Genomic DNA, 53,967 nt, shown 5'->3' with positions numbered 1-53,967 from the left:
TGTAGTACTGAAGCTCAGTTTTTAACATATACTGATAAGGGCCATATATAGCCATGTATCATTTAAATGTATCACTTATCTGTTTATTCATTAGATTTCATTATTGCTAATCCACTGTGTGCTGACTTTCTATGTGTATCACATGCTACAACTAGTTACAAATGTACCCAGAGTGTTAACATGTTTCCAGAAAACCTCTCTTCATGAATAAGAAAATAAGCCTCAAGGACATGGTACTCATGATTCTTGCCATCTCTCAAGAAGTCAACCCTCCTTTGCCTTAAGCAGTGGGTTGTGAAATCTTCAAAAGCCCTTTTATCCTATCACCCTGAGATCAAAATGTATGTATCTATGTACCTGTATATGTATACAGATGTGTATATATACATACGGGTTTAGTCAAAATAGCCAACAGTCATTATTCTGTTTAATTTCTATTTCTTAACAAGCTAGAGCTGTGTCATACAGTGTAGTTTGTAGAATGTAGGAAATCAACCAGCTTTGTGTCCCCCTGTTTGCCCCGGGTCAATGCCCCTCCTCCAGTTCCCTCTTTCCTCCAAGTCTTGTTCTAGCATCTTCTTTAGTTAGGCCAGGGCTTCCCTGATAGCTCATTTGGTAAAGAATCCACTGGCAATGCAGGAGACCCCGATTTGATTCCTGAGTCGGGAAGATGCACTGGTGAAGGGAAAGATTACCCACTCCAGTATTCTTGGGCTTCCCTTGTGGCTCAGCTGGTAAAGAATTCACCTGCAATGCGGCAGACCTGGGTTCAATTCCTGGGTTGGGAAGATCCCCTGGAGAAGGGAAAGGCTACCCACTCCAGTATTCTGATCTGGAGAATTCCATGGATGTGACCACTGTATTTAAAGTTGTAATCTGCTCATCAGTGATAAGAACCACTGGGGTAAGAACCTGATCACCTTTTAATCTGCTTTGTAATATATGTCTTTACTTTGTTCCTCTTCTCTGCTAAAATATAAGCTCCAGGAGCTAGGTACTCAAAAAAATATGTTGTTAAGTGAATCAGTCTGTTCTGAGGGGCCACTTTTTTCCTAATCTGTGCTCTCCCCTGCTTCCCTCCACTAGCTGCTGCCCTGACTCCCGGCAGGACCTCCTGCTGGCCTTGCTGTAGCTCTGCCTTTGTCTCACACTGAGGTGAGGGCTGTCAGGGCTGGAGACTGAGCAGACAGGTGAGAAATTAACCCGGTTCAGGTTACGAATCCAGTGCTAACATTAGTAAGGTGCTGTGTGACGAATTTAGGGATGGGAAAACCTGGATCCCATTTCTGGCTTAGCTACTGATTTCTATTGCAGTGATAGCTACTGCCCAGTTTCTATAAATTTTGGATGAGTGAAAGTATTTGTCCCAGTCTGGTTGCCTTATTCATAAAGGGATCCTGACTTATTCTGGAGCCGTCAGAGGAGAGAGCACAGTGAAGAGGGGATGGGAAGCCGGGCCCTGGAGACAGTGCAGAAGGCACTGGGTTATTATGTCTGGAATGCTCTTGAGGGCGGAATTTGATAGCCATCACCAGATAACTTCAAGGGCTGTCAAGTGTGGGAGGGTACAGATACCATAATCTCCCTAGGATGGAACCAAAAGGAGGGCCCTGCCTCTCCTCCACCAACCCTCTTGTCACTCAGCAGGGTTAACAGCTCTTCCTATGGACGCAATTCCCAGAGCTGAGCGTACAGAAGGGAATAAGGCTTTATCCAGTCCTTAGAGAGCTTGTTGTTCAGTGAGAGGTTCAAGTAAAACAATTGGCAATAAAGTCAATTATTATTATTGGGAGCCAGGAAGGCACAGAGAGCATGTAGGGGCAAGAAATCCTGGGTGGGCTTCAGGGAGAGCATCAGAGGGAGATGACGGCTGCCCTGAACTAAAAGGCTGGGCAGGACGAGCTCGAAAAGGTGGGAAAGGGAAGACCCCTGTGGGCAGAGGCCCAGGGGCCCAGGAAGAGGGACCCTGCCCCAGAGGTGCCACAGCTGGAGGGAGGAGAGGGAAGGCGAGAGCTGGTGTGCTGGCTCCCTAGGTGACTTCCAGACTGAACATCCTACAGATAACTGAGCCCGGCCGAGGTCCTTGTAATTCCTGCCTCCGCTGCCACCAGGGCCCCTCCCAGGGGCAGTGCTGGCTGCCCTCATCCTGAGTCCCTGTCACCACATGATGCCTGGTGCAGGAGGAAGTCCACAACGTCCCGATCTCTGCGCTCTAGTGGCTCCCCTGGCACCTCAAGGTGGGGCTTGGTGACTGTTTGCCTCCCCCATTCCTGGCTGGGCCCCAAGGACTCCCCTCATTCCACCTCTGAACATGGGTGTCAGTTCCATTAGAGGACCTGACCCAGGCTGGGAGGGGTGCCCAATCTTCCTTCTACCCCCCAGCTCTCCCTCCCCAACTCTCTCGTTTACCTAAAAGACCTGGCTTGGAAGAGCCCCACCTACTGTCTTCCTCTGTCCCCACTGTCCCCAAAGCCTCTACCCCCACCTCTTGCTTCCACCACGCCTCCAGCCCCTGTGTGAATTGGGTCTTCTCCAGGGCTGAGGGTTTGGTGGGGGTGGCAATGTGAGAATTTATAGAACCTGTGTGACGTTCTCCTCTTCTGTCTGCCTTCACCCTTGCTCTACACTTTGAGAAACCAGAAAAGAATATGCTACTGGATCTAAAAGAAATAGTCCAAGGATAACGTGATGCTGAGTTGGAAGGGCCCCTTTTAATGTATGAAGCCACGAGCTTTGCAAAGTAACTTGCCCAAGGTCTTTTCACTAAGGATGGAGCCACCACTGGTACCCAAGCCTCCCGCACCTGGCCCCATGGATTGTTAACTCTGTTCCACAGGAGAAAGCAGCACCCTAGCTCTCCCTCGGACCTTCTGGGAAAGTGTGTGAGATTGTGACAATGAATGGCTGTGGGCTTATTGGCCAGACTGAGCCCATCTCCCATCCCCTAGTGAAGTATTATCTTTGCTCTTAGAAGCTAAATGTGTACATTTGAACCCACACATCACGCACAAGGGGAAGTCCTTTTTACCTTGGTGTTTTTCTGAGTAGTTGTGCTGTTCTCAGTGATGCCCTTGGATGCTGAGAACCTGCATCAGTGCTGTGAAAAGGCTGGCGGGTTAGGAGGTCCTTGGCCACCCCCAGAAATATATCACACTGACGACATCAGATGTGAGCAGTTGTTGGGTCGAGATGGCAGACGCCTACCTAGCAAGAGGATGACCTTGCGGATGAGAACTGAACTATAATACAAGGCACTTCCTGTCTCAAGACCTCTAGAATGGGGGTTTGCCTGGGGACGGGGCGGTGGTTCTGTGCCCACATGTGCTCTCCCCATCCCCTTCATCTTTCAGCGGCTGGCACTGATCTTACACTTGGTTGCCCTGGATCAGGAAGTGTCTCACCATCTTCCTCTGCTATTGCTGTCTCCCAAAAGCTCCCACCCTCCACCTCTTGTTTTCTCCATCCCTCCAGCCCCTTCCTCTTGGGTTCCCCTGTGGGCAGCCAAGCCCTGCCACTAGTATAGGAGTCTGACACCTATGCTGGTCATAAGAAATTAGTCAAAATGGAATACAATTCTATAAAAAGAAGTGCTTTAATCCCCAGAAGGGATGCCATCAGAAATGACTTCACAAAAGAAGAGTCATTTGAGCTGAATCTTGAAGTGGAATTTGCAGAAGATACAAAAAATATTCCAGACTAAGAGAACAGCAAGTGAAAAGAAGATGTGAAAGAGCGTGGTAGCTCCTTGGGATATTAGAAACAGTGCAACCAAAGCAGAGAAGATGTGATAAGGTACCAGGGGTTAAGCCCTGACAATAAGTCAGGACCAGATTGAGGAGGGTGTTAAGTCAAAGGTCAGAAATGGGGAACTAGAGTTGAAGGAATGGAGACCCAGTCAAGGGTTTTAAACAAAAAGCTCACAAGAACCTTTGAGTCTTGAGAAGATCATGTGAGTGATGGTGGCGAGCCAGGATTCCTTGGGGTACCCTGCTGTAGGTGGGGAGTCATTTGGAAAGGCTACTGCGTAGTCCAAGTGGAAGATGACTTGACTACACAGTGCAAGTTGAGAAGCTCAGAGAAGTCCAGGGATCGTCCTTGGTTCACACACCTAATGGCAGAAACTGGAATTAACCCATCCTAATGCCAAAAGCCATTGTCAAGTCTGCCATCCATCTAAAGATTGCTTTCACATCCATTGCTTTCACACCTACCCACAGATTCTGTTTTATAGATGAGGGACAGCTGAGGGCCTCAGAAGTCAGTCTCCATTCAGTTGGCAAATTGAAACAAGAATCTGAAGCACCAGAACAGGGCCCAAGTGAAAAAGAATCTGTTCAGCAAGCATTTGCTGAGCACCTACTGCATGCCCTGGACTCTGCTTCAAGGAGCTCACAGTCTGGAAGGGAAAAGAAAAACTCCCGACAAGGCAGACAGACAGGTGCTAGGATGGAAGGAACCAGGAGGACAGTGTAGTTTCAGCTGAATTAGTGCCATACCCTGCGGAAACCAGGGTGGGAGCCTGAATGATGGAATTAGGATTGGAGGAGGAAAAGATGTCTATGGAAGAGATTCGGTACTACAGCAGGGCCTAGCCTGGAGCCCAGACCTTCCTGTTTCTTCTGCTTCCTGGCCCTCTAAGGACCCTCGCACTGGGCCCAGGCATCAGACTGACGCAGGAGCCGGGAGAGCTCAGGGAACCTGAGGGGGAGCGTCCCTGGGTCCTTCACTCAGCACCGGCCAGGCCGCCTGCCTGAGGGTGGGGCCAGGGCCAGGGACGGCCTGGGGCTGCGGAGACGGCCCTATGGGAAAAGCCACTGTTGGCCAGGTTGCTGGGAGCTTCAGAGGCCCAATCAGGCGGTGACCGTCCCGGGAGACCCTCGTCAGTGTTCCCTGCCTGATAATGTCTTCCTGCCCATCTCTGGCTGGAGTGGGTTAAGAAAGCCTCTGTGTCTGACTCACTCTGGCTGAAGCATAAGATCAGAGTGCTGGACCCCTGTTGATACTCACACATTTAACTACCGTGGGCTGGGCATGTACAACAGACATGCTAATACCTGTTTCATGGAAGAACGGTGACTACCACATGAGCCTGCAGACTGTAAGGTAAAAGCAACATTATGAAAATGTCTGTTCATTTTCATAGTAAAGGAATCAACAAAATGAAAATAATCTGGAATGGGAGAAAATATTCACCAACCATTTATCTGATAAGGGGTAAACATCCAAAATATGTAAGGAACTCAATCAACTTAATAGCCAAGAAGCAACCTGATGAAAAAATGGGCTAAAAGACCTGAATAGACATATTTCCAAGGAAGAAATACAAATGGCCAACAGGTACATGAAAAGGTGTTCAGCATTACTAATCATCAGGGAAATGCAAATCAAAACCACAATGAAATAGCATTTCACACCTATGAGGATGGCTATTCTCATTAAGACCAGAGATAAATATTGGTGAGGGTGTGGAGAAAAGGGAACCCTTGTGCACTGTTGGTGGAAATGTAAATTGCTACAGCCGCTATGGAAAACAGTATGAGGGTTCCTCAAAAAATTAAAAATAGAACTACCATATGATCCAGAAATCCCACTTCTGGTATATATATCCAAAGAAAATGAAATCAGTGTGTTGAAGAGCTATCTGCATTCTCATGTTCATTGCAGCATTATTCACAATAGCCAGCTTTGGAAACAACTGAAAGTGTTCACTGATGGTTGAATGGAAAAAGAACATTTCATACGCACACACACACACATTGGAATATTATTTCACCATAAAATCTGTCATTGCAACAAATGTGGGTAAACCTGGAGGACATTATACTAAGTGAAATAAGCCAGACACAGAAAGATAAATGCTGTATGTTTCACTTATCTGTGGAGTTGAAAACATCTATTTCTGCTTCTTTAACTATGCTAAAGCCTTTGACTGTGTAGAGCACAGCAAACTGTGGAAAATTCTTGAAAAGATGGGAATACCAGACCACCTAACCTGTATGCAGGTCAAGAAGCAACAGTTAGAACCAGACAAGAAACAACAGACTTGTTCAAAATTGGGAAAGGAGTACGTCAAGGCTATATATCATCACCTTGCTTATTTAACTTATATGCAGAGTACATCATGCAAAATGCTGGGCTGGATGAAGCACAGCTGGAATCAAGAGTGTCAGGAGAAATATCAATAACCTCAGATATGCAGATGACACCACCCTAATGGCAGAAAGTGAAGAGGAACTAAAGAGCCTTTGGATGAAGGTAAAAGAGGAGAGTGAAAAAGCTGACTTAAAACAACATGAAAAAACTAAGATCATGACATCCAGTCCCATCACTTAATGGCAAATAGATGGGAAAACAATGGAAACAGTGAGAGACTTCATTTTCTTGGGCTCCAAAATTACCATGAATGGCGATTGCAACCATGAAATTAAAAGATGCTTGCCCCTTGAAAGAAAAGCCAGACAAACCTAGACAGTGTATTAAAAAGCAGAGACATTATTTTGCCAACAAAGACCTGTCTAGTCAAAGCTACAGTTTTTCCAGTAGTCATGTATGGATGTGAGAGCTGGACCACAAAGAAGGCTGAGTGCCAAAGAAATGATGCTTTCGCACTGTGGTGCTGGAGAAGACTCTTGAGAGTCCCTTGGACATCAAGATCAAACCAGTCAATCCCAAAGGAAATCAACCCTGAATATTCATTGGAATGAACGATGGTAAAGCTGAAGCTCCAATAATTTGGTCAACTAATGTGAAGAGCCAACCCATTAGAAAAAACCCTGATGCTGGGAAAGATTGAGGGTAGGGGGAAAAGGGGCAACAGAAGATGAGAAGGTTGGGTGGCATCACTGACTCAATGGACATGAGTTTGAGCAGACTCTGGGAGATAGTGAAGAACAGGGAAGCCTGGTGTGCTGCAGTCCATAGGGTCGCAAAGAGTCGGACACAACTAAAGTGACTTAGAACACACATGTACTAAAGGTATACAATTTTCATTTGTAAATCATATCTCAGGACAGCTGGCAAAAAATAAAAACAATAAGAAAAAGAAAATGTGTGTTCATTATTAGGAATCTATTCCTGAACACAGCTGAAAGGCTGGAGTTTTATAGTGCAAGCGGAGTTTTACCTTCAGTAATATAAGAACTTAGAACTTTAAGTGAGTTGGGAATTGAAAGAAGGTACTGGAAAAAAGGGGAAAAACTGAAATAAAGGTCCATATTTCTCCAGATGGCACCTTACTCAGCAGTGTGCTGCAGTGTGACAAGTATGGACTTAGGATTCAAACCAAATCCTGCCACTTTCCTTCATTCAGCACATATTTGAGCACTTACCATGTTCCAGGAAATGAATTGCTGCATGACCTTAGGTAGACAACTGTTTTGAACTTCATTTTTCTCATCTGGAAAACTAAAGGTAACACACCTCATTGGGGATGTTTCAAACATGAAATGAAATAGATACGACGTAAATCATATATTCAGAACATCAGCTCTGTGCTTGAGTCTGCAGTGCACTAGGACCCTGAGTTTCCACCCTAACTTACTTTCTGATAAGATTGGACAGCCCTGGCCCACACTTGGGCTGGGGCAGTGGACTGGCACCCCGCTTGTTGTGTCTTCTGCTAAACTATCCACCAGACATCCTGCACTCCCACCAGCTGGAGCAGAGAACACGATGGAGGTAGAAACGGCTTCTAACAAGGCTGGCTTGGCTTGATCTGGACCGGTTAGTTGAGGGAAGCAGAAGCCATTGAAGCACCCAGTGGACCATCACACTCACGCTGCTTGCCTCGTGGCAGTCTTTCCACCTCTCCCTGACTACCATTAGCTAAGGTCTATTCAGGTGTCCTGTATGCAGAGAGAAGAGGCAAAGGTTGCTTTCTCTTTGCCACTGAAGAAACCTGTGCTCCATTACTTCCACTGAAGAAATGGAACGAAGATGCTGCTTTCCCAGGAGCCATCTGGGCTCACCCAGCCCTTCTTCTTGGGAAGGACTTACTCAAAGATGATTCCAGGCATCCTGCCTTTCTCCCACAACTGCAGAAGCAGCCAGAAGGGCAGGCTGTGGATGCTGCCATGTGGGTGCCTCCAGGAGTCCACCCGCCTGTGACTGCCCCTGCAGCCAGTCAAATGCTACTAGGCGCTGTAGTTGGGAACGCATCCCCGCAGCCCCAGCTGTCGCCCAAAGCCAGACAGATGCCTCTGGTATTCGCTCTCAGAAATCAGATGGCCGTGCATGCTCCTTCCTCATGTTTGTCGCCTGCAAATCAGAGTCCTGCCCTGGTGCCCCTGACCAGTGAGCTCCATACCACAAGCTTCCAACACAAGTTTTCGGGCTCCCATCTGGAAAAAACAGAACTCCTAAAGTAGGAAATTTTCCAAGCATTAAAGCATGTGTCCAAAATCACCCTCCCCCTCCCCCAGTGTCTTTGTATCCCCTCTGAGGGCGCTCATCATCTTCCTAGTCCTGTCTCTTTCCTTCTGATGGACTCGGGCCCTGGACCCTGTGTTATAGCTGAGCCTGAGACGTTCTGCAGGGCAACATGAGCCAAGAGGGGAATTCAGATCGGCCCCTTTGGACAGCGAGAAACAAGGGGATGCTGCCTGGGCTTAGGACCCCAGGACTTGGTGAGGGGAACGGTGCCAGGGTGGAGAAGGCCTTTGTTAAACTCCTTCTTAACTAGGTGGCTCAGATGGTAAAGTGTCTGCCTACAATGCAGGAGACGGGGGTTCAATCCCTGGGTTGGGAAGATCGCCTGGAGGAGGAAATGGCAACCCACTCCAGCATTCTTGCCTGGAAAATCCCATGGATGGAGGAATCTGGTAGACTACAGTCCGCGGAGTCGAAAAGAGTCAGACACAACTGATCAACTTCACTTTCACTTTTCTTAACTAGACTCATAATATGTAGAGCTGGAAAGCCCTTGGAGGAGCACTGAGTGAGGATCACAAATTCAAATGCCTACAGGGAGAAGTCAAGCAGATAACAGTGAGAGAAGTAGGCAGGTTGAAAGACAACAAGATAGTTGCTCTGTGGAGAATGCCATTTTAGGCATTACAGTATAAACTTTTAAAAAGGCTTGTTTAAAAAAAAAAAAGGCTGTAAAGGTTGATAAGAGTCAGAAAGTGGCTTGCCTGGGAGGCAGTGAGGAGGGGATGTTGAGTAATCAGGAGCAGGAGGGAAACTTCTGGGGTGATGGAAATGCACTGCATCTTGCTTTGGGTAGTGGTGACTGTGTATACATCATCAGATAAACTTCATCAAACAAATACTTAAGATTGGTATGTTTTGTCATATTTTAATTATACCTCAATTTTTTACTTTTTATTTTGGCAAATTAATAAAGTTTATCTGTAAAGTGATTTGACACTCAGGCTACCTATTTGCAGTGCTGGAGAAGACTCTTGAGAGTCTCTTGGACAGCAAGGAGATCAAACCAGTCAATCCTAAAGGAAATCAATCCTGAATTTTCATTGGAAGGACTGATGCTGAAGCTGAAGCTCCAATCCTTTGGCCACCTGGTTTGAAGAGCTGACTCACTGGGAAAGACCCTGATGCTGGGAAAGACTGAGGGCAGGAGGAGAAGGGGAAGACAGAGGATGAGATGGTTGGATGGCATCTCCAACTGGATGGATGTGAGTTTGAGCAAGCTCCACGAGATGATGATGGACAGGGAAGCCTGGCCTGCTGCAGTCCATGGGGTCTCAAAGAGTCTGACACACGACTCTGTGACTAAACCTATTTACAAACCTCTGTTCCAGTCTGACTTCTTTACAAGTGAGGCATCAAGAACCCCTGAGGGGAGAGGGGAGGAGGGCTTTTCCCAAGCGCTCAGAAGAAACCTGCATGCCCAGAGATGGCTGCGGTCCCCGACCAGGGGTAGGGAGACTGCAGCCTGGTTCAGCTGGCTGCCTCTCACCGCGCAGATTCGCTCCTGCCTTTGGAGCGGTGCCCATAGGCGGCGGTGTTAACAGAATCTCTCCGCGGGCGGTCCCCAGGGTTTGGACAGGCGTCTGCCCTAGCCTGAAAGTCAGACGATCACCTAGAGCCGCCGAGAGGAGCGGAAGTGGATGGAGCGCCAGGCCCCAGGGAGCACGGGCCAGGCGCGCAGATAAATCACGGATACCAGTGGCGCGGACCGTTCGGGATTGGCACTGAGAGCCAAATGCCGACGCAGGCAGCCAAGTTCTGGGAAGGGAAATCTGATCCGGATCGTGGCAGACGTGGTGCAAAGTGAGACCCACCTGAGCGGGGCGGGGAGGGGCTGCCAGCCGCGATGGAGTCTCCTCTCCCGCGGGCGCTCGGGCACCGGCCGAAGTCTCACCTGGCTCCCTGCCCTGCCCGAGGAGGTAAGGGGTCTCCACTCTAAAGGAGAGAAAAGTAAGGCTCACTGCCGCTTCCCCGAGCCTTGTAAGAACTGAGGTGGGACTCCAAGCCCGATCGTCTGCTCTCCTGCATCCAGAGCAAGTTTAAGGATCTGCAGGACTGACTCCAAGCCCGTCACAAAGCAGACGTGTTCCCGGTTTCGATGTAGGCGCCCCACGCGAGAAGGAGCCCGGGGGAGAAATGGGCCCGCTGGGCGGGGGTGGGGAGCTGGGGCTGGGTCCCGGGGCCAGGCTACCCGCCGGGACATTCCGGACGCACGGAGCCCGGCCCTCCCGCCGGCGCCCGCACTGATTGGCGCTCGCGGCCGGCCTCCAGCCAGCTCACCTGCCCCTCCCAGCCAATCGGGGCCACCAGAATTGGGGCTGTCGCAGGGAGAGGGGAGTGATGCTGTTGACTGGAGGCTGAGCCTCTCTCCCCGCCGGGCCCGCCGCAGCCCGGAGCCCGAGCCGCAGGCTGCGCGCCCCCTGGCCCCTAGCCGCCGCGTTCCGGGCCCCGCGCACTTGAATGCCGCAGCTCCCGGCCCGCACCGCTCCGCGTCTCCGCCGGCTGGGACGCGCCCCGACGGCGCCGGCCGACGCCGCTTCCCCGCAGCCTCGCGCCGAGCCCGCCCGAGCCCTGAGCCCCGCGTCCCTGCCGGCCCCGGGGAGCGGGTGGGCCCGGCCGCGAGCAGCCCCGCCGAGGCAGGATGTTCACGTCCAAGTCCAACTCGGTGTCGCCCTCGCCGTCTCTGGAGCAGGCCGACTCGGACGCGCTGGACATCAGCACCAAGGTGCAGCTCTACGGAGTGCTGTGGAAGCGCTCCTTCGGGAGGACGTCGGCCAAGTGGTCCCGGAGGTGAGTGCCCCTCCCGCGCCGAGGGAGGACCACCTGGGGAGGGAGCCAGGGCCTAAGGACCCCCTACCGAACCGCTCACTGCCGTCCTGCGCCTGCCTTTCTTGTGACCTTGGCCTCGCCCCGTTTCGCTCTTCGCTGGCTCCTCCTGTTAGATGTGGATCCCAGCCTCGGGCCGGGTCATCCCTGCCGGAGTCTGATCCAGCTGGGGTGGGGCCGCTGAGTTCTCTGTGGAATGGATCTAAGTCGGGTTGGGGAGAATGGACGCGGGCGGAAGAGATCGTGGCGGTGGTTGCAGCCCAGTTGGGTCATATTGGACTGTACTCGGCAGGGAGAAAGAAGCCCTGTCTTCAGCCAGACAGCCTCCCAGGGACCCCGCCCCCAATTCCATCATCTTCACAACCCTCTGCCCCAGGTTTCTAGAAGTGGGCACAGAGGTGGGTGTCCTACCTCCCACCCCCCACTTCCACCTACCCCCAACAATCGGGTACCTGCAGTGAGGGAGCTTCTGAAAAGCACTGGCCAGGGGCGGGAAGGAGGGTCTGGGAGAGTCTGTGTCCAGCCCTGGAGGAGTCTTATTGGGAACTGGTGCTTCCCAGGTGGAAGCTGGGGCTTCTTTAGTTGTAAAGAACCTGCCTGCCAATGCAGAAGATGTAAGAGACTGAGTTCGATCCCTGGGTTAGGAAGATCCCCTGGAGGAGGGCATGGCAACCCACTCTAGTTTTCTTGCTTGGGAAATCCCATGGATGGAGGAGCCTGGCAGGCGACAGTCCTTGGGGTCACAAAGAGTTGGAAACGACTGAAGTGACTTAGCATGCACATGCACACGTGTGTGTCTTTAAACTGGGCCTAAGGAAGAGAGACTCCAGTGCTTCAGGCAGAGAAGCTGGAACAGAAAGGAGGGACTCTTGAGGGTTGGGGGAAGGGAGATGGGGCAGGACTGAGGATGGATGGGTCCTGTCAGAGGACTGATCCTATGGAAGGGGTGGTGGGGAAGGTCAGAGCAGCCTGGTTCTTTGGCATCAGCTTCCCGGTCCCAACTCTAAGGCTACTCCGCAGAGGCCAGTAGCTACTCATAACTGAGCCTGGAAGGTATTGGAGGAAGGGGGAGTTCACAGCCCTGAACTTGCAGGAAGCTCCCAATGCTGGTTTCCGGAGCAATGGGCCATCTTCTGGAAAGTGTTCACCTTCAGGGCAATCTCAGCTCTGAGATTTGCTGTGCGTTGGCCCCTGCCTGGAGGCATGACCCTACCAGGAAACTAGGAGGGGGTCTAGATGCCCCTTCCATCCCACCCTGTGCGTCTGCCCCTGAGCAGGGGGGCTTCCTATGTACCAGGAACACAGTTCACAGGGACATGGTAATAGTTGGTTTTGATGTTCTGTTTTGATGAATAATTTAATATGTCTACAGAACAAACAGGACTGTGGATGCTGTTTCACATTTTACATACCTGGTTTTGGCTGGACTTCACACTTGGGGGTTTAGTGGGATGGTGGCTCCTTGAGTTCCTCCAAAGTTAAGCTTATCTCTGATCTCCTGAGTGGAGGCCTGGGGCAGCAGAGAGGCCATGTTGTGAGGGGTTTCCAGGGCTGTGTGCTCTGAGCGGCAGCTCTCAAGTGCCAGGAGCAGGCTTGTCTCTACCAAAGGCATTGAGTGGGGGTGGGGAGGCTGCTTATAAATTCAAGAACCATTAGCAGAATGCACCCCACCACCCTCTTCTACCTCAGTTGCTCTAGGCAAACAACACTCCTCTGTTGGGTCTAGCTGCTGTCCTTGGTATTACCTTTGGGTCTTGTCCTCCAAGACGTCCCTTTCCACGCATTTTTCACCTGATGGCATTCCTAATAAGTGCCGGGGATCTGCAACCCCCAGGTCCTGTCCCCTTGTACCCATCACCCACAGGTGTGGGGACTTGGCCCCTGCATCTGCAGTTGATTCCAGGGCTGGGAGGCATTGTGGGCAAAAGTTCCCCAGCTAAAAGCACAGTGATGGAGCCCAGGGGCCTTGGACAGCTGTAGCACCCCCACCCCAAGAATCTCCACCAGTAACTCCCACAACCACTCAAAAACTCACCCAGCCCAAGTCAGAACAGTGTACACGTTCTGCAAGGTTAAGTCCTCCAACCGCCTTCCAAGGAGATTTTCACTCTGTTCCTTCATGGGAATTCCAGAGTTGCCCCTGTGCAAAGACTCCTCCTTCCCTGGGACTCAGGAAAGAGCTAACATTCCCCTGCTCTTTCTAGGCCTCTGTCCATGTTCACAGATAAACACACACACACACACACACACACACGCACATGCACATGCGCTCTAGCCTTGGATCAGCAACAGCCGGCCAGAGAGGGTCTGGAATGGAGCAGGGGGAGGCCTGATGCTCAGCTTAGCCCCCTGTCACTTCCCAGCAGGGCCCCTTGGGCCCCACTTACCGCTCTGTGGCCTCTCTGGACTCCAGCTAATTAGCAGCCACAGGAAGGCCTGGGGAGAGGGCACTCAGGCCTGCCGCCTCAGAGCCCTGCCATTAGAGCGATCGATGCCATGGTCGGCGGGTGGGGGGTGCAGCTAAGAGGAGGGGGCCTGGAAAGGCTCCTGAGCCGCATAAATAACTCATGGGCAGGATGGGAGCGGCTGTGGCTGGCTGGGTTCTAGAAAACCTCTTCCGCTCAGGGCCTGTGCCTCCAGCTCCTAGTGCCCGAGCAGCCCTTCCCGGGGTGGGAAGATGCCCTTGAGCTGAAGGGTCAGCTTTTATTCCCCATGAACAACAAAAAGAGAAAGGAATCAACAATGTTTTTTAGCAGTAATCAGATGATCTGGGAGAGGTGTCTAGAGGGTGACTCCTCCCCCTCACCTGTGAGCAGCGGAGACACAGGTGCTCAGAGACAAGGAGGACAGGAGTGAAGCCTCTCTGCCTGGGCTGTTGTCAGCCGCACGGAGGCACTGGTCCAGCAGACAGGCCAGCTCTCTCCCAGGGCTTCATTCTTTCCCCAGCACTCCAGTTGTTGTTGTTCAGTCACGAAGTCATGTTCGACTCTGCGACCCTTTGGACTGCAGCACGCCAGGCTTCCCTGTCCTTCACTGTCTCCTGGAGTTTGCTCAAACTCATGTCCATTGAGTTAGTGATGCCATCCAACTGTCTCATCCTCTGTCGTCCCCTTCTCCTCCTGCCTTCAATCTTTCCCAGCATCAGGGTCTTTTCCAGTGAATCGGCTCTTCCCATCAGATGGTCAAAATATTGGAGCTTCAGCTTCAGCATCAGTCCTTCCAGTGAATATTCAGGGTTGATTTCCTTTAGGATTGACTGGTTTGATCTCCTTGCAGTCCAATCCATTCCCTAATCCCTCTGCACATCTCCCAAGGCTGGAGCCTCTGATGAGGAGGGCCCAGCTGATTCCTTCCTGCCTCTGGGGTGTCTACACCCATGTCCCTCCTCCTCCCTCAGGTATAAGGTGAATGGTAGGCCCTGGGTATCAGCTCACTCTTGTGGAGCTTCGGGCCATCCTACCTCAGATTGCTGAGACTCACAGTGTCCGCTAAGTGCCAGGGGAACCCTGGAGATGAGGGGGCCTCATTTCCCAAAGCTCAGGCCACAACGTGCGCAGGGGTGGAAAGATGATCTGTGCAGCTGGTGTTCATCACGCCAGAAAGACTTGAGGAGACTTTCTTCCCACAGAGATTTAGGTCCAGGAGTTTCAGCCTTGGCTCTGAGCACTGCTTCCTAAAGGCGACACTGTGATACTCCCCCCAAAGGACTGTGGGGGGAGAGCTTGCCCGTCACCTCCACGCACCAGGCTCAGCCTCACTCCAGTGACACTGGGACTTGGTCTCGCTTCCTGGCTCACATAGCATTTCTCACAGCTGACTGGGAGGTGTCCCCCCAGCACAGCTGCAGCATTTCTGCCTGTTCTATCCCAGTCTGCAGGCCCCTCTTTTTTTTTTTTCATAATCAACCTGTGCTCTCCCAACTTCTTTCAGAATGATAGTGTTTGGTGGTGGGCAGTGGCTAGGTGGCAGCTCTGGGCTCTCCCCAGATCCGTCTAAGATGGTGGCATCAAGGTTGTTTTGAGTCCTTAGTTTAAGTATGATCTGGGTACACTCTCCAGATCATAGCACAGCTGTAAGATGAGATGACACCCATTGTGTCAGGCTTCACTGGGGTCATGTGATGGTTCATTTGGCCCGAAGTTAAATGAGTTGGTTATGCAAACAAGACACACTTCTCCTTCCCCACTCCCAGGAGCTGTCATGAGAGGCTGTTGATGGGCTGTTTGAAAACAGGGGCCAGAACTCAAGTGGAACACTTTCAGGCAATTCAACTGCCTCGCGTCCAAGACTTGGAAATATAGAGCAGTTTCTTTGAGAGCGGGTGTGGCCCTGGTGGCAGGTGAACCCAGGCTGAGAGGCGGGTGCCCTGAGCTCCAGTCCCAGCTCTGCCCATGACCAGCTGTGTGAGCCAGGCCGGGGCACGGCTGCCTCACAGCTCACCGGCTGGCAGTGTCTCATCCGTCAAATGGAAATGGATCAAATTGTGGTGTTTAAACTCTGTTCCATGGTGATTCTACAGGTGCTTTAACTCCACCACAGGGAGGTGGGGGGCAGAAGGAGGGCTCCAAGGCCCCCTCCTGCGTCACCCAGTGCCTCTGCACTATTGCCTGCTTGGCACAGTAAGCTTGTCTTTATTATCTTGTTCAAAGAATTCTGCTAACTTGCTTTTGATTTTTTAAAATTGGAGTATAATTCCCAGGTGGCTCAAGTTGTAAAGAATCTACCTGCCAAAGCAGGAGACACAAGACACGCAGTTTGGTCCCTGGGTTGGGAAGATCCCTGGGAGGAGGAAATGACAACCCCCTCCAGTATTCTTGCCTGAGAAATCCCATGGACAGAGGAGGCTGGTGGGCTACAGCCCATGATGTGGTCACAAAGTCGGACATGACTGAGCACGCACACAATTGCTTTATGATGTTGTGCTAGTTTCTGTTGTACAACAATGTGAATCAGCTGTGAGTATACATGTATCCCCTCTGCTAACATTTTTTGGAGCCCCCTGGACTTGGTGATCTTTGCATAAACCCTCGCTTGTCATCACCCATGTACTTCACAGGCAGGATTTCTGCTGTCCTGCCATCTCAGACCTGCTGCTGCTGCTAAGTCACTTCAGTCGTGTCCGACACAGTGTGACCCCATAGACGGCAGCTCACCAGGCTCTCCCGTCCCTGGGATTCTCCAGGCAAGAACACTGGAGTGGGTTACCATTTCCTTCTCCAAGGCATGAAAGTGAAAAGTGAAAGTGAAGTCACTCAGTCGTGTCCGACTCTTGGCAACCCCATGGACTGCAGCCTACCAGGTTCCTCCGTCCATGGGCTTTTCCAGGCAAGAGTACTGGAGTGGGGTGCCATTGCCTTCTCCGCCATCTCAGACCTAGAGCCAGGCAAGTAGCAGAGGCCAGGGTGGGCATTCCCTGAGTGTGCCAGGCTGCCTGGAATGAGCAAAAAGGGACACGCACTGGGAGCTGTGTCATTTCTGCCACTTCTGAAAGGGACACTTCTGATAAGCCATCCTTCCCCAGCTCTAGGATCTGCTTGACTCCACACCCCACACCCCTTTCCTCAGTGCCCGAGGAGCTCAGGGCTGAGGAAGCCGGGGTGCTGCTCCTGTTCTGGATGTCGGTGCCCCCAGGGAGAGGCCTCCAGGCTGGGTGTCCTGCCTTCCTGGGACGTGTAACCCATGGCCTCTCATGCTTCCGCAGGCCAGGGTTTCTGCTGATCCCTAGGGGCTGAGTTCTTGTTTCCTTATCTGTGGGTGAACTGGTTGCCCAGCGTAGACGCTCCTTGTTGCATTAGCAGATATGGACCCTGGCTCATTCCTCAGTCTCCCCCTCCATCCCCACCACCACACTGATGCACCAGCCTCCACACAAGCTTTCTGGGGGCCTTGTAGACTGTGTGAAGAGAAAGTAAATGTTCGACTCTTTGTGACCCCATGGACTGTAGCCCAGCAGGCTCCTCTGTACATGGGATTCTCCAGACAAGTATACCGGAGTGGGTTGCCATTTCCTGCTCCAGCGTGAAGAGAAGGTTTGTCAAAGAACAGGGTGGAGAGGTATTTGAATCCCAGAGTTGCAAGCACCTAGTTGCGTCAGTTCCCTGGTTTCCTGAGCCTTCCAGACACTGCATCTCAGTACCACCAGGGCTGGGATTGTTCTCCGCTGTCTCTTGACCCTGTAGGACCCAGGCTCTTGGATCTTCCCTGCATCCTCTCTCCTCTGCCCTCTCCCCTCACCCCACTTCCCCTCTGCCCTTCAGGACTGCCCCCCCCCTCCAAGTCTCTCTCTGTGATGCAACTCCCTTCCCAGCCCCTACATTCACACTTGGCTTTGCACCTCCAGACATTCAGGAGCAGTGTAGATGCGCCTTGCTTTGCCAGGACCCACCCAACTTAGAAGGTATTTGCGGGTCTAAGTAGCCTTTATTGCTCATTTCCAGCTGGATCGACTGTGAGGCCCATGTTGGCCATCAAACTCTGCTTGAGCCCTTGTTGCCTTCAGGGTGCTTAGGAGGGGAGTCAAGGTGGAAGCAAAGCTAAGGACAACCTTCCTGGGCTCCCTGGTTCAGCTCGGATGGTACCTCGTCCGCTTTGCAGCTCAGCTAGCATCCTGGGCCTCGTGTCATCCCAGACTCTGCTCTCCCTTGCTTGTCTGTTCAACAAGCTCTGCTGACTTGTATCAGCAACAACCAAGAACTCTAGTCTGCCCCCTCTGCCCAGCTGTGGAGCCCTCCGAGACACCTTCTCCATGTCTAAAACTGCCAGGTGACCTCACAAGGGCCCTGTTTGACACCCGTTGGCAGCTCCCGTCGTCTGCCACAAGGAGCCCCGCCTTCTCACAGGGACCACAAGCCCCACCCACGCCTGGTCCCCGCTGCTGTCTTTGACTTTAACCCACCTCTCACTCCCCTCCGCGACACCACTGCGCACCCCTCGGCACTTAGCTGCCAGCAGTACCAGATGTGTTCCGATAGCCTTGAAACACAATGTTTGCTGCATCTGCTGCGCCTTCTGTCTGAGATGCATCTCCACTTCCCTCGTCCCCTCAGTTTCCTAGACGCTCCTATTCATCCTTCCAAACCCTGCTCGGTTGTCACCCCCTCTCAGAGAACATTCTGGGCTGGACACCCAAACCATTCATTCCTCACCCTTCTGTCCTCTTTCTGTATCTCATACAAACTTACAAAGTGGCAGGGCACCCTGGTGCTGCATATTGATCCCAGCTCCCCACTGGCCAGTTGTGTAACCTGGGGCATGCTGCTTAACCTCTCTGTTCTCCACTCATTTCATCTAGCTCATGTGAGGAGTGAATGGCTAACAACCATTCTCATGTTATTAAAACAGTGCCTGGCACACAGGAGGAGCTGGATAAGCATTGGCTGTATTTTAAATTATTGATTTGTACAATCGGTGTTTGCCTATAAGCTCCCTGAGGACAGGAAATCATCAAGCCCCCGGGCCCAGAAGTGTACTGGGAGATTCGCTCATGCTCTCTGACTTGAGCTGGCCGGGGGCTTGCAGTTACTTTGCAGAGAGAAGCTCTAAGAAGACAAACCACGATGCCACGTCTGAAGCGCTAAGAAGAGCCAAGAGGAGTGGTGAGGGGGGCTGGGCATCAGAGGGCAGAGCGGCTGAGAGCCTGAGCTTTGTCGGTGTGATACCCAGCCAACTCTGCTGGCCTGACACACAGCAAGCCAGATGCTGAGCCACCCAGCTTTGCAGCAGAGAAAAGGTTTATTCGCGAGGCAGCCAAGTGAGGAGTTGGGAGAGTTAATCCCAAATCTGCCTCCCCAGAGGCGAGCAGCTTGGGGTATTTATGGTCTAAACGAGAAGGGAATCTGAGGCATGGGGGGAGGTGACTGGAGGAAGGAGGTGAAGGAGTCTGTGTTCTGCACAGGCGCACCTGAGTTACATGCTTCTTTATGGAAGGCAGGTGCAAATTCCAGGGAAGTCTGATATGGAGGGAACCTGGGGCTGTGACGGTCACCTGTGGGGCGAGCAGGTCTATTCTGTGCAGACTCTGATCAGATGTGTTGGATCCTCCCGGTTTCAGCCAGTTTGTTGTGTTACAAGCAGAGGGCTTTTAAACAAGCTGTTCCCTTATCTGCTGGTCTGTTAAGACAAGCTCAAGAATTTGCATTAGTCACCAGTTTCTGTTATGGATTTTTTCAGCCCATGGGGCATGGTTTCAGTCCTCCCCTATCTTCAGTTCCTCAGCTTTGACAGAAGAGGACTACATTCTGCTGATAACTGTGGAAGGCCTATGGAGAATTAGAGGAATGGAATTGTTTTGCATTTGATTGCAAACTTGGGACCATGTTTTGGATCTGGGTTTTTTCTCTTTTGAAGGCAGGCACTTAGTCTTTATTTGAATAATCATCATATGAATTAGAGTTAAGGATACGTGGCAAAGAGCAAGTACAGAGTTTTAACAAGAAGGAATATAAATCCTAGCCAGCTCACAAAAGAATGACAGTTTAGGGGACTTCCCTAGTCGTCCAGTGTTTAGGACTTTGCCTGCCACTGTAGCGGGTGCAGATTCGGACCCTGGTTGGAGAGTTAGATCCTGCAAACCTTGGGGCCAAAACAGCAAAACATAAAAAAACCAAAAGCAATATTGTAGCAAATAAAAGACTTTAAAAATGGTTCCATATCACGAAAGAAAATCTTTTAAAAAAAATGACAGTTTAAGTAATCCTTCAAATATAGACCTATTTCCTGATGGGATGCATGAGAAGATATTTCCTAAGAATCCAGGTTCTGGGGGTGACACTTGTTGGAGTCAAGTTGCATAATTTTTTCACAGTAGGTTTTAATTTCTGATGTGGTGTTATTATATACATAACACGAGCTACTGACCGCCACACACACGCTCCTCTGCTGCAAACCTCAGCATCTTAGCATTTGGCTTGCTGCACTTCGGGCAGACGAACCTGGTATGGTAACAAGCTGACCAGCTGAGTTCCCGGTCTGCCCCTTACAAGTTGCTGAATCTCTCTGTGCCTCAATTCCCTCACCAGTGAAATGGGAATACAGCCCCAACTCTCAGAGTTGTCATGAGAGATTAGATAAGATAATATTAATAAAACACCTAGAAACATGAGCATCTTAGTACCTGGTAACTTTTCCTCCATCTAGAGGTGAAATTCTTTAAGACCAGAGAGAAGAGGCAGCCAGGGCAGACACAGACCTTTTACTCATGCACACGCTCTGGGCTTCACTGAAGCTTGGGACTAGACAGGGAGACCCTAGGGGCTGGGACTGGAGACGAAGCTTTGCCCAGGACTGAAGCTGGCCTGGGTAGAAGGGTGGGCCTTGGACAGGGGGGAGGGGCGGCGGCAGGAAAGGGCTGTGTGTTTGGAGGACAGCGAGTTGGCCAGCTGGGCTGAAGCCAAGGGCTCTTGCCAGTAGGAGTTTTTTGAGCACAAATGGGAAAGGAGGTCAGGGGAGGCAGCGGCAGACACTGAACTTAATAATAATAAATAGTTGTAGTAGTAATAAAAGTAAATGTTTAAGGAATATTTACCATGTGTCACACAATGTTCGAAGACTTTATGTGAACAACTCTTTTCGTTATCCCAACAACCCTAAGAGATATATGTGCTATTAGTGTTTTCAAGTTCCCCTGGGGGACCAGAGCCCTAGAGAGATCAGAGGACTTGCCCTGGTCACATTGCTGGTAAGTGGCAGAGTTCTGACGCTCGGCTACCCCAGCCTTGACACCTACTGCCTTTGGCCCATCTGTTTCCTGCCCAGGTGATGGCCCAAAGGCCAAAGCAGCTTCTGAGGCAGTGTGGTATGGGAGTAGGAACGGAGGCTGTTGTCTGTGTTTCCAGTCCCACCTCCACCTCTACCCTGGCTATATGACTTTGCATGTGTAGCTTCATCTCTTAGCCTCAGTTTCCTCATCTGTAAAATGGGAACAAAAAGACCTACCTTCCGGGATTATTACATGGATCAAATACTGATACCTAGGGCTTCCTTGGTGGCTCAGACAGTAAAGAATCTGCCTGCAGTGCCGGTGACCCGGGTTTGATATCTGGGTCAGGAAGCTCTCCTGGAAAATGTAATGGTAACCCACTCCAGTATTCTTGCCTGGAGAATTCCATGGACAGTGGAGCCTGGTGGGCTACAGTCTATGGGGTCACAAAGAGTCAGACACAACTGAGCAACTAACACTTCCACACTCTGCTTGGAAAACAGCCCATGAGAACAGCTAAACAACCAGTGACTGTCTCCAGCCCAACTCAGTGAGCCTAACTCTGCAGGACTCAGAAGGAGGCAGCCCCTGGCTTGTGGTCAGAATGAGAACCCCGGGAGTAAGGGGATGGTGGAGGAAGGGGCAGGAAGAGGAAGTATCCTTCTGTGCAGGGGCACTCTAACCTTGGGCCCCCGCCTGCTGCAGGGAAGCTGAGAGTCATTGGCTGGAGCAGCGGGCAGGTCCTGAGACACGGTTACAAGCAAAGCCAGCCCTTTGGGTCCTCGAAGTGAACTTGCCAGATGTACCCTTTGTTGGGCGATCCTCCTCCTTGCCAGCTGGGGAGTTACCCTCCTCCTCCAGATCCATGCCAGCTTCCTTTCCTTGATTCCCATCCCCACCCGAAGCAAACTGAGAGCAGCTGCAACCAGACCAGGCTTTGCATGCGTGGCACGTGACCCTTCATGACCCCTGTGGCCACGGGAGCCCCGAGCTCTGCCGAAGTCTGGAACAAAGCGTGCCCTGGACATCCGTCTTCCCCTGCCTCTCAGAGGGCACAGAGAGGAGGGCCGTGACATTCGGCAGTGACATCCAATGTGGCAGACAGATGTGGAGGGCTTTTCATGCCTTCATCCCCTGGATCCTTTCCTGTCCCTCCTGTGGCCCCAGCCCCTAAGGGATCCCACGCATTACCCCCTAACCCCCAGCAACAGTCTGTCCTCAACCCAGCAGCCAGACTGAGCCTTCTGCAGTGCGAGTCAGATCATGTCACTCCTCTCAGAACCCTCCAGGGCTTGTCCCTCTTACTCAGAGGAAAAATCAGCCTCTATCAACTAGTGGTCTGACTTTCAGCAGGTCATGTCACCTTTCTGCTTCATTTCTGCCCATAGAAAATGCAGACACCTGCCTCATGGGAAAATGAAAATGTTAGTCGCTCAGTCGTCAATGACTCTTTGCTACCCTGTAGCCTGCCAGGCTCCTTTGTCCACAGAACTCTCCAGGCAAGAATACTGGGGTGGGTTGCCATTTCCTTCTCCAGGGAATCTTCTCCACCCAGGGATTGAACCCAAGTCTCCCACATTTCTGGCAGATTTTTTACCATCTGAGCCACCAGGGAAGCCCTTGTTGGATAATAGTGAGTGTTAAATGCATTAACAGAGGTAACTGCTTGCAATAACGTATTGCTTGGGGTAAGTGCTAAATAAACGTTAGTTTTATCATTAATGCTATTCTAGTAGCCAACAGGGCCTTACACAATCTGCTTTCCACCTGGTTCCCTCTGTTGCAGCCACACTGCAGTTCCTTCCAGAACCAGGCGCACTTCCCATCCAGGGCCTTTGCACCTGTGGCTCCTCTGCCTGGAACACTTATCTTTCCACAGATGATGCCTTCAGGCTCTCCTTGACCACTTTGTTTAACAACAACACCTCCCCCACCCACCCCTCACCCCATTGCTCCCCCTGCTTTATTTTCCTCCATAGCATTTATCAGCATCTGGTATGTGGCATGTCTTTCTTTCTAACTTACTGTCTGCATCCCCACTACACACACTCAAGTATAAGCTCTATGGGAACAGGGATTTGTGTCTCTCTTGTCCACACCTCTGTCCCCAACACTCAGAACATTGCCTGGCACAGGTAGGGGTGCAGCGATTATTTGTTGACTCAATGAACGTTTCTTCATAGCAGCCCCAAGAGGCAGATACGCGCGGCCTCGTTTTGTAGAGGAGCTTTGAAGGGAAGATTTTGCAAGGCTGGGAGCCGGCCGGAGGCTGTGGCTTGAGGGATAGGGATTGTTTGCCTCCAGAGCCCCGTCCTCTCCCTGTCTGTGTGTCTAGTGACCAGCTGTCTGCCACCCTCACCGAATCCCTGGCACAGTGCTTTGCTCTGAGGGAGGAGGGGTCTCTAGAAGTGTCACAAAGGCAAGAAAGTATTCATCTTGGTCAGCTCAGGCAAATACCATAGACTGAGTAAACAGTCTGTTACACTGTTAAACCCTTCTGCTCAACAACAGAAATTTATTTTCCTAGGAGGCTGAAAGTCTGAGATCAGGTGCTGACATAAGCAGGTTCTTTCTGGGAAGGACTCTTTTCCTGGCTTGCCGACAGCCGCCTTCTCACTATGTTCTCAAGGGGCCAAGTGGGAGAGCAAATGCTTCGTCTTAATAGGATTGGATTATGGCCCCACTTCTTGACCTCATGTAACCTTAACTACTGTCTAAAGACCCTATCTCCAGGAACTGCCTTGGTAGTCCTGTGGTTAAGAGTCTACCTTCCAATGCAGGGGCTGCAGGTTTGATCCCTGGTTGGGATTGGAGAGCTAGGATCCTACATGCCTTGGGGCCAAAAAACCAAAACATGAAACAGAAGCAATATTGTAACAAATTCAATAGAAACTTTAAAAATGGTCCACATCAAAGAAAAATCTTAAAAAAAAAAAAAAGACCCCTTCTCCAGATACAGTCACATTGGAGGATAGGGCTTCAACTTCTGAATCTGGGGGAACACACTTCATTCAATAGCAGTATTTCAGTAACCACCGAAAGGGGAGAGTAAGGGTCCCTAGGAGGCGGCCCTGTGCCCCCTGCCTCCCATTTTTCTGTGGGTGACAGGACTGTGGAGATGTGTCACTCAGTCCAGTCCTGGCTCTTCTTCAAATTGGCAGTGATGAGCACAGCCTCATCTGATCCTCACAATAACCAGATGAGGTCTGTGTTATCACTCCCATTCTACAGGTGAATAAACTGAGGCTCAGAGAGGCAAGCTTACTTGATCTAGCCCCTCCCTCTTGCCCCCCACCCCAGGCTGAGAAGTGACAGCTCTGTGTTCTTATCCACTCTATGAATTTCCTTCGAAACTGTCAAAGGACATCTCTCGTGTCCCACAGGACTGAGGGGCCATGACACGCCCTCCGGACAAGAGTGAGCACCCAGGTTGCGGCAGTGGTGCTCAGTGCCAAGTGCACGGCCGGTCAGCACGGACAGAAGGAGCTCATACGGCAGTGTGGGCTGGGCTGGTCACCAACGGTGAGACAGTTTCAGCCAGGTGAAGAGAGAGAGTAGGCACTCCTGGGAAACTGTGCGGTCTCTTTCGCAGGATCCTGCAAGACAGAGTGAGGCAGGAGGCAGCGAGCTCAGGGTTTGTGGGGCCAAGAGGCTAAAAGGCAGAAGTGGCAGGAAGGCTGAGAAGGTGGGCAGGGGTCAGGTGCTAGGGGGCCCAGGACGTGTCCGCTGTTCTGCAGATGGTGGTATTCGTGTGTTCTTCCTCCACGGGGGTGGGGGGTGAGTCGGCTTTAGCAGGATGTCACCTCTGAGGCCCACAGCTGCCCGCAGTGTCTGGCTGGGCCGAGAGGGCCCATGCAAATAAAGAACATGGTTGGGGTGGGGTGCACAGTGAAGGACAGAGCTGAGCTCCTTTCCTGGGGGAGGGGAGACAGCAGCTGTTGGCAGTCACAGCGACCCTCCCACTGTAGCTGTGGCCTCGGGAGGATCCCCTTGGCTGGTGGCACCTTCAGAGATTCACCGGCCACTTTTCGAGTCCCTCCCAAGAGGGTGTGTCCAACCCGGGTGTGCCGGTGAATGTTTAACCACTTGCTCTCTTGGGGTTGGGGTGGGGTGGAGCAGTTGATGTTTTGTAGCATTTGATGATTTCCCTGGTGTAAATATTCCGACTCTGACTGACATCAGCTACCGATACAATGTCGCTGATCACATAGCAGGGGAGAATCCCGCTGTTGGCCGCCATGAGCCCATCTGAGCCGTGTTTCCGGCTCCCCCTAGTCCCATGGCTCCGACAGCGGCATTAGCAGCTGCCCCAGGAGGATGGAGCTACCACTCTGGGCTCTCAGGTCCAACTGGATCTTCTCCTGGAGGGCACCTGGTGTCTTATTTAGTCATCAGTCCTATGAGAGTCCCCTGGGTGGATGCAAGAGCTCCGCCTGTGGGCATCAAAGTCAGAAAGCCCCAAAGGCCTAGAGATCCCAAAGTGAAAGTGTTAGTCACTCAGTCGTGTCTGACTCTTTGCGACCCCGTGGACTGTAGCCGGCCAGGCTCCCCTGTCCATGGGATTCTCCAGGTGAGAATACTGGAGTGGGTAGCCATTCCATTCCCCAGGAAATTTTTCCAACCCAGGGATCGAACCCACATCTCCTGCATTGGAGGTGGATTCTTTACTGTCTGAGCCACCAGGGCAGCCCTAAGTTAGCCCCAGGGCCCAGAAGGAGGCTGTGTGGAACATCCAAGACCGAAGGCAATGCAGGTGTCACATGTAGGCTGCAGGCCTGGCCTCACCAGCCTGGTACCCACAGGCCATTTGATGGCCCGTCTTCAGGACCACTTGTCAAAAGACCCACTTTGGAACTGTGTGTCCTCCAGCCCTTCTTCTGCCCCTCTTGGGGTAGACTCACAGGGCTGAAGGTACCTGAGGGGAAGGACCACAGATACCCCCCTGTGCCGAAGGTGGCGGCTCGGGGGGCTGGAGGAGTCAGCTGTGAAGCTGCGGGAGGCTGCCTGTGGGCCTCCCACTTACGCTTGTCCACTGGTGTGAGGGTGGGCTGCCTATTGGTGGGGGCCTGGCCAGCTGAGGACTTTGCCTGGATATGGCACGTAAGTTGGCAAGGATGAGTCTGAGTGGTGTCCTCATGGTCTCCCCACATGAGCACAAGGGTGCTCTTGTCATTCCAAGAAACCTCACCCCTTTTCTCCTGTTTTCCCCTCCTCCCCACCACCCACTATAGGTTTTTCATCATCAAAGAGAGCTTCCTTCTTTACTACTCTGAGAGCGAAAAAAAGAGCTTTGAAACCAATAAATACTTCAACATCCATCCCAAGGTGAGGGGCCTCTCCCCAGGACACAGTGCGGGAGGGCCCAGTGGGAACAATGGGGGACGGTGTCCCCAGAGGGGAGGGTGCTCTCTGGTGTCCTGCCCTGGTCTCATGGCAAGTCTTATGGGGGGGGGGGGGGGGGGTGCAGAAACCACCCTGGCCCCCTCCCAGGCAGTGTCCCTCCTGTGTCCCTCTGGGAGAGTTCTGGTCTGGCTTCTAGCTTCGAGCCTTTAGCAACACCTGGATATTGGCTGAAGGCTCCCAGAGGCCTTCGGTGACCTGGGCTGGGTGGGGGCTGCGGGCCACTGTTCTGGTTCTTTCTCAGGGTGTCATCCCTCTGGGTGGCTGCCTGGTGGAGGCCAAGGAAGAGCCCAGCATGCCCTACGCCATGAAAATCTCCCACCAGGATTTCCATGTGAGTAAGGCTCTCTGCTTGGCCAGGGCTCCGCAGAGACAGAGCAGATTCCCTGGGACCCCAGGCTCCCCCGGGGCATCCCCTCCAGTGGGCTGGCCTGAGAAGAGTGTCAGTGACTTGGGGACGTGGGTGAGAACGCAGAGCAGGCCTGCAGAGGCCGAGTGGTGGCACGCGGGGTGGCTCTTCTCAGGTGCACCAGTGTCTTCTCTTCCTGGCAGGGGACCATCTTGCTGGCCGCCGAGTCGGAGTTTGAGCAGACCCAGTGGCTGGAGATGCTGCAGGAGTCTGGGAAGGTGTAAGTGCACCTGGGCAGGAAGGGGGGCAGCCTGAGGGTCTGGAAGGGGAAAGAGTGTGGGCTGGGCCAACCCTGACCTCCCTGCCTCTCGATTGGGATCCTGGTGGAAACACAGACATCCTGGGAGAGGGTGGGTGGGGAGCACAGGGCTGGGGGGAGCTGGTTTGTGTGGGGAGTGGAGACAGACCAGATTTAGAGCATCTTTGGGGAGTCTTCTAAGTGAGATTCGAGCAAAATGAGCTTTGCTGGTTTAGTCACAAGTGCACACGTAGGCACCATTTGTCCCCCACTCTCAGGAGCAAATCCGGTGTCATTAGGAGAAGTTGGCAGCCTCCTGACACCCATCCCATCTCCCCAGGCCCTTAGTTAATCCTAGCACAAACCAGTGGTTTGTAGATGGAGGTACAGAAACCTCCAGCCCATTTGCTCACAGATCCCTGTCTCGGCCCCTGCCTATTCATGCTGGGCTGTGCTTTCAGTTCCACAAATAATTCTGAATGGTGCCCTGGGCCAGGCCTTTTGGCAGGTGATAGGCATTCAGTGGTCTAGAAAGCAGCCCAGGAAGCAATCTCTTTCCTGCTCCCAAAGTGCTATTGGCCCAGCTCCCAGTGGCCCACTTTGCAGCCTGGGCACCCTCCGGGGACTGTAATGGATCAATGTTGGTGGCATGGCCAGTCACGGGGACCAGGGTGGGTGCGAGCTGGGATTCTGGAGGAGAGAGGATGACGAGGACACGCTATGCACATTCTCTTTCTCCTCCAGCCTTCTGTTTTAACAGTTGTGTGTGTCTTCCTCTTCTCTCCTGTTCCATCTGCCCTCCCTCCCCAGGACTTGGAAGAATGCCCAGCTGGGAGAAGCCATGATCAAAAGCCTGGAGGCCCAGGGGCTGCAGTTGGCCAAGGAGAAGCAGGAGTATTTAGGTTGGCTGAGGGATGGGCTGCAAACAGGCTCCCTGGTGATAGCATTTCAGGGCCGGGGGCTGCAGCCTAAGGTTTGGTGCAGGGCTGAGGGAGGGTTTCTTGGGTAGGGGTTTAGCAGGCTCCAAGGAGCCGGAGACCAGCCCGGAGCCTGGGGGGGCTGTATGGCATGATACGAGTCCTCTGGGTTGGCATGACAGGAGGCAGGAGAGCCTAGTGGTTAGGAGCCGGAGCTTTGGACCCAACTTTGTCATTTATGCATCAGCTGTGTGGATCTTTAGGCAGTTCCTCTTAAGCCTCAGTTTCCTCACCCTTAAACTGGAGACAAAATCAGACCCCAACTTTTAGAGGTGGTGGAAATGCCTAGAAACACTTGTGTCAGCTCTGCAGCAAGAGCCCCACAAATGGAGAGGATGTTGCCCCCAGACCCCAGTTCTCACCCCCAGCCCTCTTTAAGGTTCTAGGCCCAGGTGCCCCTTATTGGCTAGCGGTTGTTGTTGTTTAGTTGTTAAGTTGGGTCTGACACTTTGAGACCTCGTGGACAGCAGCACTCCAGTCTTCCCTGTCCTTGACTGTCTCCTGGAGTTTGCTCAAACTCATGTCCATCGAGTAGATGATGCCATGCAACCATCTCATCCTCTGTCGCCCCCTTCTCTTCCTACCATCAATTCTTCCCAGCATCAGGATCTTTTCCAACGAGATTAGCTGGTAGGCATGCTCTGTTTGAGAAAGACAGTTAGTCTGGGAGGTTGGTCCTTTGCCTGGGACCCTCTCCCTTGCTGCCTCCTTAAATGTGTGGGGACCAGAGCACTGACTCCCCTCTGCCTGCTCTAGACACCCTCTGCCCCCAGGACCTGCCTTGCCTCACTCACCAGAAATAAGTGCAAAGGTTAACAGCACCCTGGGGGTGCAGAGACCCACTTGAGCTTCCAAAGATGAGCTGTCATTGTCTTGTGAATGCACAATGCAGGGTCATTGCCAGGAGAGGAAGGTAGCAGATCAGGCCAACTCAGAGTTTGCAGCCCCAGGAGCTGGTCGCTCTCCCAGCTGGGAGGCCCAGCAGTGCCAACCTCATCCTTGGAAGGAGCTGGGGGTGATGGAGGTGATCACAGACAGTGACCCCTCAGGACTGGATCTGCAGTGAGCATCTCGTGAGAGTGTGTATCCTTGTTTTGGCAGACAAACTGATGGAAGAGACTGAAGAACTCTGCCTTCAGAGGGAGCAGAGAGAGGTAGGGGCACATCGAGGCCACTCCCCACCGCCTCCTGCTCTATGGGCCCTTTCACAGCCGCTGTGCGCTGACCTGTGTTTCTGGCATTAAGGAAGGGTGTAGGGGAGACGGGTTCCCAGGCAACCTGCTGGGAAATCAGACGGGCAGAGCAGGGAAGGCACTGAAATGACAGTGCTTGGGACTTGCTGTCGCTTTTTGGCAAGACGTGTGTTTCTCTTTACCAGTCCCCAGGGAGAAAAGTCAGAAGAGTAGGTGATCACTTTCTAAAGAAAGAGCCATTCAGAAATTTTATAAGCTGTGTCAGGAGGCAACGAGCTTCGTGTCACTACTGATATTCACAGAAGGCTGAGGCGGCCTTTTTCATCCACAGAGGGATTTCTGGCCCCATAAAGGTGACTGGGTTGGAAGATATCAGAGGTTCCTTCATCCTCTAAATGTTGAGATACAAGTTTTAAGGAGGCCAAGCATTGGCTGGAGGCAACTAACCCTAACCCTTGCCTCGTTTAAAGGCGAGGGCTGCTAAAGTCCATGCTATTTGGGATCTCCACGAAGCCCTGGGCCTTGCCTGTTCTGAGAAGTCATGAAGGGCAGGGTGGGGTAGTGGTTATCAGTGGAGCCAGGCTGCCTGTGTCTGGATTGGACCTTCACTGCTTCTGACTGTGTGACCTTGGGCAAGTTACCCCACCTCACTGAACATTAATAGCCTCATTTGAAAAATGGGGATAATAATAGAACCCATCTTATCAGGTATGTTTGGAGGATTAAGTGAGATGTTATATATAAAGTGCTTAGCACAGAGTACATGCTTAATGAACATTTGTGTTTGTTAGTATTACAATTGTTAACTATGAGCCCATCCTACAATTGAACTGCCAACTGCCTGAGCTCCAAGCCGCAGAGTGGCATGCCCTGAAGCACCCACAGAGGGAGGGCCTGATTTGGTCCACTTCTCTTTGCTTGGTTCCTGTTGCTTATCTCTCCCAGGAAAGTTCAGGGCTGGGCCTGTCCGCCCGGGCTCAGTGCCTGCTTCTCTGACTTGATTCTCACAAACCTCTCACCCTTCCCAACCACCCTCCCTGGGCTTGGGAACAGGCCTGACAGTCAAGAAGCATATCACGGAAAAAAAAAGAAGCATCATGGCACTGTTGCACCCTGAATACTCCTGGGGCCTTTCAGAGTACCTGGCCTAGGATGGGCACTCAATAATGTTGTGGAATGACTTAATATTTTTAATTTGTATAATTTTACTTTGCATCTTGATTTTTAACCAGTAGGACAGTCCACCCTCATTTTTCTTCTTCTAAAATGTTATCATATATTCTCACCCATTTTTTCTTCCGGCTGGATTTCAGTGCCATTTTGTCAATTACAAAAATCCAACCAATCAAACAAACAGAGCAGGAAATCTACTGAGGATTTTTATTAGGATTGCATGGATTTGAGGATTGGCGTGGTGACAGCATTGAGCCTTCTCCCCCTGGCTATGTGTGGGCCCCCAGGGTCAGGCTCTCAAATGGATCCCTCCTGTATTAGAGTGTGAGCATTTTCTTCAGACCGTTCTGTGCATTTTGAGAAGTGAGATGTGTTAGACTGTCAGCAACTTAAAGGCAGGTAATTTAGGAAGCCAGGGGATGGGATGGAGTGACAGATACAGCCACTGGCAGGGGGAGACAGACTTATCCATCAGAGAGGCTAAATCTGGGGCAGCAGTCAGCCCGAGGAAAATTTAGACACTCTATCTAGGTCTTTAGCCAGGAAATGAGGCCAGCAGAGACCCACTGCTCACAGGCCTCGCTTAAAGCCGTAGCACGCTGAAGGAGGGAGGCCGGCCAGCTGTGAATTTCCTGGGTTTTGGGTACAAAATGTGAGTGAGACTCACTTGAGTCCAGCTGGTGCCCCAGTGAAGGCTGCCCCGGGCTGGCAGGAGGGAGAGGAGTGTGTTCAAGTTCACATTTCCGGGTCAGCTGTGTGCTCTAGATGGAGAATAGAACTCACGGAGTCATTCTATCGAGGGTTTCCCTTCCTTACCTTGTTCATCTAGATTATGGATCCACCTGCCCCCTTCTCCTTTCCCATCTGCATCCAGGTCACAGAGATGCTCTGGGAGGCCTTGCATGGGCCACTTAGAAAGGCATGTGGCACCCTGGCCCAGTGATAAGTTGAAGATTCTCTGATCTTTAAGAGGTAGTTTGGCTTAAAAGGAGACACAGGGTCTGGTAGCAATCTATCACTGACTGTGTGACTGTGGGCACATTAGCCTCTGTGTTGCTCCAGTAACAGTGATGGCTACGCCTGGCTGGCTCCCAGGTTGCTGTGGGGCTCGTTGAAATACAAGGCAGGAGGTGCTTTGTGGACCGGCAAGGCCCGGGCCAATGGGCGCTGTGTGATAGTGTAGCTCTGACATCCTGCGCGAGGTAGAAAGGGCCAGGAACTCAAGGGGCACGAGCTGAGGGTTCAGAGGGCACCGTCTTCTGCCCTGAGATCAGAAGATAATGCCTCTAGGGCTTCCCTGGTGGTCCAGTAGTTAAGGTTCTGCGCTTTCATTGCAAAGGGCGTGGGTTCGATCCCTGGTCCATGAAGTTCCGCTTGCCGCGTGGTGCAGACAAAAACAAAATAAAACAAGGTTCTGCGTTTCTCCAGAAGACCATGCCCTTCCTTGGGCACAGGCCCCTCAGGTGTCCCTGGCTCCGTTGGGCCTGGTCTCATCACTCTTATCCCCTGGGGGAGGGCAGCTGGCCTGCCTTTCCTCTTCTGATTGCACTGTGAGAGCTCAACCTGGCACGTGGGCAGGCACACGGGAAATCATCAATGCCCAGGACCCTTCAGGCAGAGTGCTCCCAGTCAGAACTCAGACTCTCGGAGCTGGAAAGGACCCCTCCCTTTCAGGTGAGATTCTCAGGTGACCTCCCTGATGGTTGTTGATCCTGATTCTGCCACGGGCAGCTTTGGAGGTGTCCTTTGCATTATTGTTCCATTATTTGAAAGCTCTTCTTTCCATAGAACTGGAATCTGCTTTCTACCGACTTCTTTCCAACCTCATACTTTGGCAACTTAAGTAAGTCCAACAGTCACTGAAGGAGCATGATGTGGTGGATGAAGACTTAGCTGCCGTGGGTCTTAGCTGACCGCAGCCAGTGGCAGGAGGGCCTCAGACTAGTGTCATCTTGGGCTGCATGAACAGGAGCTTCTAGCTGCTTCAGGTTTATAGACTGTGTGTACCACTTCAATCAGCATTCTTAGGCTATACTTGGACATCATTTAAGAATCATTGGGATGAAATGGAAAGTGGGAAAGACGTGAGCATCCAGGAAGAAGATTCTCCTTCTTTTTGCTCTTTAATATAGACCTTTCCCCCATAATGGTAGAAATGGTAGAAATCATGCTCTTCGTAGAAAACTTAGAAAACGTGAAGAAGAAAACAAGTTTTACCTTTAACTCTACAACTCCACAGACAATTACTGTCAATTCAGCATTTTTCCTTTGTCTTTGTTCCTGTAGATTATTCTTATATATATTTTAAACCTAATAGGGTCATATCAGATACTCAGTTTTATGGGCTTTTTCATGATATCTTTCATTTTACCTTCATTAACACTATACCTTCAGCAATTTTCCACGTCATTCAACATTTTTTGAAAATGTCAGTTTTAATGACCAAGCACTGATTCATCATATGTGATGTTCACTAATCTTCTACTTTTGGACATCTAGGCTGTTTTCACTATTATAAATTATGCCACAGTGAACGAACATCTTTGTATATAAATCTTGGTCTAGTTTTCTAATTATTTCCCTAGGATAGATTCCTATAAGTGGAATTACTGACTCAAAGGACAAGAACTTTTAGACTTTCTGATGCATGTGGCCAAACTGCTTTTTAAAAATATGTACCTATTGACACTCCCACTAGCAGAGTATGGACATTTACATGGGGTTTTCATAATTTACTTTCTCTCATTTTCAATTATAAAAAGATATCACAGGGTAATAGTAAGTAAAGGGAAATAATTGCAGGTTGGGGTATTGGAAAAGGGGGCTCTCCAGGCCAAGAGGCTGAGCCCGTGGGAGGGTGTCCTCCAGTCAGGTCCTATCTGATCTGTTCTGAAGCAGCAAAAGCCAGGTGCCCATAAGAGCCAAGTGCCCTTGTGACTTCTCAGGTCTAAGCCCAGGGATGCCTCCAGCCTGTAACAGCCCTGCCGCAGCAGGTAGAGGTCACCAGAGAGAGGAAATACGAATCTGAGGCCACATCACTGTTTATCGTCCTTCACAACACCATAGGTCAGCTACTGAGAATGTGTGAAAATAGAGGCTTTCAAACTTTTTGTAACTCTGAACTCCTCTTGCATTAAAAAGAGGGAGGTCTATAAGAATAAAATTTTAAGTATATTTATATTATATTGTGGCTGTATATATATATATTTATATATATATGTGTATATATATTTATATATATATTGTGGCTGTATATATTTATATATATGTGTATATATATATATATATATTTATATATATGTGGCTGTGTCTGCTGCCATCACACACAACCCCAAAATATTAGTGGTTTTTGAACAGCAAGGGTCTACTTCTCACTCAGCCTCATGGCTCAGCGTGGGGCTCTGCTCCACGCCTCCTCACTCGGGGAAACCCGGGCTCTCGGAGGCTCCACTGTTAGCGGCAGCACTGGCTGACGTGGTAGGGAAGGGAACACAGCGTGTCACGCCGTCTGTAAAGGGTGTCTGCCTGGAGGGACGCACTTCTGTTCACGTTCCACCGGCCTCGGCCAGACCCACGGGCCTCCCAACTTTTACAGGTGGGCTGTGGCCACGCACTGTGTCGTGAGGGCGTCAGAGCCCTGTGAGCAGCCAGGGATGACACTTATGAGCCACACCCAAAATGCCAGTAACAATTAGAAGGAAAAAAATAGCAACTTTTGGGGTAAGAAGCTTAGGGGTGAAGGACATAGGGTTTAGAATCGGACTCTTCCCTTTCCTTGGGTTTTATTCCTTCTCGGATTTTCCTCAAAGCCAAGGGCAATTTCCCCCTACAGCCAGCCACCCCCACCTCCCAGGAGGGGTTTCCATTATCCTTGAGAACAAAGCCTCTCCATGAAAAATGAGGGCGTAATTCAGAACTATAAGATAAGAGAGAATGTGCATCTAGAAATAATATCCTCCCAGAGCGTAAAATGTGGAGGAACAAAACAGTTGTCACAAAATGCTTCTAATCACCCGTGGCTGGACGTGTACCCACCACTGCTACCTGTTACTGAGCTCTGGGAATACAGGACCCCTGGGGGAGCACCTGCTTGCTGGGAAAACACTTGTGCTTGCCAGCAGTCCTGAAGGAGCTGGTCTGGTTCCCTGGGCCAGCTAGTCCTGGGCTTTCTGGCTCACCTGTTCCCTTGGGGATGAGTCCAGGGGAAGCTGCCCCCAAAGCACATTGTTTCCTGGATGCCTTGAGAAAAAAGTCTTTATTCTGTGACTTCGGGGCTGAAAATGGCTTTTCTTTGTCACTTCTAACAGATGCCACTCCAGAGATCTTTAATGGAAATGTACACCCACACATTTCACTCCAGGGCTTGGGGGCCAGCCAATACATCTTAGGGTGAGAGTGACAGGAGCTGCCCAGCAGAGCAGACATCTAAAATTAACATAGTATGTTGTAGTATGCTCAGATGCTCAGTCGTATCCTACTCTTTGCAACCCCATAGACTGTAGCCCCCCAGGCTCCTCTGTCCATGGGATTTCCCAGGCAAGAATACTGAAGTGGGTTGCTGTTTCCTTCTCCAGGGGAGCTTCCCAACCCCAGGAATGAACCCATGTCTCTCATATCTCCTGCATTAGCAGGTTCTTTACCAAACATCCATTCATAAGAGGGCTTCCCAGGTGGTGCCGGTGGTAAACAACCCACCTGCCAGTACAGGAGGCTAAGAGACACCAGTTCAATCCCTGGGTGGGAAGATTCCCTGGAGGAGGGCATGGCAACCCACTCCAGTACTCTTGCCTGGGGAATCCCAGGGACAGAGGAACCTCGCGGGCTATAGTCCATAGGGTCACAGAGAGTCTGACATGAGCGAAGCAACCTAGGATGCAAGCACGCCAGTCTGAGAACTAATGTTGGGATAATTTCTAAACCCTGCCCTCAGCATGCTAAGTGTGTTTTGGTTTTGTTTTGTTTGTTTATTGTTAAAATTTTTGTTGAAGTATAGTTGATTTATAATGTTGTTTTAGTGTTGGGCGTACAACAAAAGTGATTCAATTATATGTCTGTATATATATTCTTTTGTTGAGGGTGTTGTAAATGAGCCCAGCGCATCACAGATCTTGGTTTCACTGAGACTGTGTGTTACTGAGTGGGATCAGGACTCCTCAGGGCTTAATTCTGAGTCTGGTACAGATGGTACTGAATCCCAGGGTGTCCTCTGGGTGAGAGTGGGGGTTCCTGGCCCCAGGGCCCCTTTGCTGTCTCTGACTCTTCTCTTCCTCTCTGATTCTCTTCAGGCTCTTGAGCGCCTGAATCAGGTGCTGGAGGCCGAGAAGCAGCAGTTTGAGGAGGTGGTACAGGAGCTGAGGATGGAGCAGGAACAGATCAAGAGGTGGCCGTGGTGCCCTGGTGGGTCGGGGGTGAGGGGAGGAAAGTGCGCCCAGGCTAGGACGGGTGAGGCCCGTGTGTCCCGCCAGGTTGGTGAGGCCTGCCCCCAGGAGATCCTCACTGGTCAGTGACTTAGTTTGGACCCCACCTCCCAAAGCTCCAGGCCTTGGGAGGCCTAGAAAAAAGCCGTAGACCCCACACCAAGGGGTCACTTCTGCCCGGTGGAGTGTGAGGCATGGGCAGGTCCCAACCAGACATCCCCACCAGCAGCGAGGCCCTCCTGCTGGGTCACACCTCCCTTACCCCGGGGTGGACAGGACAGGCTTGTCTGGAGGTGCCCCTGGCCAAGAGCCCCCCCCCACCAACATTCCCTGTCTTTTCTGCACAGTGTCTTCACGTTCTGGCCAATGATGCCTGTCCCTTGGGATTTTTTTGTCTGTGTATGGTTTGCAAACCCAGTTGCACATTATAATCATCTAAGAGGATTATTAGGGCTTCCCCCATGGCTCAGCAGGTAAAGAATCTGCCTGCAATGCAGGAGACATAGGAGACACAGGTTCAATCCCTGGGTCGGGAAGATCCCCTGGAGGAGGAAATGGCAACCCACTCCAGTATTCTTGCCTGAAAAAATCCCAAGGACAGAGGAGCCTGGTAGACTATAGTCCATGGGGTTGCAAGGAGTCAGACACAACTGAGCAACTAAACAGCACACACAGGAGGATTATTAATAGAATCTGCTGAAGGTAGAACCCAGAAATCTATATTTTAAAAAGTTTTCCGGGTCATTCTGATGCAGTCAATCGATGAACTTGGAGACAGCTGCTCTGGGTACTGTAGGTGGTTTTGGTTGTAGTCACCATCATCACCACCACCATGACCACTACTGATTATCAATGATAGCCGAGAAGGATTTTTCTTGTAACAGCCCTATAAAAGAAAGTCACTGGACATGTATTTTGGGGCAGGAGAAGCTCAGGGAAACTCAGCAGCTAATAGCCTGGAAGTACCTGGAAGTACTTTTGTCCCAGACTCTGGAATGGAAAATAAGTCTCCTCCCTTGAGGATCTGGTTGGGAAAACCAGACTCACACCCAGGAAATATCAACAGTACTTCCCATAATGTACAAACAGGTGCTCAAAGGCATAGAACAGACTCCCTACCTAAGATATATATATATATTTATGATGCCTGTGGGCTTCAACACGTTAAATTGAGCTGGGTCCTGAGGGGTGGTAGGAGTTTGAAAATTGGGCAGAAAGGAAAAACATCCCAAGCAAGGGGAAGGGGACCCAGGCTTATTAAGATAGCAGCAAGGAGTGTGTCACCCCAGAGAAGGGCCTCAGCCACGTCCCATGTCAGGGTGAATAGGTTCTAGCAAGAGCTGTCCTGGGAAGATAGGGAGTGAGGCTTCGTTTCTCTAGCTCTCCTCTCTGCCCTTCGGGTGGCCCTGGATTTACTCTGACAGATTCATGTGTACCGGGAGCAGGTGACTTCAGCCTCACTTGGCCGGGATTTCCTTCATTCAGCCCAGGGCCCCTGCAGCTGCTGGCAGGACCAGCCGTGTGAGGAGCTGGCCTGCAGAGAACCCTCTGAGTCATACAGGGAGGTGTGATGGAAGCCACACCGGGGCTGGGAGGGGTGGGCACGGCCATACCCTGCCTTCTGTCCCCACAGGGAGCTTGAGCTGACTGCAAGATGCCTCAAGGGCGTGGAGCAAGAGAAAAAGGAGCTAAGACACTTCACAGAGTCCTTACAGCAGACCCTGGAGGTGAGGGGCCCCTGGCGGGCTGGTTTCCTGGAAGGAGGCAGGCTGGTTGGTTGGGCCACATGAAGCAGTTTTTTCCCAACAGTGTTTCTCTAGAGGGTTATCTGCAAGGAAAACAGGGCATGAAGGGGTGCTGATGTAAAGGGTCTCGTCTCTGTGGACCATTGGGAACTCTAGTTGACACATGAGGCCCAAAGCAGGACCCAGAAGGGCAAATTCAAGTTTGCCTTTATGGTGACTATGGCCTTGAGAAATCTACCGTCTTCAGTGCTTATATTTTTACACCAGACAGAGGATTGATTAGGGCCGGGGGCAAGGTGACCCACCACTTCCTTCCTGTGACTCATTCACTTAGCTGCTCCGGGGGTGAAATTGAGCAGGAGGGAAAATCCATTTGATTCCACACAAGTTGTGAGGGAGGAGGAGTGGCATGTGCAAAGGAGAGAGGGTAGACACTTTAGCACGTCCAAGTGCCCACTCCGGCCCCAGCCTCTCCTCCCCTCCTATCCCCTCTCCCCCTGCTGCCCCTCCCAGCACAACGATATCCCAACCCCAGCTTCAGACCACTAAGCACACATGCTCCCAGGAAGCCACACCTTTCATCCTCCCCATCCTTGCCCACACTGTTCCTTCTGCCCAGACTGTGCTCTGCCCTCTTCTCCGCCTGGAGAATGCTCTCATCTGTCTAAGACTCGGCCCGAGTATCACCTTAGTCAAGCCTCCCTGACTGTTCTAGGGGAGGGATTTGCTCTGAGCTCTGGGTCCCACACACTTAGTGCATCTGTGAATGCGCTTGACACATGAGATTGTGTTTTCCAAATGGTGGGCATCAGTAGACTGTGTCTTAAGGCCCCTCCAAGTCCAGTACCTCGAGTGAGCCTGGCATGTCGTGGGGGATCCGTGATGGTTACAAAATTCAAGACTTGTAGACTGCGAGGTTTCTATTCTCCCTTGACTGATGGGGCTTTGTTAGTGGCGTCTTTGATTTGTTTATCTTTCCCTGTCCCACATCACAGGAGGTGGTTCTTACGGGTAATTTCAACTCCAGAATTTCTGAGTAGTACAAGATCCCAGTCTGATAAGTGGAGAGAATGTCTAAGTCTGCTCTTGGGCTGGTTCCTGTTGGGTGTTTTTCACATGAGCCCAACACATTCCCCTCACTTGTCCCTGGAGGAACAAGCACCCAGAACCTCGTGGCGCCCTTGGACTTTGGGTCCCCTGGAAGCCATGCAGGGCTGTTCCCTGACTCCCTCGATGGAGGAGTAGCCTTGCCTCAGTGGGAGGAGGGAGATCCTAGTTGACCTCAAGGGATGAATGAAGACATTTCAAGTGTCCCTTAGAGGATTAAGTAAGGAGGGCCTCACTGGCCAGAATTGAAAGGCAGGTGAAGACAGAGAACCTGACTTAGGATGCTTCACTCCCTTTCCTCCCTCATGCCAGGAGCTCTCCATAGAGAAGAAGAAAACCCTGGAGATGCTGGAGGAGAATGAGAACCAGCTGCAGACGCTGGCCAATCAGAGCGAGCAGCCACCTCCCAGCGGGGGTCTCCATAGCAACCTGAGGCAGATAGAGGAGAAGATGCAGCAGCTCTTGGAGGAGAAGCTCCTGGCGGAGAAGCGGTGAGGGAGCCCTGAAGCCCTGAGCCCACAGGGGTAGCTCTCCTTGAACTGGACACCTGGGCCCTTGGGTTCTGGTTGGCTGTGATCTGATGGATCACTCACTTCCTTTTGCCTAGGTCTCAGGTTCCCCACCAGGCAAGTGGGAAGCAATCCTTCACTATCCTAAGCTAACTTGAAATGGTATGAATCATTAGGACCGTCTAACAGACAGGCTGGACAGGTCCTCCCAGATGCTTTTTACTGATGAGGAGTCTGAAGCTTGGAGGACCTTCCTGAGCTCACAGAACTAGCAAGACCTGGACCCAGGACTCCCTGCACTGACCACATCACTCCTGTTACCATCGGGGTGGGGGGACAGGACCCAGCCCAGCTCTGGGGCTCACCAAGCAGGGTCTCTGGGTTTCTCTAGCCAGCTCCCTGCTCAGGGGCCGCCCTCTCACCGGATGCCCCCTTGGCGAGTGGGGCCCTGAGTGAGCGCCTCTCCCGGGGGCGGGCAGGATGAAGGAGAACGAGGAGCGCTCCAGGGCCCTGGAGGAGGAGCGGGAGTTCTACTCCAGCCAGTCCCAGGCGCTGCAAAACTCGCTGCAGGAGCTGACGGTGGAGAAGCAGCAGGCCGAGCGCGAGCTCAAGGTGCTGGGTCCCTGGGAGCATTTGGTGCTCGGGGTGGGACCCCGCTCCCTCACCTGGAGGCTTACTTCCCTCACGTCCCTGCCCTCAGCAGGCAACTTCCTGAATTATCCCTGCCAATCTGACCAGCCAGGCGTGGGCAGTGCAGCCGCCCTGAGGCGAAGCCTGCTGCATAGTGTGTGGCGTCATTATAGACACCGGCCCAGTGCAGAGGCCGAGTCCGGGCCATCGGGTGGAGGGCATAAGACACCAAGCAGAATGCGGTCACTTCCATCCAAGTCCGGAGGCAACAAAGCCCACCTGAGCAAGGGCTGATCAGAGAAGGCTTCCCAGGGGCCAGGGGCTGGCAGCTGCACCCCGCCTTCCCCCTTAGGACCCACTTCCCTCTCCTCGCCTCTGCCCTCAGGCTGAGGTGAAGGTCCGCATGGACCTGGAGAGGCGTCTGCGGGAGGCAGAAGGGGCCTTGCGAAGCCTGGAACAAGGGCTCAACTCCAAGGTGCGGAACAAGGAGAAGGAGGAGAGGATGCGGGCTGACGTGAGCCACCTGAAGAGTAAGCCCTGCCCTCGGTACCGGCCCAGCCCTAGAGCTCTGCACGGCCGTCCAGGCCCGGCGGAGCTGGGAATGGGGCCGGGGTGCACACTTGGGGCCTGGTGTGCACCGGGTGACCCATAGGTGTGGATGGAGTTTCTTCTCCAGACGCCCTGCCTTCCGGCATCTTCTCGGTGTGTGGCTGCCTTTGGCTCTTGGATCTGGGGCGGGGGTAGGGAAGCCTGTGTTTCTTCCCCCTTCAGCAGGTGACTCTGGTCTCCCAAAGGATGGGGTCAGGGTATTTCCCTCTGGAGCCCACCAGGATCCTGGGAAGGAGAGGGGCGGCCGGGAAGGGAGGGTGCAGTGGAACTGTGGCCGCAGGGTTCTTTGAAGAGTGCATCCGGAACGCGGAGCTGGAGGCCAAGATGCCGGTCATCATGAAGAACTCAGTGTACATCCACAAGGCGGCCACTCGCCGCATCAAGAGCTGCCGCTTCCACCGGCGCCGCTCCAGCACCTCCTGGAACGATGGTGGGTGTGGCAGCCCCCGGGCACCGGTGGGCGGGATGCTCACGGGCTGTCAGCGACAATGGGCCGGAAGAAGGCAGGGTGGAGAGGTGGGGAAGCTGACCCAGCCCTGAGGTCAGACAGTGTGCCCCGAGCCCTTGTGGCCCCAGCCTTGGGCTTCCCCCAGGGTCACAGGAGCCCAGGGACCAGCATGGGGAGGATGGGGAGCAGGGGGGTGGGGTGGCGTGGGGTGGGAGCCGGGGACCGGGCTGTGTCCCAGTGGAGGGAAGGCTGTTCACAGCCGGCCCCGGGGGCCACCATCTCCCCAGTGAAGCCGTCCCAGTCCTTCATGACCTCCCAGCTGGAAGCCAACAACATGGAGGAGCTGAAGGAGGTGGCCAAGCGGCTCAGCAGGGACCAGCGCTTCCGAGAATCCATCTACCACATCATGGCCACCCAGCCTGGAGCCCCCTCTGCACTTCCCCGGGGGGGGAAAGTGATGGGCTCCCCTCCCCTGGCCCCCCAAGGCCTTCCTCACTGGGGGCAGAGGGGTGGCAGGGGGAGGCCTAACCACCTGGTTCCTCTCTGCCAGAGCTCCACCTGGGGGGGGGGGGCAGCCTCACCCTCAGAGGACAGGGATGCCACCCTGTCACCCTCACCCCAGACCCTACCCTGTGTCCAGGCCAGGCCCGTGCAGGCTCAAGCTGGGTGCCGCCTGGTAAAGTGAAGGAGGGGCCTGATAGTGTGGAGAGACTTTTCTGACTAGGGGAGTGGGGTGGGCAGGGCCCATGGCCCTCTGTCAAGCGCCCTGTACCTCTCTGTGACTCTGCCACCCTCCTTGACCCTGGCTTCCCCAGGGTTTCCCAGCCCTCCTTTGGCTTTTGAAACCCTCTGTCAAGGCCCCTTACGTCAACCACACTGTGGGGGAGAGAGGAAAGGGACCCCGCACACTTCTGGGCTGGTGGCCGGCCACAGTCTCCACACTCACCTGAGGCTGGGCCCTGGCTGTGGGACCGCTCGCCCACTCCCCTCCTCAGATGAACTCACCCACCTGCAGCCTCAGCACCTTCGAGGAAGACTTGACTCCCCCCTCCCCATCCCCACATCCCTCCCCATCCCCACATCCCTCCTGTTTGTGTCCTGAGGGCCCTGGGCAGGAACTTTGGCCAACAGCCATGCTGAAGTCTACCCCAGAGGACAGGTAGCAAGTCAGGGAGTGGAGGAAGGCGGCTGGGCTCCTGCAACATCCACTCCCGGTCAGCGGGGTCCCGGAGGTCTCCCTCTCAGCTGACCCTGCTCGGATCACCTTGCCTCCTTCTCCCTACAGAGGCTTTACCCCATGCAACTGCGGCCGCGAGCCCTGGAAGATGGGGGCTTGGGCCTGTAAGAAGGCTTGCAGCCATTGGTTGGCCCTGTGTCGTGGCAGACACTGCCCTCCAGGGGGCGCTGAGGACTGCGTGTCCCTCATTCATGGACAGACGTCTGCTCGGCATCCTCTGCATCCGGGCCTTCTGTCCCAAACTGCCTGAGTCTGTTAGCCTCTCCCCAAAAGGAGTCCCCGTGGGTCAGGGTGCTCAGGGATGCTGGTGGTACTGAAGGTGCTCATCCTGTGCTGCTCGGAAAACGGAGCCCAGTCGGAGAGGTGGGCAAATGGCTGCAGGGCATAGGCCTGTGACCTGCTCTGTGGGGAAAGGAATGTTACTGACTCAAAACACGGGCGTGTCTACTGCTAGGCCATCCAAGGCCAGGAGGGCTGCCCTGCTCTGCGGTCAGGGCTGCCGGAGAAACGAACCTCAAGCGTCCCTTCTCCGTGGTAGGCGGGCTTCAACCAGTCTCTTCCAAGCCTAGGTGGGGAGCAGGGGTGCAAGAGTTTCAGAGTCAATGCATCTGAAAGGCCTGAGTCTCCATGTAAACGCTTTCAACACGTAGGAACCTGCATAAACCTGGAACCCATTGATCTATCATATATGCGAGATGGACTTTGAAATGAGGACGATTTATGAACCGAGATTACTATTCTTTGTTTTTAAAGAATCAAGTTAATAATGGTTTGCTCTTGGAGAGAGGTTTTTCAAATGCACTTCCCCGCCTGGGCAAACTATTAACCAGAGAGGAAAGTGCTTTTTCATGCATATTCACCAACCTCGAATTTCTTTCCTCCTGGCTCACGCTGTACTTTCCATGCCTCAGGCAAGTTTGGGTTATCTTCAAACAACTGATCAATCCACAAGTATTTATTTGTTAAAAACTCGTTCTGTACCTAGCATTGTAAATAGAGAGTAACATCTCTATGTGAAAATATGTAGGGGTAAAAATTATTTACTGGAAATATATTGATCCGATTTTTTTTTTTTTTTTTACAAAAACAAAACCCTAATTCCTTGGTCAATTAAAAGCGTTTCCTGCAGTCACTCACATTGTAGTCATTGCTAGAGAGATGTTGCCCCCTGCAGGCTGAATGTGGAATTACGGAAGTGCCTGCTTGTGGTCATTTATACACACGTGTTCCTACTTAGGAGGAAGATTGCACCTCCAGGGAGTGGCTTATTAATAAGTAACAAAAAACTTTGTTCCCGAAGGTCTGTCAGCCGGATTTTCTTTTCTTTTTTTCCTTAATTTTTATTTTTTGTAACACCAAAACCATTTTGTATTGGGGTATAGCTGATTAACAGGCTTCCCTGGTAGCTACCCACTCCGGTGTTCATGGCCTTCCCTGATGGCTCAGATGGTAAAGAATCTACCTGCAAGGTGGGAGACTTGGGTTCGATTCCTGGGTTAGGAAGATTCCCCTGGAGGACGGCATGGCAACCCACTCCAGTATTCTCGCCTGGAGAATCCCCATGGACAGAAGAAGCTGGCGGGCTGCAGTCCTTGGGGTCTCAAAGAGTCGGGCACAGCTGATTAACGATGTTGCGGTAGTTTCAGGTGGACAGCGAAGGACTCAGCCGCACATATACATGTAGCCATTCTCCCTCAAACCCCGCTCCCATCCAGGCTAGCAACCAGCTTTTCTTCTGACTTCAGCACAGACAGAAGGGACAGAGCTGACTGTTCCCGTGGGAATAGCCTCAGGTAGGCGAAGGGTACCTAGTTTGATAATTTGCTCATTTTGGTGTCCCTACTGGAAATGGACCCTTTTACCTGCTCTGATGAGGAGAGGTTTATGGTTTTGTTTTGCATCATGTAAGGGAGGGTGAGAAACTGTGATAACTGGATTCTCCTATTTGATTTATTCCCTCACTGGGGATGGATGAGCTATCATCTAACCCTTTTTGAAATATAATTTCACTTGTTTGTGTACTTTTGGCTGTGCTGGGTCTTCATTGCTGCGAGGGCTTTCTCTAGTTGCTGAGAGCAAGGGCTCCTAGTTGCGGTGCACAGGTTTCTCATTTCAGTGGCCTCTCTTGTTGTGGAGCATGGGTTCTAGGGGGCATGGGCTTCAGTAGTCGCAGCATGTGAGCTCAATAGTTGTGATTCTTGGGCTCTAGAGCACAGGCCCAATAGTTATGGCACATGGACCTGTTCCGTGGTATGTGGGATCTTCCCGAACTAGGGATCAAACCCACGTCTCCTGCATTGGCAAGCAGACTCTTCACCACTGAGCTACCAGGGAAGCCCCAGCGTAGCCCTTTATGTGTTGTTTTTATGCGCATATTTATTAATGACTCCTCCTTTTGCTGTTATGGGTTTCCCTGATATCTCAGTTAGTAAAAAATCCGCCTGCAGTGCCGGAGACCCCAGTTCGATTCCTGGGTTTGAAAGATCCACTGAAGAAGGGATAGGCTACCCACTCCAGTATTCTTGGACTTCCCTTGTGGCTTAGATGGTAAAGAATCCACCTGCAATGTGGGAGACCTGGGTTTGATCCCTGGCTTGGGAAGATCCCCTGGAGAAGGGAAAGGCTACCCGATCCAGTATTCTGGCCTGGAGAATTCCATGGACTGTATAGTCCATGGGATCGCAAACAGTCGGACACAACTGAGCGACTTTCACTTTCACTTTTGCTGTCCCAGTTTGGATGGTAATGCCATGGTCATCCTAGCTTTAGTGCTTCTCTCCAGGAAGATGTTAATAGGTGAGGCAAGAGAGCTGTAAAGCACTCAGGCTCTGACCCAGTCTCTGGGAAGGACCCACCGCCTGAATCACTGACAGCTCCTGGAGCCCCTGTGGTCCAGCCCTGGCCTTTGGGCAGCCCTGATTCACTACAACTTCCCTGCCTGATCATCAAGTGTCACCCAGAGATAAAGCCATGGGACACACAGAATGTTGGACTGCATCGAAACTTGGGTGGCAGTTGTAGTAGAATTCACCACAAGAGGGTGGAGTTTGTTAGGACCTCCTACCCCCAGGATCTGGGGGCTTGGAGTGCTTCCTGAGCCTCGCCTAAACTTCTTTCACCCCGCAGGATGGAGAGGGAAGCTCCTTTCTGGGTCAGAGAAGTTGGTAGTGGTGACTGGAAGCCCAGGTCTAGGAAGGGAAGGGGAGATGAGATATGCAGAGAGTCAGGACAGCCAAACCTGCGGTGTTACACCACACCCATCCACACCTGGACATTTGAACAACCAGTTTCTCCTAGTTGCTTTGGATGTCTGGGAGTGGACCTGTTTCCAAGTGGCAAGAATGAACAGGTACCACTGTCTCTGAAAGGATGTCATTCTTGGGCCCATGCATCCTATCTTGCCCAGCCCAGCATGACCTGGGCAGCCTGTGGGTGCTCAGGTACCATCCACGTGAGCCCACAGTGAATTGTGATGGTGAAACAGAAACTTGCTCAAGCCCAGGGTGTGTCAGATTTGGTCTAATTGGAAGGTAGTTAAGAAAGTCAGAAAGAGAAAAGCAAATATTAGATAAGATCACTTATATGTGGAATCTAGAATAATGGTACAGGTGAACGTATTCACAAAGCAGAAATAGAGACACAGACGTAGAGAACAAACTTATGGATACCAAGGGGGAAGGGGCTGGGGGGCTGGGGTGAATTGGGAGACTGGGGTTAACATACACTACTGTGTGTAAAATAGGTAACAAATGAGAATCTACAGTATAGCTCAGGGAACTCTAGTCAGTGCCCTGTTGTGACCTAAATGGGAAGGAAATCTAAAAAAGAGGGGGTATATATATATATATATATACATATAGTTCCCTTGGAGAAGGGAATGACTGCCTGGAGTAGGCAGTACTCTTGCCTGGAAAATCCCCTGGACAGATGAGCCTGGAGGGCTATAGTCCATGGGGTCACAAAGAATCAGACACAACTGAGAGACTAACACTTCCTTTCATGGCTGATTCACTTTGCTGTGCAGCAGAAGCTAACACAGCATTGTAAAGCAACTGTACTCCAGTAAAAAAAAAAAAAAGAAAGAAAGAAAAAATACCACTAAACAAAGGAGCTCCCAGCAGTCCCTGGAGACCCTTGTGCTTCCGTGTTAAGCCAGGACAAAAGTTCTCAGACCCCTGGCATGCAGCAAAGGCTCTCCAAGCTCAGAAATCTTAGGGCTTTAACTTTGGGGGGAAAGATGCTGAATTCTCTCACCCCACCCCCAGGAACAGAGGTGAAGTGTGTCCTTTGCAAGGCTTTGGAAGAGGATACAGTGGTATCCTTTTGTTCTTGCCACTTGGAAACAGTTCCACTCCCACACATCCAAAGCAACTAGGAGAAATTGGTTCTTCAAACATCCACATGGGTGTGGATGGGTGTGGTGTAACACCGCAGGTTTGGCTGCCCTGACTCTCTGCATATCTCATCCCCCCTTCCCTTCCCTAGACCTGGGCTTCCAGTCATTGCTACCAACTTCTCTGACGCAGAAAAGAGCCTCCCTCTCCATCCTGCTGGGTGAAAGAAGTTTAGGCGAAGTTCAGGAAGCACTCCAAGCCCCCAGATCCTGGGGGTAGGGGGTCCTAATAAACTCTATCCCTTTGTGGTGAATTCTACCTACAACTGCCACCCATGTTTCAATGCAGTCCAGCATTCTATGTGTCCCATGGCTTATCTCTGGGTGACACTTGATGATCAGGCAGGGAAGTTGCAGTGAATCAGGGCTTCCCAAAGGCCAGGGCTGGACCACAGGGGCTCCAGGAGCTGTCCGGCAGTTGCAGAGCCAGCTCCATGCATTTGGGGCTCACACTCTCTGCCTTGCTTGCCTTGGAGGATCTGAAACCTGCCTCTGGACCGAGAGTCCTGCTATGAACAGACAACCTGCTCTGTTAGCCTGGCAAAAATTAGGACCTATGAGCCTTGGTGTGACACAAAGAGGACCTTTCCTCTTGCAGAGCACAGCCCTCATCACAAGCACTAGGGGAGGGACTTATCCCGCACTCTGCCTGCTGCTATCCAGGAGGTGGAAGCAGAGTAGGGGTGGGAGTGGGGGTTGTTGTCTCACTGCTTACTGGCTCTGGAGCTTTTGATGTCACTATTTGAAGTGTTTTTTGTATTTATGTATCTTTATTAGATAGGAGATACAACTCAAATCTCTTGAGGCTGCTCAGAGCCCTTGGAGTTGTTTTCTTTGTTAAAAGTAGGTATTAAAAAACAACAACAACAAAACTAAGATCATGGCTTCCAGTTCCATCACTTCATAGCAAATTGAAGGGGAAAAAGTGGAAGCAGTGACAGACTTTATTTTCTTGGACTCCAAAATCATTGCAGAGGGTGACTGCAGCCATGAAATTAAAAGATGCATGCTCCTTGGAAGAAAAGCTATGACCAACCTAGACAGCATATGGAAAAACAGAGACATTACTTTGCCAACAGTGGTCCATATGATCAAAGCTGTGGTTTTTCCAGAAGTCATGTACAGATGTACATACATCCATGTACAGATGGACCATAAAGAAAACTGAGCACCAAAGAACTGATACTTTTGAATTGTGGTGCTGGAGATGATGCTTGAAACTCTTGGACTGTAAGGAGATCAAACTAGTCAATCCTAAAGGAAATCAGTCCCGAATATTGATTGGAAGGACTGATGCTAAAGCTGAAGCTCCAATATTTTGGCCACCTGATGCAAAGAACTGACTTGTTGGAAAAGACCCTGATGCTGGGAAAGATTGAAGGCATCAGGGGAAGGGGGTGGCAGAGGATGAGACAGTTAGATAACATCACCTACTCAACGGACATGAATCTGAGCAAACTCTGGGAGATAGTGGAGTACGGAAGAGCCTGGCATGCTGCAGTCCATGGGGCTGCAAAGAGTCGGACATGACTTAGTGACTGACACAACAATGTTAAAAAACATTTATTTGGCCTAGGCCAAGTCTCAGTTGTGGCATGCAGGACATCTTCGGTCTTGGTTGCGGTGTGTAGGATCTTTAATTGCAGCATGTGGACTCTTAGTTGAGGCATGTGGCATCTAGTTCCCTGACCAGGGATCAAACCCAGGCCCCCTGCATTGGGAGCTCGGATTCTCACCCACTGGACCACCAGATAGTCCCTCTCTTGCTGTTTGAAATTCTATGATCTGAGAACTTGCAGCCTTGACATCAACAGAGATGTGGCTGCCACCGAAGTCCTGACCGAGAAGATGCTGTTCTCAGGGAGGACATTTCAGCTCAGGTTGAACTTGGAACCACGCTGGTATCAGAAGGGATGAGAAGAGGAAAGATAACTGATTTATCACCCCAAAGAGAAGGTCGCCACAACCAACTGCAGTCACTTGGAAGGCTGTCCTGGGAAGGGAGAGACGTCAGTTCTCGTGTTCCCCCTGGTGTCTGAGACCATCTGTCAGCACCACTTCTTCCCATCTTCATTCAACAAATATTTATTGTGATTCTAGTGCATAAAGTCAAGCCCCTACCGTGTGCTTATTATCCCTATTACTTGCTGTTTTTGTATTGTGGTAAAATATACATAACATAGAAGTTACCATTTTACCCATTTTTAAGTGTATAGTTCAATAGTATGTAGTGTATTGTTCAACAGTGTATCTTCACATTGTTGTACAACATGTCTTCAGAACTCTTCATCTTGCAGAACTGAAACTCCACATCCCTCCTTTTTGGGGGGGGGGGGTGCCTCGAGACATGCAGGATCTTAATTCCCTGACCAGGGCTTAAAAACCATGCCCCCAGCCATGGAAGTGTGGTGTCTTAATCACTGGACACCAGGGAAGTCCTCTATACCCACTAAACAACTCTCCATTTCCCCTCCCCACCAGTTTCTGGCAACCACCATTCTATCAACACTTTCTGTCTCTATGAATTTGATGACTTTAGTTACCTATTATAACTTGAATCATACAATGTTTGTCTTTTTTGTGATGGCTTATTTCACTTAGTATCATGTCCTCAAGATCCATCCATGTTGTAGCGTGTGTAGGAATTTTCTTCCTCCTTATGGACTTCCCTGATATCTCAGTTGGTAAATAATCTGCCTGCAATGCAGGAGACCCTGGTTCAATTCTTGGATCAGGAAAATCCACTGGAGAAGGGATAGGCTACCCACTCCAGTATTCTTGGGCTTCCCTTGTGACTCAGCTGGTAAACAATCCTCCTGCAATGAGGGAGACCTGAGTTCGACCCTTGGGTTGGGAAGATCCCCTGGAGAAGGGAACGGCTACCCACTCCAGTATTCTGGCCTGGAGAATTCCGTGGACTGTACAGTCCTTGGAGCTGCTAAGGCTCGAATATGACTGAGTGACTTTCACTTTCACTTAAGGCTGAATAATATCTTATCCTACTTTTAAAAAGAAAAACAAAACGGAGAGATATCTTATTTTTCCTGATAAATTGCTGGCCGGTGGTAAGGGCCCTGCCTGTCTTAAAGGATGAGAGTCATATCTAAGATGAAGTTGTACGCCTACGCTTCCCCTTCTCCAGGTTTCTCCTCAAGGTGGCCTTGCGTTGAGGGATGCCTTGGTGTTCACTTCCTCCGTATCCCCAGCAGGTGGCAGCATGCTCTGAGCTGGGCTGCAAATTCCAGTGGGAAAGTGCACCGAGGCTCTCTGAGAAGAGGGAGGGCTTTGTGATACTACTGAGGTTCTGCATTATTGCTGTGAGTCTGCCAGCGGGTCTCCCCTTTAAGATATGAAGCAAAGGTCTCTGCTTCAGCCATTATCTTTCGTCTCTGTTTTGTACCATCCGCCTTCGCACTGATTTCTTTTTTGTTCTCACAAAATCCCTCTCCTTGATTTACAGAACAATGAACCTCAAGGTCACACAGCTTCTTTTTTTTTTTTTAAGATTTGGAAAAAAAAAAGGTTTGTTCGTTAATTATTTAGTTTTGGCTGCGCTGGGTCTTTGTTGCTGTGCATGGGTTTTCTCTAGTTGTGGTGAGCAGGGGCTACTTTATAGTTCTGGTTCAAGGGCTTCTCATTGCGGTGGCTTCGTTTGTTGCAGAGCGTAGGCTCTAGGAGCATGGGCTTCAGTAGCTGAGGCTCTTGGGCTTAGTTGCCTCAAAGCATGTGGGATCTTCCGGGAGCAGGGATTGAACCCGTGTCCCCTGAATTGGCAGGCAGATACTTAACCACTGGATGACCAGGGGAATCCCACAAAGCTTCTAAGTGGAGTTTCAGGTACTGGAGTTCATGGCTAATATCCTTTCTAGTATATGTAAATGTTAGCATGTAATTTTAGCATGTAAAATATTGTATAAATATGTAAATTGTTACATGTAAATTATTTTTAGTGAGTTTCCTCCCTCCTTTCTTTCCTTCAACAAGTATACGGAGCTCTTCTATGTTCCGTTTGCATCCCATTTGAATGCAGAGTTCTAAAGAATAGCAAGGAGAGATAAAGCCTTCCTCAGTGATCAATGCAAAGAAATAGAGGAAAACAATAGAATGGGAAAGACTAGAAATCTCTTCAAGGAAATTAGAGATACCAAGGGAACATTTCATGCAAAGAGAGGCACAATAAAGGACAGAAATGGTATGGACCTAACAGAAGCAGAAGATATTAAGAAGAGGTGGCAAGAATACACAGAAGAACTATTAAAAAAGATCTTCGTGACCTAGATATTTATGATGGTGTGATCATTCACCTAGAGCCAGACATCCTGAAATATAAAGTCAAGTGGGCCTTAGGAAGCATCACTACGAACAAAGCTAGTGGAGATGATGGAATTCCAGTTGAGCTATTGTATTTCAAATCCTAAAAGATGATGCTGTGAAAGAGCTTCACTCAATATGCCAGCAAATTTGGAAAAGGCCACAGGATTGGAAAATGTCAGTTTTCATTCCAATCCCTAAGAAAGGCAATGCCAAAGAATGCTCAAACTACCACACAATTGCACTCATCTCACATGCTAGCAAAGTAATGCTCAAAATTCTCCAAGCCAGGCTTCAATAGTAGGTGAAGCGTGAACTTCCAGATGTTCAAGCTGGCTTTAGAAAAGGCAGAGGAACCAGAGATCAAATTGCCAACATCCGTTGGATCATCGAAAAAGCAAGAGAGTTCCAGAAAAACATCTACTGACCTGCCTGCTGAGAAACCTGTATGCAGGTCAAGAAGCAACAGTTAGAACTGGACATGGAAAAACATACTTGTTCCAAGTCGGGAAAGGAGTATATCAAGGCTGTACATTGTCACCCTGCTTATTTAACTTATATGCAGAGTACATCATGAGAAACGCTGGGCTGGAGGAAGCACAAGCTGGAATCAAGATTGCCAGGTGAAATATCAATAACCTCAGATATGCAGATGACACCACCCTTATGGCATAAAGTGAAGAAGAACTAAAGAGCCTCTTGATGAAAGTGAAAGACAGGAGTGAAAAAGGTGGCTTAAAACTCAACATTCAGAAAACTAAGATCATGGCATCTGGTCCCATCACTTCATGGCAAATAGATGGGGAAACAGTGGAAACAGTGAACAGACTTTATTTTCCTGGGCTCCAAAATCACTGCAGAGGGTGACTGCAGCCATGAAAATAAAAGACGCTTACTCCTTGGAAGGAAAGTTATGACCAACCTAGACAGCCTATTAAAAAGCAGAGACATTACTTTGCCAGCAAAGGTCCATCCAGTCAAGGCTATGGTTTTTCCAGTAGTCATGTATGGATGTTGGAGAAGGCAATGGCACCCCACTCCAGTACTCTTGCCTGGAAAATCCCATGGATGGAAGAGCCTGGTGGGCTGCAGTCCATGGGGTCTCAAAGAGTGTGACACGACTGAGCGACTTCACTTTCATGTATTGGAGAAGGAAATGGCAACCCACTCCAGTGTTCTCGCATGGAGAATCCCAGGGACAGTGAGCCTGGTAAACTGCCATCTATGGGGTCGCACAGAGTCAGACACCACTGAAGTGACTTAGCAGCAGCAGCAGCATGTATGGATGTAAGAGTTGGACCATAAAGAAAGCTGAGCACCGAAGAATTGATACTTTTGAACTGTGGTGTTGGAGAAGACTCTTGAGCATCCCTTGGACTGCAAGGAGATCCAACCAGTCCATCCTAAAGGAGATCAGTCCTGGGTGTTCATTGGAAGGACTGATGTTGAAGCTGAGACTCCAATACTTTGGCCACCTGATGCGAAGAGCTGACTCATTTGAAAAGACCCTGATGCTGGGAAAGGTTGAGGGCAGGAGGAGAAGGGGATGACAGAGGATGAGATGGTTAGATGGCATCACCGATTCAATGGACATGAGTTTGCGTAAGCTCCAGGAGTTGGTGATGGACAGGGAAACCTGGTGTGCTACAGTCCATGGGGTCGAAAACAGTTGGACACGACTGACCAACTGAACTGAACTTCTATGTTCAGGGCCCCAAGAGTCTCCACGAAGATATTTGCTATCATAGGTTCTTGAGGGATTGACTCAGCTGCTTGGTAACTGACAGTCTCCCTAGAATCCTTCCTTTCTCAAAATCTGGCTTGTCCAGGGTAGCAGGCCCTGAAGGTCAGAACTTTTCATCCTGAGGGCTTGGCAAAGCAACCATGCCTTTTCTTGCTGCCTCCAACCATTTCCGGTCTGGCAGTCTCCTGACCTTCACCTTCCTTTACCCTCCCCTCCCCTCCCCTCCCCCAGTCCAGTGTCCTCTGCAACAGAAGTATCCTCTCAGGGAGGAGGCAGCCAATGGGAAGGTCCTGGGCTGAATCTAGAAGCCTGGGTGTTTCTGTAAAGCCAAGCGACGTCCCCTTGATTAAATGAGGGTGTGGAATTTGTTGTTTTTCAGTTGCTCAGTCATGTTTGACTCTTTGTGACATCATGGACTGCAGCCCACCAGGCTTCCCTGTCTTTCACAACCTCCCAGAGTTTGCTCAAACTCATGTCCTTGGGCGGATGATGCCATCTAACCATCTCATCCTCTGTCATCCCCTTCTCCTCCTGCCTTCAATCTTTCTCAGCATCAGGGTCTTTTCCAGTGAGTCAGCTCTTCGCATCAGGTGGCCAAAGCATTGAAACTTCAGCTTCAGCATCAGTCCTTCCAGTGAATATTCAGGGCGATTTCCTTTCGGATTGACTGGTTTGATCTCAGTTGTAGACCTATGCAAATTAAGACACAGACAGGGAGGGGATTTCTTCAGATGAGGCAAGTAGAGGTGGATGGGTGGTGACTGCGAAGAATTCCCGTGGAAAGAGGGAGGGCCCATCGGGACACTCCTGGTTGCTGTGACAGAACACATTGGCTTCAGAGGCTGGGAGGACTCTGAGTCAGAGTGTGAGTCCCAGGATACCCAGGGCTTAGGGCTTAGAACTGGGGGCTCCTGTCACTGGGATGTTGGCTCTCTTCTCTGCTTATGTATTTGCTTCTATTGGTATATTGACCTCACTCTCTCACTGCAAACATCTGGGAGAGGGCCTGGCCATTCCCAGCCCTAGCTTGGCACCCTAGAGGAAGGAGGGTTCCTTTCTTGACGTTCCCTGTATTCATCCCAAGGAATGAATTGGTCCCCCAGCTTAGGTCATATGTCCACCACTTGGTTGAATCCCTGCTGTGGATGGAGAGAATTGATCTGTAATCGGTCAGGCAATGCACCAGCACAGAGGCGAGTGGAAACAATACATGCAGGGGATAGCAGCAGAGGAGTGCGTGTGGAGTGGCTTGTGGGTCTGTGTGTGTGTGTGGCAGGGGGAGGGTGTGGGTATGTGTGTGAACTACAGCCATCTGGGACTGTTGCATCACGGGACAAGCATTGTTGACGAGTTGATGAGCAGCGGTAACAGCAGGACCACGTCTCTCTGGGCTCTTGAAGCCCAGGGTCAGCAACGGTTGCCATGGCAACAGTCTGATGGGAATGTCTTAAGGAAAAGACTAAGGCTAGAATGTTTT

General features: G+C 51.2%; 1 protein-coding gene across 2 annotated transcripts; it reads left to right on the top strand.

Annotated features, from left to right (window-relative positions):
- The first annotated feature begins 10,080 nt into the window (after positions 1-10,080).
- PLEKHD1 (pleckstrin homology and coiled-coil domain containing D1) lies at positions 10,081-43,466 on the top strand. 2 transcript variants are annotated; one of them, XM_043921000.1, is made up of 14 exons: positions 10,081-10,346; positions 11,120-11,217; positions 26,182-26,275; positions 26,595-26,684; positions 26,903-26,979; positions 27,808-27,899; positions 29,076-29,128; positions 35,626-35,720; positions 37,391-37,484; positions 38,922-39,100; positions 39,598-39,730; positions 40,134-40,278; positions 40,638-40,787; positions 41,093-43,466. In XM_043921000.1, the coding sequence occupies exons 4-14, from the start codon at positions 26,646-26,648 to the stop codon at positions 41,488-41,490; spliced, it is 1,455 nt and encodes a 484-aa protein (XP_043776935.1). In that variant the 5' UTR covers positions 10,081-10,346; positions 11,120-11,217; positions 26,182-26,275; positions 26,595-26,645; the 3' UTR covers positions 41,491-43,466. The 2 variants fall into 2 exon arrangements, with proteins under 2 accessions (XP_043776935.1, XP_043776934.1); XM_043920999.1 differs by lacking the exon at positions 10,081-10,346 and having other exon boundaries at positions 10,395-11,217.
- Positions 43,467-53,967: the final 10,501 nt, after the last annotated feature.

Source organism: Cervus elaphus, chromosome 12 (genome assembly GCF_910594005.1).
Source record: "Cervus elaphus chromosome 12, mCerEla1.1, whole genome shotgun sequence".
In the NCBI taxonomy this organism is placed as follows: domain Eukaryota; kingdom Metazoa; phylum Chordata; class Mammalia; order Artiodactyla; family Cervidae; genus Cervus; species Cervus elaphus.
This window is presented reverse-complemented; position numbering and strand designations above follow the sequence as displayed.

Bases quoted from the DNA above. Each gene is read 5' to 3' on its own strand.
- PLEKHD1 (XM_043920999.1), top strand. From the start codon at position 11,069: ATGTTCACGTCCAAGTCCAACTCGGTGTCGCCCTCGCCGTCTCTGGAG. The intron at 26,980-27,807 runs GTAAGTGCACCT...CTCCCTCCCCAG, and splicing joins CTGCAGGAGTCTGGGAAGGT to GACTTGGAAGAATGCCCAGC. The intron at 40,788-41,092 runs GTGGGTGTGGCA...CCATCTCCCCAG, and splicing joins CAGCACCTCCTGGAACGATG to TGAAGCCGTCCCAGTCCTTC.